Source organism: Theropithecus gelada, chromosome 2, assembly GCF_003255815.1.
Source record: "Theropithecus gelada isolate Dixy chromosome 2, Tgel_1.0, whole genome shotgun sequence".
Lineage (NCBI taxonomy): Eukaryota > Metazoa > Chordata > Mammalia > Primates > Cercopithecidae > Theropithecus > Theropithecus gelada.
Genome location: NC_037669.1, coordinates 173,448,734 through 173,520,822, shown reverse-complemented (window position 1 = coordinate 173,520,822; position 72,089 = coordinate 173,448,734). Strand labels below are relative to the sequence as shown.

Below are 72,089 nucleotides of genomic sequence, written 5' to 3'. Positions count from 1 at the left end.
TACTGTGTTAATCTTCCTCTGGTTGGCACAGCCATACCTGGGTGGGCACAATTTGGATCAAGGAGCACACACTGGATTTCCATCCCTACTCCCCACTGAGCCAGATTCCCTGTGTAAGGAATACATATTCAACCTTATATATGGCCCTGCTTTATATATGCTTAGTTCCCCACCTTTCTATATCTTTTCTGTCCCAATAGCTCCTTGCTTCTTTATAATTTCTGCTCCTAATACTTCTGTTTATTTATAACCTCAGCTCACATGTTTCCCACCTGAAGCCTCTGCAGGCTCTTCTGTGTGACTCCTTTTAATTTCAGCTTTTACTGCCAACTGCTTGATATTCTCATTGGTCCACAAGTTAATTCCTGGAAATGAGATTCTGATTGGTCAAACTGGTCTCTATCCTGGAAAAGCTTTTCATGTTAAGTAATCTTATAAATGTGAATGCTTGGCTACTTTGGAATCCGGATTCCATCCCTAGTCTGATTTTAAAAAAAGAAAAGAAAAATCTTTTTGAATAGTGGGTAAGGCCACTTGGAAACCAAGGTGGTTGCCTAAACTTGCCCCACTTTTAAGGAGCTTTGAGAAGGTAGGATCATAACTGACATTTCTGGTACAAGTTTTAATTATCATGGATGTTATTGGTATTTATATTTTTCTCCTCTTCAGAGAGAATTTGAAGAAGCAACATAGATATTACATTCAATGATGTAGTCAAGGAGAAAATATAAACAGAAGAAAAAAAAAATCAAGGAACTAGATACTGAAGAGCACCAGTATTTTGATCAGTGTGATCAACATGCTTAACTGTGCTTCAGATTTGTTTCCAAGCTTCCTGATATTCAAGGAAGAATATTACATTTTAAATACTATTTAAATATTAAAATTTACAATTCTTATTACAGAAAAGAAAGTGATTGTATTTCTTGATTGGGTGGCAGAGGCCTTAAGCCTCTTTAAAATGTGTTTCCTTAAGCAGCAGGTAGGACTTGGGGAAAGAGCCATGTCAAGAGATCTGGCAAGAGCAGACACTTTAATATTTGTACATCATCTGTCTTTTAAAAGAACTTCTTCACAAGAAGAAAGCTCCCACATGGGATAGTTAGAGGTTTAGGAAATCAAACTGCCATTTTACTAAGTGGTCAAGTTTCTTCTATGAGCGGTGGCTCATAATGAACTCAACATTGTGCTTACCTCGCCTGCACCCAAAAACCTGGGATACTTGATGAAGATGACTTTGCCCCATGTGGCTTTATTTTTCTTACCTCTAAGAAGAGAGAAAATTTCTGGCCTTCCAAAACTCAGAGTTATGATGAGACTAAAATCTAATGAGCAATGCACAAGGCTAAAAGCTAAAAGTTAATATTTTCTAATGTCAGTTAGACATAAGCTGTACATAGTGGGAAAGGCTCTGATATACATGTCAAGAAAAGGTAAGGGACTCCACTTCTAGGGTAGATTTGCTCTATGTGCTTGGACAAGACTTAAAGTCTCCCTGGTCCTTGGTTTCATCATCTCTAAGATAAGGGATTAAATTAGAATCAATGTTTTTCACAAAGTATTTTGCTCTTTAAAAGAAAAAAGTATGTGGTAAAATAAAATTAAGAAACTGCACAATCTATGCCTCTTTTAGCAATTTACCAGGCACATTAACATATTATATGCTTTGGGACGTTCTGCAATAAATAAGAACTGTTTATTTTAGCTTAATTAAGATTCCTAAATCTATTTAAGTGCATGTTTTTCCACCAGTTTTTTTTTTCAAAGACTAAAAATATCTCATGGAAAACACTTTGGGGAATGCTAGATTACATGATTTTTATATTTGCAAACATAAAATTCTACATTTTTTTTTCACTGCCTACTGCTGGTTGGATGATCTTTTTTTTTTTTTTTTTTTTTTTTGAGACGGAGTCTGGCTCTGTCACCCAGGCTGGAGTGCAGTGGCCGGATCTCAGTTCACTGCAAGCTCCGCCTCCTGGGTTCCCGCCATTCTCCTGCCTCAGCCTCCCGAGTAGCTGGGACTACAGGCGCCCGTCACCTCGCCCGGCTAGTTTTTTTTGTATTTTTAGTAGAGACGGGGTTTCACCGTGTTAGCCAGGATGGTCTCGATCTCCTGACCTCGTGATCCGCCCGTCTCGGCCTCCCAAAGTGCTGGGATTACAGGCTTGAGCCACCGCGCCCGGCCTTGGTTGGATGATCTTTAGGGGAAGGTACATAGGTAGAAAATACTGGCCGTGACAAAATGAAGCCACTACATGAGGGAGATAAAAATTAGAAAGGGAGAAAGTAAGATGTCTCATTTATAATCTTAGCACTTCTGATATGTGTTGAGTTGAAATGTGTGTTGTCCTGAATTGAATTGAATGCCTACAGAGAGTTTTCACCTATCTAATTGTCAGAAGAGAGTTAATGTTCCCAGCTCAATTTTGGAAAAGATACCGAACTCATCAGACAACAACAATTAGCTGACCTCTAAGTATGGATCAAACCTCTTAAAAAAGGTGCTATAACCATTAATTCATCCACTCAGAACCTGTGCCCTCCTCCTTTGGAATGAACTATGAGCATCTACTCTTGATGCTGGCTGTGTATCCCCCGTTTTGGTAACTAAATAGGATTTATGCTCAAGTTTTAAAAACCCAATTCCATCTCTCAATAAAAGAACAGTAAATAAATCACAACTTATTGATAAACAGTTGAGGTTTCAGGCATAGAAATGAGATGTGGAATAGAGTTCAGAACTGAAAGTGTTTTCCAATTACCTGTTCAAAATCTCTCCTACAGGTTCTGGTATGAATTTTTGGTTGTGCTCTTACAGGAATAGGTGCAGACATTTTGCATCCATCACTGCAGCTATGCAGCTTTGATATCATAATAGGTATTTTCTTTTGCTAGCCATCTTATTTAATTAATCCCTTGGTCCAAGAATGATGACTGCTATTGCTATGTGCAACAAATGTAAAAGAAATACGTTGTTTACTGGAAAAGGTTTAATAGGAGGCTTTAGTGAAACCTTTTTATTGTCAGTGTTCTAGTCACATTGAACATCAACTCTTGTATTTATTCTCTTCATCTTGATCATAAAGGCAATATTTCTCAAACAAATGCTCAGAATAAGGTCATTCTAATTGTGTCTTTATTCCTGTTGACAGCTTTTAAAGCTATTTTGAACTTCTTCAATTTTAAAACCTAAACAAAAGTAGACAGAATAAGATGCTGAATCTCTGTTTACCTATGCCCCACCTTCAACAATTATCAAATATGGCCAATCTTATTTTTTCTATACCTTTTTACTTTTACCACTCCCTACCACTGGATTATTTTGAAGCGATTCCCAGTCATCATATAATTTTCTTCATAAATACTTTAGTATATGCCAGTAAAATACAAGACTTTTAAAAAAAGAATTACAACACCATTGAACATTTAAAAACTTACCAATGACTTCTTAATATCATCAAATTATTAGTCAATATTCAATTTTTTTATTTTCTCATAGTTGATTTTTTTTAACCTTTTTATTCTTTCTTTCTTTCTTCTTCTTCTTTTTTTTTTTTTTTTTTTTTTTTTTTACAAAAAGCAAGGTCCATCCATTGTATTGGGCTGACGTGTCTTTTAGTGTTTCAAGATTCTTTTAATCTTTAGGAACCTCTCTCTTTATTTCTCTCTCTTTATTTGTTAAAAACACTTGGTCATTGTTTTCTGTAGAATTTCCTATAATTTTTTAGATTTTGCCTATTGCCTGTCTGATATTATCGATCACATTACATGTTCTAACTCTACTTTCCAAAACTAGTACTTAGATCTAGAGGCCTGCTCTGATTCTGACTAAATATATTTTTAAAATTTTATTGGCAAAAATTTATAGGAAGTACTTTTTATTGTATAATTTCAGGAGGCACATAATTTCTGGTTGTTTCTCTTGTGATGCTAAGATCAATTAGTAGGATTAAGTGTTACTAGCCTGATCTATTCATTATAAAAATTGTTCATGAATTTTATAATTTATGGTTTATAATTTATCAGTCATTGATGATCATCTAAAAATATTTGTAGAAGTTATAAAATAGGGATATTCTAATGCATCATTCCTTCTATATTAATTAGTTGGAATTCTTTTATAAAGAAGAATTTTCTCTTTTCAGCTATTTGGTTATCCTGTGGTACAGGCCACATAGGAAAGACAGAGTAAATTTCTAGATAGTTCTTAGTCCTGGGTTCTTAGTAAAAATTACACGCTTGGGTGGGATCTGTGGTCTTACCTTTCCTACTCCTGTTGATAAGAGTTGTCAAGAGGCATAATCTTTTCTGTTTTTTGCCCCAGTTTATGGTATACTATAATCCTCCTTCAGATTCCTGATAATTTTATTATTTTTTACCTTCCCTTATAAGCACTTGTATTAAAAAATGGCACCTGAATAACGAATGCACAATGAGTACAAATCCTAGTCTAGAAATACAAGTGTATGGGAAATCCAATTCAAATTCATTTCTGTTTCAAATTTCTAGACCATTGACATGAAAGTTTATATTTTGGTCACTTTGGCTTTTCTACCCTATTTACTCTGGGTTTCTTTGAGTTCCCAGACTTATCTAGTGGCAAGAACTCAGGTTGTGTTTGGGCGGGAGACATTATATTTCAACCCTGACACCATCTTTTTTCATTAGTGTTAATTGAGATGTCCATCATCCTACCTTGTTCTTGGTCACCATTCTGGGCAGGTTAGTCTTACTTGTCCTTCCTTCCCACCTGCATGGTTCCATCAAGTAGTAAGGAGACCACTTACTACTCTTTTGTCATGATTGGTACATGGGACTCATTCTGGATCCATGCTGAAGCACAGTAAACTGATGGGCTCTAGCATTGTGTTGCCTAGTCAGAGTCTGTGGTGCTTTGTTTTCTATATCATTTCTGCCTTCCTCTATGGCTTCCCCAAGAAATTGGCCCAACGTCCTTCTGTACTGGATCCCACAAAATGATTTTCTTTTTTACTGTTTCTTGATTATAAATTTTATGGTGTCCTTGAGGGCATCTTTCATGCACAAAATACTTTGGTTTTAAAAGCTAATGTTCAGAGTTGTTTGATATTTTCCAAAGGCTCCAAAGCAATCCAGTGGGGAAAGGAAATAATACTGGGATAAATGGGTCTCTATGTGGGAAAATAATTGACCTCAACCTCTATCTTACACCAAACATAAAACAAATTAGAAATGGGTCACATACCTAAACATAAAAGCATTGAAAAGCTTTTAGATGAAAATATTAGAGTATCTTCATGATTTAGCATAGACAAAGGTTTCTTAGGCTACATAATGTGATAACCATAAAATTAACATTAATAAGACTTCCTTGAGACTAAAATGTGCTCTTTAAGTAACATTGCTAAAAAAAAATGAGTAGGTAAGCCACAGTTTGGGAGAAAATGTTTGCAAAACATTTCCAGAATATATAAGAATGGTATCCAGGATATATAAGAATGGTATTCTTATATATAAAAAACTTCTACAACTTAACAACAAAAAGACCAATAATCCAATAAAAAATGGGCAAAAGTATTTGAACAGACACCACAAAGGAAAATAACTCAATATCATTAATCATCAAGGAAGTGCAAATCAAAAACGTAATGTGATTCTACTACACACCCACCAGCGTGGCTAAAATTCTAAAAGATGGATCAAAATGTTGACGAGGATGTGGAGTAAAACAGTACTCTTATACACTTTGGTGAGAATGTAAAATGGTCTTTTGGTGAGAATGTAAAATGGTACAGTCACTTTGAGTAAAGCTCGGGAAGTTTATTATAGAACCAAAGATGTATGTTCCCTATGACCCACCAATTTCATGCCTATATATTTTTCTAAGAATAATAAAAACATATATCATAAAAGACTTATATGACAATATTCATATCAGCTTTATTCTTAATTACTCAACTGGAAATAGTCTAAAAATTTATTAATAAGAAAATGTAGAAACAAACTATGGTGTAGTCATACAGGAATACTACTACTCAGCAATAGATAGAAACAAATTACTGATACATGCAACAACATGGATAAATCTCAAAAACATTTTGCTGAGTGAAAGAAGTCTTACACAAATGAGTACATACTGCATGATTAAATTTACATAAAGCTCTAGAAAAGTCAAAACTATGGTGGAAAAATTCAGAAAAATGGTTGCCTCTCAAGGTGTGGGTAGGGATCACTTGGAAAGGTGCCTGAAAAAACCTTCTGTGTGATGAAAATATTATGAACCTTGACAAGATTTGGAGTTGCACAGGTGCGCTTTTGTACAAACACACTAAACAGTACATTTACAATTTGTGCATTTCATTGTATATACATTTTATCTCAAAAGAAAATATTGAACTATACTTAATGATATATATATGCTGAGTATTTTAGGGTGATGTATTGATGTCTGAAATTTACTTTGAAATACATCAAAATAAGATGGACTGCTGATTAATAGAATATAAACATAAGAACAAATATTTGATAAAGCAAGCCTGGTAATTCTTAATTGTACATTCTATGTGGTGGGCACATAGGTACTGACTGTACTAATTTTCAACTTTCTATAGGTTAAACTTTTTCTATAATAAAATGAGAGGTCAAAACTAGTGCAAAATTTACTAAAGTTACAGTACCTAGCTGTAGGTACTGTTCTTTAACATTTCCTTCCTTCCTTCCTTCCTTCCTTCCTTCCTTCCTTCCTTCCTTCCTTCCTTCTTTCCTTCCCTTTCCTTCCTTTTCCTTCCTTTCCTTCCCTCCCTCCCTCCCTTCTCCTCTCCTCTCTTCTCCTTCTCCTTCTCCTTCTCCTTCTCCTTCTCCTTCTCCTTCTTCTCCTTCTCCTCTCCTCTCTTGATGGAATCTTGCTCTGTCACCCAGGCTGGAGTGCATTGCTATGACCTTGGCTCACTGCAACCTCCAACTCCCAGGTTCAGGTGATTCTCCTGCCTCAGCCTCCTAAGTAGCTGGAACTACAGGCACGTGCAACCACTCCTAATTTTTTTATTTTTTATTTTTTATTATTTTTTATTTTTATTAGAGACAGGGTTTCACCGTGTTAGCCAGGATGGTCTCAATCTCCTGACCTCATGATCCACCTGCTTCGGCCTCCCAAAGTGTTGGGGTTACAGGCGTGAGCCACCGCTCCCGGCCATTCCTTAACATTTTAAGTTAAGTTTTAAACTCTTATTTTTATTGATAAATCTATTAGATTCCAATAATCCATTTTAAGGGAGCCTTGATTGCTATTTTAATCAGGATAAGCTGAGTTATGCTGCAGTAACAAATTTCAGGCTCTTAATTGTAATAAAGGTGTATTTCTTGCTCTTGTCACAGTCTGATACAGGTCAGGTAATTTTTTGGGGCATTTGTCCTCCAAAAATTACTCAAGGATCTGGGCTGCTTTCTTTTTGCAACTGTGCCATCTCAGAGTACTTCACTTTCACTTAGTCTTGCTCTTAACCATCTTAGACCAAAGTGACACATTTCTACAGGCAAGAACTCAATTATAAGATTCCAACCTGTCAGTGGGGCTGGGAAATATAATTTTCCTGAATGCGCAAGAAGAAGAAACTGGAGTAAATACACTGTTTCATTGTAATGATTACTTGGCCCTATTTACACACTCTGTTAAACTCATTTAAATAGTATTTTAAATTGTGTCTATAAATTTAATATATTCTCTTTCTTTTTAAGCACCTCAATTAAGTACCTAAGTTATTCTTATCAATTGAATAACATATGCATGGTGAATCTCAAGTTCTATTTAATGTTCTAATATTGTTCACAATATCTTAGTAAGATTTCAGTTTAAAATTATAAGTCGGCTGGGCGCAGTGGCTCACGCCTATAATCTCAGCACTTTGGGAGGCCGAGACGGGCGGATCACGAGGTCAGGAGATCGAGACCATTCTGGCTAACACGGTGAAACCCCGTCTCTCCTGAAAAATACAAAAAACTAGCCGGGCGAGGTGGTAGACGTCTGTAGTCCCAGCTACTCGGGAGGCTGAGGCAGGAGAATGGCGTAAACCCGGGAGGCGGAGCTTGCAGTGAGCTGAGATCCGGCCACTGCACTCCAGCCTGGGCGACAGAGCGAGACTCCGTCTCAAAAAAATAAAATAAAATAAAATAAAATTATAAGTCTACTAGAATATAAACAAAATCTTAATAGTATTTTCTCCTAAGACTGAAAAAAGGTTACTATAGGGAATAAAGAGGAGGAGAAAAATTGTGAATAAAAATGTTATTATTTGCTAACATATTTTTTTCTTTGTATTTTTAAAAGGCATACTTCAGTAAAAAGAATAGAAAATATAAACCAATTACTCAATTGTGCATTAATTTTTGAATTAGAATTATAAGTATAACCTATTATTTTAATAGATCAAATACTCCTGATCATTATAAATTCTCAGACACACCACACATGCACAGATTTAGAACATAATGTTCATATTATAGCTTGGATTTGCTTAAGTATTTCTATATCTCATTATAAATCTTCTCTGTGTTGAAAAATGCTACCAACTAATGAAATAATTATGCTAAGCCAAAATATTTAGGGTAACACTTTCAAATAATTTCTGAGGTTACATTCTCTAGTGGCTGAGGTTTTTAATGACCTGAGAGGGTGCTGTCTGGAATGCCAATGGGATTCTTGCCTGCCAGACTGAGACGTGTTCTACATTTGTTCCTTCTGACTGTCCATCTCACTTCACAGACTGCATCTTCCGGATTCACTTTCCACATTACCTATTTATTATGCCTCCTCATGAAAATTGCCTCACCGTTTAATTAGATTCAACTAATCTATTTATGCCTTCTCTTCTAAATATCTATCTGTATTCTTCCTATGTGTTAGTGGCACAACTCACAGATGTTTAAATGCTATTCAGTTTGGTTGCTCATGTGCCCTCAGAATCAGACAGCATAACAAGGTGGTTATAAGCATGAATTCTGGATCCGGACTGCCTAGGTTGCAATCCCAGCTTGCCCATTTACATGCTGTGTGACCTTTACCGAGCAACTGGACTTCTCAATATCCTTATCTGTAAAGCAGGGATAATAGTAGTGCCTACCTCACAAGGTTGTTGAGAGGGTCGAGTGAATTAAGTACTTAGAACAGCATCTAGCACCTGTTAAGTGCTTTATATATGGAAGCTACTGTTATTATGATGATTATTAGCATTATTTGTATGACTGTGAGGTCACAGGTCTAAGGCCATGTCAGTGACGCTCCCAAAGGGTAGTGTGCTGAACCACACTTTTTGGGAACTGTCAATGTTTACACTGTCATTGCAACCCTCCCTTCATTTTCTCTCCCCAGGGAATGCTTTTCTTGTTTGGTGGGATTACAGGTATGAGCCACAGTGTCCAGCATCAGCCTATAGTCTGAATTAAGACACAAAGTAAACTTTGTCTCAGCAGGGAACTCTGCTGCTAAGATAGAGCAAACCTGAACTAGCAGATTGAATGGAGAGAGGGCCAAAGAAAAAGAGAAACACCAGATTTAATGATTATAGTTTAAAAAACTATCTGACCACTCTTGTTAACTACTAGGGCTTCTCAAACTTGTGGCTGTATCAGAACCACCTGTAGGACTTGTAAAAGGCATAGATTACTAAGATACCCCTCTCTCTCCACTCTTAGTTTCTGATTTAGTTGGTTTAAATTATAATTCTTGGACCCCACAATTTGCTTCTCTAGAGAGTTCCCTGGTGATGTTGATGGTGCTAGGCCAGGGACCACACTTTGAGAACCACTGCTGTAAATGATGACTAAGGCCCCAAGTGTCTCCTATACATGAAACATTTACATAGTAACAGAAAACTGAGGCACATGATCAAATAAAGAAGATCTAAGGTTGTTTTGTAGATGTCACAGAGTTAATAACAAAGTATTTTGCAGGGTAAGGATGGAGGATTTGCAGGTATTCCTTGTGTGATCCCAAGAGGAATTCCAATGAATAAAATGTTACACTTCTTTTTGTACTTTGATTTGAATATGTGTTTATTTTAATTTCACCCACTTTTATTATCCTCAGGATAAAAGTCCCTTAGTCAAAAAAACATATGTTAGCATGGGTAAAAGGGCCTCACACTGTGCCTATATCACACTTAGGCATCCAATAGATATCATTTCCTATTCCTTCTCTGCTGTCACCAGTAGAGGGTCATGACTGCAACTTGTCCACGTTCTTGGCATTTTGAACAAAGAATTGGACAAAACGTTCAGCAAAGCAAAGAAAGAATGAAGCAATCAAAGAACAAAAGCAGGGATTTATTGAAAATGAAAGTACACCCCATAGTGTGGGAGCAGACTGAGCAGTGGCTCAGGGGCCCAGACACAGAATCTTCTTGGGTCCAAATACTGCCTAGAAGTTTCCTGGCCACTACATGCTCACCTCATGTAAATGAAGTGGTAGCCTGCAATCCGCCTGATTGGTTGCATAAAACAGTGAACCAGATGCTATAGTGAAGTTAGGATGGCCACACTCCTTTGCAAACACCAGATTGGTTGTAAAAAGTGAAGACTCCACCTGCAATCAGTCTGATTGGTTGTGCACAGCAACCATTCAAAGGCTGGAGTGAAATTACAAAGTTGCAAAGGAAGAGGGACCTGCAATCAGTTTGATTTATTGTGGACAGCTGACTTCCCATCTGCCATGCAGAAAAGGTGGAGTTTGCAAACGGAGTAGCCTCTGGCCTTTTGTAACTTAGGCATGGAAAATTAGGGGTTTCCTTTCAATTTAGTTCTAGTAAGTTGGCGTGACACAGCCTTAGGTTCCCTGCCTCCAGACCCTAGTCTCCTGCCGCAGTATCTCACTGCCTACTCAAGCCAGGCCCATCTGTTTGATTTTCTTGGTACAGTTTCTTGTTGCAGTTTGAAAGCAAATGTGCTTGAGAAGATGAGGTACAAAATCGCTCTAGGATGTGTTGCTGCTGTAGGAAGTTTCTAGGCTGTTACTATATGAGATGATGTGTGTAGAAACACATTAGAGAAGGAAATGCACCAATAAAATGTCATCATTTTATTATTTGGAGCAGCTGTTAGGGAATGCACTATCCTTTTTGAACATTATTTTCAACACAGGCAGCCACTTGGAAAAATGTACTTGTTGATCTGGACAAAGATCTGTGGAGAGACCATGAAGGGCTCAAGCCAATACTTCAGTCACTCCTACAGAGGGGGATCTCCAAGCACCTGTTGCTCTAGAAATGGATGTGATGTTTCAGTGTTGAAAGTGACAGACTAGATTATGTGATTCACATGAAATTCCCCCCCCCCCCCCTTTTTTTTTTCGGAAAGCAAAACATGCTTGTTTAATTCAGACAATTTTAGGAAGCCTTAGAAATACCTATTGAAAGGGAAAGTGAATAATTTTAAAGATGTAGTTGATTTGCTTAGTAATATTTCACAATTCTTACAACTTAGAGGTTGTTTATTTTAAAAATATATAATTTAATAAAGCATTCTACCTATAAAATTCAGAAAAAAACTTTAAAATATATGATAATATTAGAACGTTTTATAATTTCAAAGAGAATCATTATTAACATTTGCCCCAATATATCGCTTTTCTCCTTTTAATACAAAATGTACATATACAATTAATCCTTGAACAATAGCTGGGGTTAGAGATGCTAACCCCCCTTGTAGTAAAAAATCTGCGTATATTTTTTTTAGTTCCCCAAAACTTAAGCACTCATAGCCTCCTGCTGACTGGAAGCCTTATCAATAACAGGAACAGCTGATTAACATATATTTTCTGTGCTATATGCATTATATAATGTATTGTTATAAGAAAGTAAGATAAAAGAAAATGTTATTAAGAAAATCATAAGGAAGAGAAAAGCATGTCTACTATTCATTATGTTGAAGTGCATCCTAAGGTCTTCATCCTTATCTTTACTTTGAACAGAAGCAGGAAGAGGAGGGGGTTGGTCTTGCTGTTTCCAGGGTGGCAGAGGTAGAAGAAAATCCATATGTAAGAGGGCTTGAGGTAGGAGGCAGGGCTTGAAGTAGGAGGCAGGGCTTGAGGTAGGAGGCAGGGCTTGAAGTAGGAGGCAGGGCTTGAGGTAGGAGGCAGGGCTTGAAGTAGGAGGCAGGGCTTGAGGTAGGAGGCAGGGCTTGGCTCCAAAGGTGGGGGCTTGTCTCTGGGCCAGATTGAAGGCTAGTTGAAACAGAGAAGAGGTGAAAGCACTTCTTCATAAGAGCACCTCACCACCAGCACCATGTCAGTTTACCATTGCCATGGCTGCACCTGAAAATTACCACCCCTTTCCATGGCAATGACCCAGAAATACCACACTTTTTCTAAAATAAAAAACAACAACAACAACAAAAAAAACCTGTCTCTTAATTTGCATATTGAACATATTCTTTAAAAAAAAAAAAAGGAAACTGGGAAAAGGTCCTTTATGTACAGGCCTTTATGAACCTTTACTGACTCACATTACTTCCAGGCACTGGGAAGCCACAACTAAGGGATGTGCTCCTAGCTGTTCCCCCTACAAGTCCTATCCCTCCCTAGAGTCTCCTCAGTCCCCCAATTCTGAGGGGGATCCCGCCAGTTATCTAAAAAAAGATTCCACCCCAAGGTTATCAAGCACCCCTTTCTGTTTTCCAAGTAGCCCCCGCCTGTATCTCCCACTGCCCAAGAAAGTAAGCCCAACCAATACCACCAAGAGTGGGGCCACATATTAGTTCCTAAAGTCAAATCTATGTCCATTGCAGGAGGTAGGTGATGGAAATACAGAAACACTTAGAACGCATGTGCCATTTTCTATGTGTGATTTGGCTTTAGATAGGGAAAAATTTGACCAGTTTCTAGAGGATCCAGAAAAATTTACAGAAGAGTTTGTTAAGTTGACCATGTTCTTTAACTTGCCATGACTTGTAAGTATTGTCATCTGCTTGCTGTGCTGTGGAAGAAAAGTGGGGGAAAAATTATATGGTTAAGCCAGTTACTTATGACAAGGTTAGAGAAAAACAAAAATCCCACTCTATTTTAGGGCTTCTTAGTTGCAGGATATATACTAATGCAGACCCAGACTCCCCAGAAGGACAAGCACTCCTGAGTGGTGTGTGTGTGTGTGTGTGTGTGTGTATGTGTGTGTATATATGTGTGTGTGTATGTATACATATATATTTGAGAGTTACCTGAGTAGTATATATTTTATTACTCAGTCTGCCCCTGACATTAGAAGGAGACTACAAAAAGCAGTGATGGGACTTCAAACCTCTATGAGCCAACATTTAAACTTGGCTTTTAAAGTTTATAACAATGGGAACTGGGCAAAAGAGATAAATATAAAACAAAATAAATAACCCTAAAATGTAATTTTTAACAGTTTCTTTAAGCCTCCTACCCCCTCAGGGTTACTCATCCTGAGAAAGTGTTGTGAGATCAGCATCTGGGATGCCCAGAGAAGAGCCCCTGGGCCAGAATCAGTGTGCATACTATAAGCAAAAAGGCCATTGGCAATGAGAATGCCCTACGTCTCCCCAGTGAGAGAAGAAAAAGCTTTCCATCAGTACCAGAGCTAGCCTTCTTCCAGTAGCCCCAACAAACCACCTGGCTTAAGTAAATTTGGACCCTTGACCCAATGGACAGCTTCTCACAGTGGCAGACCAGCAGCTGCCTGAACATTTTTCTTCAGTGTCTCCACTGCTGGGTGAGCTCTCCAGTAGTTCAGGGACTCCCTTTGAACAATGCAGTTCACTCCCTCCCTTCCTTTTGTATTGCTATGGGATCTCCTTCCCTGCCACTTCCTCCATCCCCTCCCTGTGTCCATGTGTTCTCATTGTTCAACTCTCACTTATGAGTCAGAACATGTAGTGTTTGGTTTCCTGTTCTGTGTGATAGTTTGCTGAGAATGATGGCTTCCAGCTTCATCCATGTCCCTGCAAAGGACATGAACTCATTCTGTTTTTATGGCTACATAGTATTCCATGGTGTGTATATGCCACATTTTCCTTATCCAGTTTATCATTGATGCCCATTTGGGTTGGTCCTAAGTCTTTGCTATTGTGAATAGTGCTGCAGTAAACATATGTGTGCATGTGTCTTTATAGTAGAATGATTTATAATTCTTTGGGTATATACCCAGTAATGGGATTGCTGGGTCAAATGGTATTTCTGGTTCTAGATCCTTGAGGAATCGCCATACTGTCTTCCACAATGGTTGAACAAACTTACACTCCCACCAACAGTGTAAAAGTGTTCCTATTTCTCCACTGCCTTGCCATCATCTGTTGTTTCCTGACTTTTTAATGATCACCATTCTAACTGGTGTGAGATGGTATCTCATTGTGGTTTTGATTTGCATTTCTCTAATGACCAGTGATGATGAGCTTTTTTCCATGTGTTTGTTGGCTGCATAAATGTCTTCTTTGAAAAGTATTTGTTTTTATTCTTCACCCACTTTTGGATGGGTTTTTGTTAGTTTGTAACTTTGTTTAAGTTCCTTGTAGATTCTGAATATTAGACCTTTGTCAGTTGGGTAGCTTGCAAAAATTTTCTCACATTCTGTAGGTTGCCTGTTCACTCTGATGATAGTTTCTTTTGGTGTGCAGAAGCTCTTTAGTTTATTTAGATCCCATTTGTCAATTTTGGCTTTTCTTGAAATTGCTTTTAGTGTTTTAGTCATGAAGTCGTTGCCCATGCCTATGTCTTGAATGGTATTGCCTAGGTTTTCTTCTAGGGTTTTTATTGTTCTGGGTTTTACATTTAAGTCTTTAATCCATCTTGAGTTAATTTTTATATAAGGTATAAGGAAGGGGTCCAGTTTCTGCTTTCCACATTGGCTAGCCAGTTTTCCCAACACCATTTATTAAATAGGGAAGCCTTTCCCCATTGCTTGTTTTCATCAGGTTTGTCGAAGATTAGATGGATGTAGATGTGTGGTGTTATTTCTGAGGCCTCTGTTCTGTTCCATTGGTCTATACATCTGTTGTGGTACCAGTACCATGTTGTTTTGGTTACTGTAGCCTTGTAGTATAGTTTGAAATCAGGTAGTGTGATGTCTCCAGCTTTGTTCTATTGCTTAGGATTGTCTTGGCTATATGGACTCTTTTTTGGTTCCATATGAAATTTAAAGTAGCTTTTCTAATTCTGTAAACAAAGTTAATGGGAGCTTGATGGGAATAGCATTTAATCTATAAATTACTTTGGTTAGGATGGCCATTTTCACGATATTGATTCTTCCTATCCATGAGCATGGAATGTTTTTCCATTTGTTTGCATCCTCTCTTATTTCCTTGAGTAGTGGTTTGTAGTTCTCCTTGAAGAGTTCCTTCACGTCCCTTGTAAGTTGTATTTCTAGGTATGTTATTCTCTTTGTAGCCATTGTGAATGGGAGTTCACTCATGATTTGGCTCTCTGCTTGTCTATTGCTGGTGTATAGGAATGCTTGTGATTTTTGCACATTGATTTTGTATCCTGAGACTTTGCTGAAGTTTCTTATCAGCTTAAGAAGATTTTGGGCTAAGACGATGGGGTTTTCTAAATATACATTCACATAATCTGCAAACAGAGACAATTTGATTTCCTCTCTTCCTATTCCAATGCTCCTTATTTTTTCTCTTGCCTGGTTGCCCTGGCCAGAACTTCCAGTACTATGTCAAATAGGAGTGGTGAGAGAGGGCATCCTTGTCTTGTGCCAGTTTTCCAAGGGAATGCTTCCAGTTTTTGCCCATTCAGTATGATATTGGCTATGGGTTTGTCATAAATAGCTCTTGTTATTTTGAGATATATTCCATCAATACTTAGTTTATAGAGAGTTTTTAGCATGAAGTGATGTTTAATTTTATTGAAGGCCTTTTCTGCATCCATTGAGATAATTATGTGGTTTTTGTCAGTGGTTCTGTTTATGTGATGTTAAGTGGATCTGTTATGTGAGACATTTGAACCAGTCTTGCACCCCAGGGATGAATCCAACTTGATTGCGGTGGATAAGCTTTTTGATATGCTGCTGGATTTGGTTTCTGAGTATTTTATTGAAGATATTCACATTGAAGTTCATCAGTGATATTGGCCTGAAATTTTCTTTTTTTGTTGTGTCTCTGCAAGGTTTTGGTATCAGGATCATGCTGGCCTCTTAAAATTAGTTAGGGGGAGTCCCTCTTTTTCTGTTGTTTGGAGTAATTTTAGAAGGAATGGTACCTGCTCCGCTCTGTACCTCTGGTAGAATTTGGCTGTGAATGCATCTGGTCCTGCACTTTTTGTGGTTGGTCGGCTATTAATTATTGCCTCAATTTCTGAAGTTGTTATCAGTCTATTCAGGGACTTGACTTCTTCCTGGTTTAGTCTTGGGAGAGTATATGTGTCCTGGAATTTATCTATTTCTTCTAGATTTTCTAGTTTATTTGTGTAGAGGTGTCTGTAGTATTCTCTGATGATAGTTTGTATTGCTGTGGGATCAGTGGTGATATCCCCCTATTATTTTTCAATTGTGTGTATTTGATTCACCTCTCTTCTTTTTTATTAGTCTAGCTAGTTTTTCATCTATTTTGTTAATCTTTTCAAAAACCCAGCTCCTGGATTCATTGATTTTTTGAAGGGTGTTGTGTGTCTGTATCTCCTTCATTTCTGTTCTGCTCTTCATTATTTCTTGTTGTCTGCTAGCTTTTGAATTTGTTTGTTCTTGCTTCTTTAATTGTGATGTTAGGATGTTGATTTTAGATATTTCCTGCTTTCTGTTGTGGGCATGGAGTGCTATAAATTTCCCACCACACACTGCTTTAAATGTGTCCCAGAGATTCTGGTACGTTGTGTCTTTGTTCTCATTAGTTTCAAAGAACTTTTTTATTTCTGCTTTAATTTCATTATTTACCCAGTAGTCATTCAGGAGCAGGTTGTTCAGTTTTCATGTGGTTGTGTGGTTTTGAGTGAGTTTCTTAATCCTGAGTTCTAATTTGATTGCACTGTGGTCTGAGAGACTGTTTGTTATGATTTCTGTTCTTTTGCGTTTGCTAAGGAGTGTTTTACTTCCAATTATGTGGTCAGTTTTAGAATAAATGCGATGTGGTGCTGAGAAGAATGTATAGTCTGTTAATTTGGGGTGGAGAGTTCTGTAGATGTGTATTACATCCTCTTGGTCCAGAGCTGAGTTGAAGTCCTGAATATCCTCCTTAATTTTCTGTTTCGTTGATCTAATATTGACAGTGGGGTGTTAAAGTCTTCCACTAATATTGTGTGGGAGTCTAAGTTTCATCGTAGGTCACTAAGAACTTATTTTACGAATCTGGGTGCTCCTGTGTTAGGTGCATTATGTATTTAGGATAATTAGCTCTTCTTGTTGCATTCATCCCTTTACCATTATGTGATGCCATTCTTTCTCTTTTTTGATCTTTGTTGGTTTAAAATCTGTTTTATCAGAGACTAACATTGCAATCCCTGCTTTTTTTGTTTTCTTTTCATTTGCTTGGTAAATATTCTCCATCCCTTTATTTTGAGCCTATGTGTGTCTTTGCCTGTGAGATGGGTCTCCTGAATACAGCACACTGGTTGGTCTTGACTCTTTATCCAATTTGCCAGTCTGTTTCCTTTAATTGGGGAATTTAGCCCATGTACCTTTAAGGTTAATATTGTTATGTGTGAATTTGTTCCTGTCATCATGATGCTAGCTGGTTATTTTGCACATTACTTGATGCAGTTTCTTCACAGTGTCATTGGTCTTTATATTTTGGTGTGTTTTTGCAGTGGCTGGTATTGTTTTTTTCTTTCCATATTATAAGAGCTTCCTTCAGGAGCTCTTGTAAGGCAGGCCTGGTGGTGACAAAATCCCTCAGCATTTGATTATCTGTAAAGGATTTTATTTCTCCTTCACTTATGAAGCTTAGTATGGCTGGATATGAAATTCTAGGTTGAAATTTCCTTCCTTTAAGAATGTTGAATATTGGCCCCCACTCTTTTCTGGCTTGTAGGGTTTCTGCAGAGAGATCCACTGTTAGTCTGATGGACTTCCCTTTGTAGGTAACCTGCCATTTCTCTCTGGCTGCCCTTAACATTTTTTCCTTTGTTTCTACCTTGGAGAATCTGACAATTATGTGTCTTGGGGTTCTTGTTCTCAAGAAGTATCTTAGTGATGCTCTCTGTATTTCCTGAATTTGAATGTTGGCCTGACTTGCTAGGTTGTGGAAGTTCTCCTGGATAATATCTTGAAATGTTTTTTCCAACTTGGTTCCATTCCCTGCATCACGTTCAGGCACACCAATCAATTGTAGATTGGGTGTCTTCACATAGTCCCACATATCTTGGAGGCTTGGTCCATTCCTTTTCATTCTTTTTTCTCTAATCTTGTCTTCATGCCTTATTTTAAGTTCATCTTCAATCTCTGATATCCTTTCTTCTGCTTGATTGATTCAGCTATTGATACTTGTGTATGCTTCATGAAGTTCTTGTGTTGTGTTTTTCAGCTCCATCAGGTCATTTATGTTCCTCTCTAAACTGGTTATTCTAGGTAGCAGTTCCTGTAACCATTTTTATTTATTTATTTGTTTTTTGAGATATAGTCTCACTCTGTTGCCAGGCTAGAGTGCAGTTGCGTGATCTCAGCTCACTGCAACTGTGCCTCCCAGGTTCAAGTGATTCTTCTGCCTTAGCTTCCTGAGTAGCTGGGACTACAGGTGTGCACTACCACATTCAGCTAATTTTTGTATTTTTAGTAGAGACAGGGTTTCACCATGTTGCCCATGATGGTCTCAATCTCTTGACCTCATGATCTGTCCGCCTTGGCCTCCCAGAGTGCTGTGATTACAGGTGTCAGCCACCGGACCTGGCCCCCTCATAACCTTTTATCAAGGTTCTGAACTTCCTTGCATTGGGTTAGAATATATTTCTTTAGCTCAGAGGAGTTTGTTATTACCCACCTTCTGAAGCCTACTTCTGTCAATTCATTAATCTCATCCTCCATCCATTTTTGTGCCCTTGCTGGAGAGGAGTTGCAATCAATTGGAGGAGAGGAGGCATTCTGGGGTTTGGAATTTTTAGCTTTTTGTGCTGTTTTTCCTCATCTTCGTGAATTTATCTACCTTTGATCTTTGAGGCTGATGACCTTTGGATGGGGTTTTTGTGTGGGGGTCCTCTATGTTGATGTTGATATTGTTGCTTTCTGTTTGTTTGTTTTTCTTCTAACAGTCAGGTCCCTCTTCTGCACGTCTGCTGCAGTTTGCTGGAGGTCCACTCCAGACCCTGTTCGCCTGGGTATCACAAGCAGAAGCTGCAGAACAGCAAGGATTGCTGCTTGCTCCTTCCTGATGCCAGCTGGAGCTCTCCAGTATGAGGTGTCTGTTGACCCCTGTTGGGAGGTCTCTTCCATTCAGGAGCCACAGGGGTCAGGGATCCACTTGAGAAGGCAGTCTGTCCCTTAGCAGAGCTGGTGAGCTGTGCTGGTTGAATCCCTCTTGTCAGGATCAGCTGCTCTCTTCAGAGCTGGCAGACAGGAATGAAAATCCACTGAAGCTGCGTAAACAGCCACCCCTTCCTCCAGGTGCTCTGTCCCAGGGAGATGGGGGTTTTGTCTGTATGCCCCTGACTGGAGCTGTTCCCCTCCTTCAGAGATACCCTGTCTGGAGAGGAGAAATCTAGAGGAGCCATCTGGCCACAGATGGTTTGCTGTGCTCAGCCCAGACCTCCCAGTCTCCTTAGCACTGTTAGGGGAAATACCCCTATTAAAGCCTCAGTAATGGCAGACACCCCTCCCTCCACGAAGCTTAATCATCCCAGGTCAACTTCAAACTGCTGTGCTTGCAGCGAGAATTTCAAGCTAGTTGTTCTTAGCTTTCTGGGCTCCATGGGAGTAGGACTCGCTGAGCGAGATTACTTGGCTTCCTGGCTTCAGCCTCCTTTCCAAGGGGGTGAACGGTTCTGTCTCATTTCATGGTATGTTTATTTCCCGTGAAGTAGTTGTTATTAATGTTTTTTTTTCTTGAGAGAGAAAGAATAATCTTAATAATTTGGGCATTAAACAATATCTTTGCTGCTAGAATGTTTTTCTTCAAGTGCAGTGTCAGCTCTCTGTCATTATCTATAAAAAACTAACAAACACACAAAGACAAATTTCTTTGAATTAAATGCAGATTCCCTCTTGGCTAGCATATTTACGAGACAGAACCAGTGCAAAATCTGCTCCAGTTAAAGGTTGATATTGATTAAAGAATTCTTACTCAACATACTCAGCCTATACTCAGTAATAATAGGAACATATATTTTTATGGTTCTTTGTGTATTTTCAGAACATCATCTTATATTTTATGCCTGCTGCTTTAATTATGGATATTGAATTTCTTCAAACATCTTTCCTACATCCATTAAAAGATTAGTTATTCTCTTTTATTATAGTAACATGGTACTTTACATTACTTGATTTTCATTCATTAAACCAACCTTGCGCTCCTGGGGCAAATGCTGCTTGGTCATAATGTGTAATAAGTTTTATGCCTTATTGGGTTTAATGTATACTACTATTTTGTTAAAAAATTTTTGTGCGCATGTTTATGAGGGATGCTTATCTTCAGATTATTTTCTTAGTGAAGTCTGTCAGGTTTTGGCAATGAGGTTATGCCAAATGCTTCTCTATTTTAAAAAATAATTTGTGTCATATTGGTATCATTTCTACCTTGAATGTTTGGCAGAGTTCCCCAGTGAAACCATTTGTGCCTGGAAGTTTGCTTTTGGTTTGCGTGTGTATGTGCATGGTAAAGATAAATTTTTTTCAGTAAAAAGTTCAGTTTCTTCAGTGAATATAAAATCTTTATTTTTTGGGTTCTCTTGTTGTGATAATTTGTAATTTTCAAGAAATATGCCCATTTCATCAGAGCTGTCAAATTTATTTGTATAAAGTTACATATAGTATTCCCTTCTTTCCCTTTTTCTCCTTTTCTTTCCTTCTTTTACTTTTATGTCTCCTTCTAGTCACTTGTTTTGTCCAGAAAATGAAATAAATATTGCAGAAAAAAGTCATTAGCTGACAACAGCATCACAGAGTCATACCTGGCCTCATACCAGAGTTAAATGACCAAGGTAGAAAATTTGAATACTTTATGTCGAGAATAGTCAAAGTTCATTGGTTAAATCTCCCCTGTCATGAGCAACACTTAAATTCTAATACTTGATTTTATGACTGTCTTTTTCTTATATGATCACATTCAAATATAAACCCACTCATTATAACTCATTTACTATATGTTGTTTAAATTTAGCTATAATTTACATGCAATAATCCATTCTTTTTGGAGTATATTTCTATGAGTTTTCACAAAAATTTACAGCAACTGCCATAATCAAAATGAACAGTTCCACTGCCCACCTATCTCCCCAATTCCCCTTAAATCTCTTTGTAATCAACTCCTGCCTTCACCCCAGACTTTGTCAACCACTGATCTATTTTCTACTCCTGCAATATTGACTCCTCAAGAATTTTATACAAATGGAATCATGTATATGGTATTCATTCATATTGCTACACGTAAAAATAGTTTTTTTTTTTTTTTTTTTTTTGAGACGGAATCTCCCTGTGTCGCTCAGGCTGGAGTGCAGTGGCGCGATCTCAGCTCACTGCAAGCTCCGCCTCCCGGGTTCCCGCCATTCTCCTGCCTCAGCCTCCGGAGCAGCTGGGACTACAAGCGCCCGCCACCACGCCCGGCTAATTTTTTTTTGTATTTTTAGTAGAGACGGGGTTTCACCATGTTAGCCAGTCTGGTCTCATCTCCTGACCTCGTGATCTGCCCTCCTCGGCCTCCCAAAGTGCTGGGATTACAGGTGTGAGCCCCCGCGCCCGGCCATAAGTAGTTTTTAAAAAATTATTGCTAACTGGTATTCTTTTGTATGAATGGATCATAGTTAGCTTATTTATTCACAAGTTGTTGGACATTTGAGTTGTGTTCAGTTTTCATAGATTATTAATAAAGTTGCTACAAACTTCTATATTTTTTATGTGAACATAACTTTTTATATCTTTTGAGTACTAAGAAATAGAATTGCTGGGTTACACAAAAGTATATTTAACTTTATAAGAAACTGTGAAACTATTTTCCAAAATAGTAGTACCGTCTTGTATTCTTTTCAGTAACATAAGCAAGTTCTGGTTAGTTTGCCTTCCCACCAGCACGGAATACTGTCAGGGTTTCTTTTTAAAGACTTAATTCATTCTTACTGGTTAAAATATTTTAAAAGCCTGCATTCATAAGATAAATACCAGTTGATTTTTTTCATATTACTGGATTTGATTTACAACATTTGTAGGTTTTTTCTGTTATTTTATAATTACCTTGTCAAGATTTGGTATCAAGATGATCAGAGTATTATAAAAAAGAGTTGAGAATTGTTTGTTTCTACTTTTAGGAGGGATTTGTATAGAATTGGTACTTTTTTCCAACATATGGTAGAATTTACAGAAGGAACTAGAGTTGTCTTTGTAGAATGGTTTTAACTATGAATTCAATTTCTTTAAAATATTTAGGAATATTCTGATTATTCACTTCCAATTTTAAATTAATGGACATAAAGTATTTTGTAATATTTCATTATTTTTTACTGTCTGCAGGGTCAGTACTTTTTACTTTTTGTAGCGTCAGTAGTGATGTATCCTCTTAAATTCTTTTATTTTTTCTTGGTAAGTCTGTTTACAGGACTATTAAATTTTATTTATCCTTCCAAAGAAACAGATTTTGCTTTCATTGATTTATTCTATTGATTTTCTGTTTTCAATTTTATGCATTCTACTCTTATCTGTATGATTTCTTTTTTCTGTTTGCTCTGGGTTTAATTTGCTCTCTTACTAATTTGCTAAGGTGGAAATTTAAATTATTGGTTTGATAATTAATTTAAAATTAGATAAATTTTCATGTAAGCACTTTGTAAAGCTATACCCTACAAATGTAATATGTAATATTTTTATTTTCTTTCAATTAGAAATATTCTCTGATTTTCCACGTGAATTCCAGTTTATGCCATGTGTTATTTACAGTTATTTAATTTCCAAACATTTGGGATTTTCCTAATATATTTGTGTGGTTGATTTCTACTTTAATTCTGTTAGGATTAAAAGGCATACTTTGTCTAATTTTGATTCTTTTAAATTTGTTATAGTTTTTATTCTGGTCTAGAATTCTGTCTATATTGATTATTGCTTCGTATGCACTGGAAAAGAATGTATATTTTGCATTTTTTGGGTAGAATGTTATATAAATACTAATTAAGTTGGTTGCTAATGTTGCCCAAGTCCTCTATTATCCTTACTGATTTTTTTGTCTATAAGTCATATTGATTGCTGAGAGAAGAATGTTGAAATCTGCAACTATTATTATAGACTGATCTATTTTACCTTTTACTTCTGTCAGTTTCTGATTCAATATTTTGAAGTTTTCTGAAGTGCTTACAGATTTAGTCTTTTAATTATTCTTGTTTAATTATTTTTAATCCCTCATTATATTGATTGTTTTGAAGTCTACTTTGAGGTCTGAAGTTTATTTTGTCTGATGTTTTTATATTACTGGATTGTAGGGTTCTCTGTGTTTTAGACACTTCCATTAACTGAAGCAAAGCAGCACAAAATGCACCATTAAAGAAGTGTACTTTGATTTAACTTTTGAACATGTACATGTAAACCCATCCTGGTAAGCCCTATGTACAAAGCTAAAACATATTTTTCAATAGAATATTCTCAACACTTGCTTACAGAGTTCTCCCTCTATTAAACAGTTCCATTCACTGACAAAAAAACCAAACAGCACATAATTCATCTTTAAAAAGCCACTCCAGTTTTCTTTTGATTAGTATGTGCATTCTATATCCTTTTTCATATTTTACCTTGAATCCATTTATATTTTCTTATTTAAAGTGGATTTCTTATAGACAGTGGATAGATATTCATTATTTATCCAATTTGATAACTTCTGCTTTTTAATTGGTCTTCTTACATAACTTACATTTCATCAAATGATTGTGGTTGGATTTAGAACTATTTTATTATTTTTTCCTTTTACTATTGATTCTTATTCTTCTATCTCTTTCTTACCTTTATTTAGGTTATTTGAATAATTTTTAGTATTATATTTTATTTTTACATTTTTGGCTCCTCCATGTGTATTTTAAAGGGATACTGTGTATGTATCTAACACTTCAGGGTCTACTTACAGTTAGTATTGTACGACTTCAAGTAAAATGTAGACACATTACAATCATATAGGTTCTTGATCTTTGTTATAATTATCATATGCATTGAAACTCCTATTAGACAATGCTATAATTTTTACTTTCAACAGTTATATATGTTTCATATGTTTTATAATTTTATGTTTACCCAGATATTTATAATTTATATTGCTTTTCCTTTATTCCTGAAGACCAAAGTTTCCCTTGGATAGTATTTCTTTTCAGCTTAAAGAACTTTCTTTAGCATTTTAATTTAAGCAGCTTTGGTGGTAACAAATTCCCTTAGTTTTTTTTTTTTTTTTGTATCTGAGATTATCTTTTACTTCACTACTGAAAGATGTTTTCACTGGATATAGGTTTCTAACTTGAAGGTTCTTTCTTTCAGCACTTCAAAGATATTCTGCTGTGATCTTGCTGCCATGTTTTCTGATAAGAAATCCATAGACATGTAAGTAATTGTTTTCCTGAATGTAATATATTATTTTTCTATAGCTGCCTTCAAAACATTTTTAATATTTATTTTATGCTTTACAGCAGTTTGACTGTGATTTGTCTATGTGTTGTTTTGTTTGGTTTATCAGAATTAGGATCACAGAGCTTCAAATCTCTAAGTTTATATCTTTCACTAAATTTGGCAAATTTTTGGTCACTATCTCTTCAAATATTTTTTTTCCACAATGTTTTTCCTCCTAAGATTCTAAGAACACATATATTAGATGTTTTAATATTGTCTCATTGGTCTTTGTGGCTCCGTTTATTTTAATTTTCTGCTTTTAAAATTGGATAATTTTATTGATCTGTCTTAAAGTTCACTGACTCTTTTTTCTATATATTCTTAAGCTCATCAGTAATTTAAAGACAAATTTCAGAGATTACATTTTCCAGTCTAAAATCTTCCCTTGTTTTTTTTCTATTTATTTTGTTTGTTTTTGTTTATGTCATAGGGCATAGATATAATAGTAGCTTTAATAATTTTAACATCTGGGATTTTTTTAGGGGCTGGCATCTGTTTATTGTTTTTTCTCTTTTAAATCAGTCACTTTTTGGTGCTTCATAGTATATTGTATAATTTTTCATTGTATCCTGGACATTTTGAATGCTATGATATTTAGACTCTGGGTCCTGTTATAATCTGGGGAGTGGTGATATTTTTCCTTTAGCAGACAATCAACCTGATGAGATTCAGACTGGAAGTTCTGACTTGTCTTTTGTGGAAGGTGATTCAAATTCCAGTCCCAATATTTAAGCTTTGTAATGCTAGTTTGCATCTGATCTGTGCCTGCACAGCTCAAGAGTGAGTCTGAAGACTTTAGCAGGTTTGTTTATACAATTAGGAGCCATACATCCCTTCTGACTTTCTTCACTCTGGGACCCTCCACTCATTCTCTAGCCATCAAAGTCTCTTTTACATGGTTTCTCTGGCCGAACCAAGTTTGTTTGTTTGTTTGTTGTAATTAAAGTATTAGCTGTCTGTGCTGCTGCTACCATCTCACAGCTGTGCTGGGAACTCACTCATAGAGTGAAGCTATATAAAAGAAAAAAGAAAACAGTGAAACATATCTCATCAGTCACTTCTCTAAATGTTGACAGCCACCCTTAATCCATCTAAATTTTCCTTATTTTTCAGCATGCTCAGGTTTTTTTTTTTTTTTTACATGTTTTGTTAAGAATTTTTAGTTGTAAGCAGCAGGAGAGATGGGCTGTAATGGGCTCCTGTGCCCATGTTGGCGCTGGAACTTCTCAAGATTCAGTTTTTATATCTCTTAGAAAGTGCTACTGCAAGTGAAAAATAAAATATACCTTAACATTTTTTTTTTTTTACAGCTAGAAACTGAATTCCAGAGAACCAAAATAGATTGGAGAAGATGGCCTAGCCAGTTTGTGAAGTCATATAATATAATGGAAAAACTATATATATCAGAATGAGATAGATCTGTGAAAAAACCATGGCTTCACCACTTATTAGAGTATAATTAGTTAACTTCTTCGAGTATTAGTTTCCCTTCCAAAAATGAATGAAATCAATAACAAGGCATTCCTCCCCTCACTGCACCCCTATACTTGGAAATGAGAGAAGTGTTATTGGCAGCTGACAGCAGATATGGAATTAATTTTATACAGTCCAAAGAAGTGATTCGCAGCTCACCTCAGAGAGACGAGAGTGCTTGCTTCCAGGGCAGCAAGGCTTAAAGATCATTACTAAGCTATCATGTTCTTATTTGACACTCAGGAATAACTTTTAGGTTATTTGTCGGCCTTAGAGATAGCTTAGTCTACAGGGAAAGAGTATTCTGGTCATACTGATGTGAGTTCCCCGGCAGGCTGGCAGTTGAAATTTTCACTGCATTTTCTCAAATTAGGACTCTGGTTTTCTAAAGTTGTTTTATAAGATTTGTCAGTTTGATTAAGCTTTGTAGGATTTGGACAATTGGAGGATACTGACTGAATCTGAATTTGTGAGTTTGTGAGCCAGGCAAAAGAATAGCCTTGGAATATAGTAAATTTTCTAGAAAATGTCATTTTTGAAAGCTCTTTTGCAACTGGACCTCTTGGTACAATGTTAATACAAAGTGTGGTATGAAATTATTTTAAACGTTCCATGTACAATTTTTAAAAATTTAATAGTGTTTATTTTAAATAAAATTAAAAAAACTAGCACAAAAAAACCTCAATGATTCATATATTTCAGAGTTTAGAATGAGGTTATGTTTAATAAAATAGATAATTTCAAAGAAATATTAAACAAATAAAAGAACCAGTGCTATATGCATGTGACAAAAATAATGAAAAATAAATACGTGACTGAAGCTTTGAGCACACTGAATTAGCCAACAGCTGACATTGAAATGCTAATAAGATGGATGAACTAAGAAACAAAATATTGAGGGAAAGAAGATGGATTAAAAAAAGTACTCTGATTCTATTGATGTAAAGTCTAAAAACAGACAAAACTAACCTATTGCAATAGGAATCAGGATTGTGATTACTTTTCGGGAGAATGCCTAAAAGGGGCCATATGTGGTCTTCTAATACTGAAGAAAAATGTTCTGTTTTTGATCTAGTTATTCACTTTATGTAAATTCATTGATATTTACACTTATTTGTTCACTTACATGTATATGTGCTATACTTCAGTAAAATTTACATTAACAATCTAATAAAATCAGGACAAGCTAGAAATAAAATTTTCCCTATTCCATCAGCAATTTTAATCAATTAGGTGTGCTCCATGTTAGGGTTTTATATATTTTAAAAAAAGTGCTGGGCGCGGTGGCTCACGCCTGTAATCCCAGCACTTTGGGAGGCCGAGGCAGGTAGATCACATGAGGTCAGGAGGTCGAGACCAGCCTGACCACCATGGCAAAACCCCATCTCTATTAAAAATACAAAAATTAGCTGGACATGGTGGCATGTGCCTGTAATCCCAGCTACTCAGGAGGTTAAGGCAGGAGAATCGCTGGAACTCCGGAGGCAGAGGGTGCAGTGAGCCGAGATTGGACCACTGCACTTTAGCCTGGGCGACACAGCAAGACTCCGTCTCAAAAAAAAAAAAAAAAAAAAAGAGAAAAAAGTACCATTTAATTTGGTAGTGTGAATAAAGAAAGAAGTGAAACTAATTACTAAAACCTCATTTCTCATGCAAGCTTTTGGTTTGTGGATTGGATAAATTTACATGCCAGTATTTTTTTCTGTAAGATAATTGGGAATTACAGTAAATGTATTTATTGTCAATAGTGCTTTTTGAATCATGGTCCAATCTTTTATACCAGGGAAAAGGAACAGTAGGGTAGAGCCTCAGGGCATCAACTTAAAAGGAAGAATATAATGCTAATTGCAGTATCCCTCAGTCATGGTTGAAATGTGTGAGTAGCCTTGAAATAGTTAAAATAAATTGATTATACATTTCTCAAGTTAATCTAGAAATCTTGATTACAATAGTGATATTTGACAGCCACAGCAGTTTTAATGATAAAAAACTCATATAAATCAATAACAAAATATGCATACCTCAGTAGGACATGGAAAAATGATATCAGTAGGTAAAGGTATTTAGTAAATATTTAAAACAATGTGAGATAACACTAGTAATGAAAGAGTGGTATATTATAATAACTAGATATTATTCAGCTATAAAATTATTAAAATTAAAAAGCATCAATAATAATCTGGTTTGGTACAGATGTGCAAAATCGTGCTCTTTAATATCAAGGTTTATAAGCAAGTATAATAAATAGCATCTATTTTTCCCTCACAAGTTCTGAACAAATTGAATAATAAGAGTGAGAGATACGAAGGCTGAAATGTCACATTTGCTTCTGACAAAGTTTAAGTTGGAGAATATAGCATACTATGGAAAACAAATGGTCTTCCTAATACTAAATCCTAGAACTAAGCAGACTTGTCCACCTAGACATATGCACCACTTGACAAGGGCTTGCCTCTACGTGGGAATTACATCATGGAGGATCAAGAGAAAAATGTGTGTTTTTTCATGAAAAGGCTGACTTTCAGATGACAAAGAACAGACCAAATCTGAGCATACACAGTCGAGTCTTCTCAAATTTACCAGTCAGATAAATTGCTCAATCTCCCCTGGGATAGAATAGAACAAAAAAGAGAGAGGACAAAAGTGATGGCAAGCCAGTCCATTTGCTAAATGTTCTGAAAAATAACAGCAAAAAAAAAAAAAAAAAAAATTATCCTCTTTCTGTCCTCTGATGCAGTTAATTGTTACACCTGCAACTCATCTTGGTTGCTAGTTTTAAAGACATGACGGTAGGTGGAGAAAGACAGGGGATTGTCATCAATGAATGTGTTATTTGGATTGGATGCATAGACTGCAAAAATTGCTGTCACAATCATGCTTGGGTGTATATTATTACTAGGAAGAGAAGAAAACTTGCTAGTAGATTCCTGTTTTACCCTGGGAAAGAGATACAGCCCTCCACAGATGTTATTTTAGACATTTTTTTCGCTCCTTTAAGAATTTTAATTTAAAAAATATTTAATAATTTTTTACTTACTAAAAGCCTGGTCTTAATTTATGAGAAAAAAAAAGAGACCAGAATAAATTTACTTTTTCTAAAAAAAGAGAAAGTTGGGAAGTTTTTTTTCTTTTCTTTTTCTTTTTTTAAATAGAAATGCTTACCTAGGTTGTCTTGGAACACTCAGGCTGAGAGCAACTAATATTTTTGAAAGTCAAAAGAGATAAACCCAGTATATGGCAGCCCTCCAGATGATTGTCCATACTGAATAAGAGTGCCAAAAAGGTAAGATAAACAGAGTTTTTGACGGTCTCTCAGAGATAAAGGTAGGAAAATTAGAGTTTCAGGGCCTATCAAGAACAGAGGACACCAGTACCACCCCTCCAAAATTACTTGTGATTCCAAACGGATCTATGCTAGAAATAAGCATAAGCCTGACACAGACTAGTCCACACAGGCCTGAAACCAATCAAATCAATCACTGATTAGATTAAGGCAGTCTTTACCCTAGCTGCCAAAACAAAAAAGCAATCTTCTTTGGAGGAAGATACTATTCATAGTGTCTCATTTTCTCTTCACATTTTTAATATATTCCAGAACTCAAGAAAACAAGGTATACAGGGAGTGAAGAATTGCCCCCAAAATCAAGAAAATGTAAAGGAAACAGAAACTGAACTAGAAGGTGATTTACATGATAAAGTTAACAGGTGTGGACTTTAAAATAACTATGAGCAACATGTTTACAGAATGAAAATAACATTTATCAGTAGAAATTTGGAAACTATAAAAACAATCAAATGGACAAAAAATAATCAAACTATAAAAATAATCAAATGTTTTTAGTTCTAGAACTAAAAACATACAATAATGGGAATTACAAACTCGATTAATGGTTTTAATATAAGATTTACAGCTAACAAGAAAACTAGTTAACTGAGAGATAAGTCAGAAGAAAATATTTAAGTTAAACAACAAAGAAACAAAAGGATTTAAAGTATTAAAAAGTATATATGAGACTTATGATATATACAGTTGGAATATTAAAAGGAATGAAGAGAGACTAGTTCAGAAGAAATAACTAATGAGATAATGGTCAGAATTTTCACATGACAAAGAAAAACATCAGGCCACAATAACAGTGGACCCAAAGCAAAATAAAAAGTAAACAAAAGCTAGGTACATAATAGTAAAACTTCTGGAAATTCAAAACAAAGAGAAGATATTTAAAAGAGCCACAGGAAAAGGACAGATTTCTTTTCAAAATGGAAAAAATAAGACCAACTTGGATTTCTGCTGACTTCTCTACAGAAGTAATGAGGCAATGGAATGATATCTTCAAATTGATGAAAGACTATAGATACCTTAAATTTTGCACTAAATGAAAATTTTCTTCAAATTTCAGGCAAAATAAAGCAATGTTCAAACACAAACTAAGGGACTATGTTATCATCCACCTGACAGTGAAGAAAACATTAAAAGATTTTTTTTTTCAAGCAGAAGGAAAACTATCCCAGACGGAAGCTCACAATTTTAGAAAAGAAAGATGACTGAAAAGATTACATTTGTGGGTCAATAAAAATAAATGTTGACCATATATAATAGTAATATCTTATGTAGCTTAAACTATTTAAAGAATTAAAATTCATGACCATAGTAATAATGCATAAAATGAAAGGAAGTAAATGGAGTTGAAGAGTTCTGAAGTGTTTTGTTTTCCTGGGAAATTGAAAAGTACTAAATTTAATAAGATTGTAATAGGTGAAAAATGTATCATTATCTGCAGTTACCATTAAAATGATAAAATAATGATTTTAGATAAGTAAAATCTAATGGAAGAATGAAATAACAAATTCTTCTACATTTTAATAATTGGTGCATATGGAATTAATTTTAGGATAAGGAAGAGGTGGGGAGGTAACTTTCTGTGCTTATTTTTAAAATGATTTGTGAGCTACCAAAAGTTTTTGAAGCCAGACAGACTCAAGGTGACCTCTGTATCTGCCACTTCTTATTTGTATAGTTGGGGCAGTTTACCAACATTCCTGAGTCTCAGTTTCTTCTTTGTGCATTATAAAAAGCATTAACTTGAGGAGTTGTTGCTAAGATTAGAAATAACGTATATAAAGCGCCTAGCATGGTACCTGGCACACTGTAGGTTCCCAATCAAGGCTGTAACTACTGTTGACTATTGACCCCTGGTAAAGCAGCTAAATTTATCAGATTTACTGCACCAAGAAAAAATACTGCCTTGACAGAGTCATGGGAAATTAGGGCAGGGTATTTATAGGGTTTTAAAGTCTGAAAGGGGTAACTTTAAGGTAGGTCTTGCAGGGTTGGAACTGGTTAGGGCTGAGTCGAGTTTATGACATAACAGCTTTAGTTTGATGGTAATAGTGAGAAGAGAGGCTGGAAGTAAGTCTTGATGAGGAACCTGTTTTGACGAGTTAGCTGATTGATTGGCAAACAGACTTAACCTCCAGGTGTTGTATTTCCTGGAGCAAGCCAGCAAGCTATTTATTCTTGGTCCTAGTATTATTTAGTATAGAGTTGGGGAATTATGTCCATTCAGTCCCAGTATTGTATACACAAAGACAGGGAATTACGATAGTTTTAGCTATCACTTCTCTTATTGTTAGCTAGGCGTTACTTTTAATATATGAATTAAACATAGCTGTAGAAGAAGTCCCTGCAGAAAGTGATGGGTGCTTAATGAGAATAGTACTCTGTGATTACTCTGGCTTTTCTAGTGATAATTTGCCTTTCGTGGCCTTTCATGGCTTCTTCTGCTCAGTGAACTCAACTGGAGCTCACACCAATTGCTGACTCTCTGGGTACAAAAAGTAGTAATCTCGGCCAGGTGCGGTGGCTCACGCCTGTGATCCCAGCACTTTGGGAGGCTGAGGCAGGTGGATCACCTGAGGTCAGGAGGTTGAGACCAGCCTGACCAATATGGCAAAACCCCGTCTCTACTAAAAAATACAAAAATTAGCCGGGCGTGTTGGAAGCTGAAGCAGGAGAATGGCTTGAACCCAGGAGACAGCGGTTGCAGTGAGCCGACATAGTGGCACTGCACTGCAGCCAGGGGGACAGAGTGGGACTCTGTCTCAAAAAAAAAAAAAAAAAAGTAGTACGCTCTCAATTAGATGAAATTGAACTTAACACATTCACATATTTGAACCATTCTTTGCTCCTCTCCTGATGCAATCACTGAAATTTGCCCAGGGATATTATTTTATCATTTGGCTATCATTCCTTGGAATAAATGTTTTGGTCTACTAAAACCCAGGAATTATTATTTTATTTTATGAGTTTCTTACCTTCCTCTGGGATTTAAAAACCATTTAGAGACCTAATCCTCCTGTAAATGTATTAATCATAAAGAATGTAAGGAGGGTTAAATCCTCATGGGCTTGTGAAAAGAGCTATTGATACATTCTGCAAGATTTTAAGTCTAAGCTCTGGAAAAATGTAAAAGTTTTTGTTTGTTCATTTTTTGCATTGAATTTATTTGAAATCAAGGTTCTAATGAGAGGGTTTGAGTAACCATCTACCGACCTAATTCCTGAAAGAGTGAATCTTATCTGTGATATGCCCCAAAGAAGATGATATTAGAAATAATCTCTTAACATTTACCGATGACATGTTCTCAAGGTTGATGAGAGATCGATGTGATGTGAATATTTCATAGTTGGATCTACCTGGCACTGAAAGAAGTGACTTGGGGGTAGGTAAATTGCGTTTGCTAGCAAGAAAATGGGTGCATAAAATAAATAGAAAATCTTACTATTCTCCCTACTGTCAGTCTCCGGGAAGATGAATGGCGGTGGTTGAATTTGTTTCTGTTTTGCTAGTAGACTATAGCTAACTGTCAAGAACAGTAGCCTCAGGGCGAATATGAATGATTAAACGGTTTAGCTTTTAATAATGTTGTGTTTGGGCATATTCTGTCAATTTTAAAACTTGAAATAAACAAATTTAATGAACTGATTGAATTTGGTGTTGTGTGGGCCTAATTAGATCCAAAGAACACCAATGGACATTTTTTTTTATGAAAGATAATTATAGTATCTAATATTTATTGAGCACTTAGGATGTGCCAGGAATTCTGATTTAGATAATTTTCTTATTTAATCCTTACAGCAGCCTTAGGAAACAGGTTCTGTTTGTAACCCATCTTTTTTTTTTTTTTTTTTTTAGTGGAAAATACTAACTTATTTTTATTTATTTATTTATTTTTGAAAGAATCACTGTTATAATAACTTTAATTTATCTTGCATTTTAGAGAAGTCTATGAATGATTTTTAAAAAGCACCTCCTTACCCCATATGACGTTTCTCTGACAGGTGTTAAAGTAGGCAATGAGTATGTCAACAGCTTGAACATCAGCGTCTTGCAAGGACTTCAGACCAACCAACCACTCGCCAAAAATCTTGGCAGCTTTTTTATCTTGTTTTTAATACAACGGTATATCCACTCTGATGGCAAACCTGTCCAGCCACATCTCCACAACATGCTTTGCAAAATCAGTGATTAGCAAATTAGTTAGCTATGGCACGGAGCTGTGCTCGCTTGCCCCTGGCAGCCTGGAAGCTGGTTTTGATACTGGCAGCAGAACATCTAGAATGACAAGTTTCGCACTGTAGGAAATAGAGTCGCGTGTCCTACTGTAGGATTGTGTCCAGTGATCGGCATGTGTGACAAGTGACATATTCCTTGATATATCTTCTCAGGACATTTTCTGTTTCTGTTGGAATCTTCCTTTGATTACAAGTTGGTTATTACCATCTATAGAACCACTTGTACCCAATTCAGCCAACAAAAATGCAAGATGTTTGGGCTGACGATGTAATAGTTTACAGATATCTGTAAAGTTGACAAAAGAAGTTTTCTTGGTTCCTACTCGGACAACCTGTGGAGGTTTCATGACAAATTTCCTTTTCTTCCCAGTAACCATATCTGGATTCTTTTCCCTCATGATGTTGAACACTCGATTCAGCAGCTCCTCCTATGTGTAGTGTCTTTCTGAGCCTGCCCAAGTAAGGCCTGTCTGATTACTGAATGAGATACCATCATCTTTTTTGCTGTCTTCATCTTCTAGAGCTTCATCTTTCTCTAATATTTCATCCTTATCTGGGAACTTAACATTCTTCTTTTTCTTCTTGTTATTGCCAAGCATAATGTCAAGGTCATCCTCTGGTTCAGTTGGTTCTTGAACATCACTTTCAAGCTTAAGATCCTTTACACCTTCTTCAGCTTCATCAATATTAAATACCTTTTTAGTTTTTTTCTTCTTTTTCTTTTGATTAAAGAAGTTCAAGTCATCTAGATCATCAGAAGAATCTTTTTTCCTAGTGTCCTCTTCATCAGCTTCCAAATTTTTGTCCTCAGTTGGCTCTGGCTCCACTTCTTTTGTTTCTGAAGGCTGGGTTTCCTCTGTTTGGTATCCCCTTCCTCATCTAACATAAAAGGTTTCTTCTTCTTTTTCTTCTTGCTCATAGTAAGATAAAAAATCATAGGGCAGACACCTGATAGAGTAGAAATTGCAGGAGGCCGGGCGCGGTGGCTCACGCCTGTAATCCCAGTACTTTGGGAGGCTGAGGCGGGTGGATCACGAGTTCAGGACATCAAGACCATACTGGCTAACATGTTAAAACTCCCTCTCTTGTCCCCAGACATGGCTGTGGCTCGAGTGGGCTCAGCATGGATGGGAAGTCAGATGGGTCAGCCCCAGGCCCCGGCAGCAGCGCTGCTCCTGCCAATACCTCTCCCACCACCTCACTAGGCTCTTGCATCAGCTAAAGGGAACAACACCCCGCCCTCCCCTCCAAGCTTTGGAAATGCCTATTTTTATTTTTTTAAATTATACTTTATCTTCTAGGGTACATGTGCATAACGTGCAGGTTTGTTACATATGTATACATGTCCATGTTGGTGTGCTGCACCCAATAACTCGTCATTTACATTAGGTGTATCTCCTAATGCTATCCCTCCCCACTCTCCCGACCCCACAACAGGCCCCAGTGTGTGATGTTCCCCTTCCTGTGTCCAATTGTGCTCATTGTTCAGTTCCCATCTATGAGTGAGAACATGTGGTGTTTGGTTTTCTGTCCTTGCAATAGTTTGCTGAGAATGGTGGTTTCCAGCTGCATCTATGTCCCTACAAAGGATGTGAACTCATCCTTTTTTATGGCTGCATAGTATTCCATGGTGTATATGTGCCACATTTTCTTAATCCAGTCTGTCATTGATGGACATTTGGGTTGGTTCCAAGTCTTTGCTATTGTGAGTAGTGCCACAATAAACATACATATGCATGTGTCTTTATAGCAGCATGATTTATAATCCTTTGGGTATATACCCAGTAATGGGATTGCTGGGTAAAATGGTATTTCTAGTTCTAGATCCTTGAGGAATTGCCACACTGTCTTCCACAATGGTTGAACTAGTTTACAGTCCCACCAACAGTGTAAAAGTGTTCCTATTTCTCCATATCCTCTCCAGCACCTGTTGTTTCCTGACTTTTTAATGATCACCATTCTAACTGGTGTGAGATGGTATCTCATTGTGGTTTTGATTTGCATTTCTCTGATGGCCAGTGAGGATGAGCATTTTTTCATGTGTCTGTTGGCTGCATAAATGTCTTCTTTTGAGAAGTGTCTGTTCATATCCTTTGCCTGCTTTTTAATGGGGTTGTTTGTTTTTTTCTTGTAAATTTGTTTGAGTTCTTTGTAGATTCTGGATATTAGCCCTTTGTAAGATGAGTACATTGCAAAAATTTTCTCCCATTCTGTAGGTTGCCTGTTCACTCTGATGGTAGTTTCTTTTGCTGTGCAGAAACTCCTTAGTTTAATTAGATCCTAGGTTTTCTTCTAGAGTTTTTATGGTTTTAAGTTTAACATTTAAGTCTCTAATTCATCTTGAATTAATGTTTGTATAAGGTGTAAGGAAGGAATCCAGTTTCAGCTTTCTACTTATGGCTAGCCAGTTTTCCCAGCACCATTTATTAAATAGGGAATCATTTCCCCATTTCTTGTTTTTGTCAGGTTTGTCAAAGATCAGATGGTTGTAGATGTGTGGTAATATTTCTGAGGGCTCTGTTCTGTTCCATTGGTCTGTATCTTTGTTTTGGTACTAGTACCATGCTGTTTTGGTTACTGTAGCCTTGTAGTATAGTTTGAAGTCAGGTAGCGTGATGCCTCTAGCTTTGTTCTTTTGGCTTAGGATTGTCTTGGCAATGTGGGCTCTTTTTTGGTTCCATATGAATTTTAAAGTAGTTTTTTCCAATTCCATGAAGAAAGTCATTGGTGGCTTAATGGGGATGGCATTGAATCTATAAATTGCCTTGGGCAGTATGACCATTTTCACGATATTGATTCTTCCTATCCATGAGCATGGAATGTTCTTCCATTTGTTTGTGTCCTCTTTTATTTCATTGAGCAATTGTTTGTAGTTCTCCTTGAAGAGGTCCTTCACATCCCTTGTAAGTTGGATTCCTAGGTATTTTATTCTCTTTGAAGCAATTGTGAATGGGAGTTCACTCATTATTTGGCTCTCTGTTTGTCTGTTATTGGTGTATAGGAATGCTTGTGATTTTTGCACATTGATTTTGTATCCTGAGACTTTGCTGAAGTTGCTTATCAGCTTAAGAAGATTTTGGGCTGAGATGATGGGGTTTTCTAAATATGCAGTCATGTCATCTGCAAACAGGGACAATTTGAATTCCTCTTTTCCTAATCGAATACCCTTGATTTCTTTCTCTTGCCTGATTGCCCTGGTCAGAACTTCCAACACTATGTTGAATAGGAGTGGTAAGAGAGGGCATCCCTGTCTTGTGCCAGATTTTAAGAGGAATGCTTCCAGTTTTTGCCCATTCAGTATGATATTGGCTGTGGGTTTGTCATGAATAGCTCTTATTTTGAGATATGTTCCATCAGTACCGAATTTGTTGAGTTTTTAGCATGAAAGGCTGTTGAATTTTGTCAAAGGCCTTTTCTGCATCTATTGAGATAATCATGTGGTTTTTGTCTTTGGTTCTGTTTATATGCTGGATTATATTTATTGATTTGTGTATATTGAACCACGCTTGCATCCCAGGGATGAAGCCCACTTGATCATGGTGGATAAGCTTTTTGATGTGCTGCTGGATTCGGTTTGCCAGTATTTTATTAAGGATTTTTGCATCGATGTTCATCAGGGATATTGGTTTAAAATTCTCTTTTTTTGTTGTGTCTCTTCCAGGCTTTGGTATCAGGATGATGTTGGCCTCATAAAATGAGTTAGGGAGGATTCCTTCTTTTTCTATTGATTAGAATAGTTTCAGAAAGAACGGTACCAACCAACGGCCATTTTCAAACTCTTAAATTAGTGCCTACTTGATCATTAATTAAAAAAAGCGTGAGTTTGGGATTACAAAGGTTGGTATTTAAATTCTAGCTCCAATATTTACTACCTGTTTTACTTTAGGCATGCCACTTAGTCTTTCAGAATTTGAAGTGTTGTAACAAAAATGAGTAATTCACAAGGTTGTTTAGAGAATTAAATGAAAGACTATATGTAAGTGCTTAGCATGTGATATGGGATGAAGATTCTTTGCTTTCTTTTTAAAATAAGAGGGAATCATGGAGATGTACAATTATTTGGTGAGAGAGACAGCATCTCCTCTATCAGAATTTCAGCATACACAACTAAATCAAGGTGCAGTTGTCCATTTCTACTTGCTACTAAATCAAGGTGCAGTTGCCCATTTCAGAGAGACTGATGGTATGGTAGCAATTAGGTTAAAGAATAAAGAGTTAGGCCCCTGTTCAATTCTATTATATACTACAAAATCTCTACAAAGACACTATTATAGAGTCTCAGTTTGCTCATTGGTTAAGAATAAAGATCGTAGTGTGAGATTAAGTGGCACCACATAATGGAAAAGGACAAACATTACAGTAAGTAGGCAACATGTTTGTTGATTCTTCACTGCCATCACTTTCTTTCCTAGAAGAACTGGGATATTTTGAAATTTACATTTGTTTCTCCGAATAACAGTTTTCAACACACTATTCAAGCACTTTTCTTTCTTTGCAGAAAGAACAAACCTTTCCAAAATGTTACCAAGGGACTATTGGCTTAAGATGGCACTCTGAACACATATATCTATCCTTGCTCCTTCAAATGCGTTAAAATAACAGAAAAGTACTTAAAAAAATAATCTCATGCAGTAGAAGCTGTTGGTGACCCTTCCAGATCAATTTAACCAAAGCTATGTCTTTCTACCAGCTGCTGTGAATGTGTTAAAGTCTCACAACTACCCCAGGCCATTCCTGTTCCTCTGCTCCCCAGGGTGTCAGGTTGAAGCCAGGCTCCAGCTGAGACCACAACGTATTTAGCTATTTAGCGCCTTCTCCTGCCCTAATCCTGCCATCTTCACTTTCTTTCTCCAGAGACCACTTTCCTAATAAGTCACTTGCATTAAAATCTCCACCTTAGGCTTTTCTAGGAAGCATATTGATAAATAGAGCCAAAGTTATTCGTGTGGAAAAAGATTCTGGGGCTCAAAATGGACAGGAGCAGGGTGAGAAGTAGTGGATAAAGTGGAGTTAACAGAAAGTGCAAATTTGAAAACGCTGTGAGTTAGTGCCTCTCTCAACCTCAACACATATCCTCTATATGTAGCATACAGAGTTAGGTAGTCTACCATTTTGTACCAGTTAAAAATCATAGGACCCGTTCCTGAACAAACCGAAATCCCTGTGCGGAAGTAAGGTTGCCAATGGCAATGATTTCCCCCTTGTTACTTAGCCTGAGAGCCAGCTCCCTGCCCATGTGTATGTGCTGAGTAGAAAAGACCCACATCTCCTGCCTGGATTAACCAACTGAATCCCTTACTTTTAGGTATAAACATACAAAGATCAGCAGGAGTATGAAGGTCAAAGTAAACAAATATAAAAACTGATGCCAGAAGAGAAATAACTGGAACAGAAGAAACCTAACGCAGAGCAAAACAATAAAATCAGCAATGAGTGTGCACAGATGTGAGAAGATACTGAATTTATTAAACAAGAACTAAATGGCCTACATTATATTTTTCAACTAAAAGTAATCAGAGAACAAAAAAGTTCAGAGAAATTCCAAGTGATTACAGAAATAAAACATTTAGTATGAGAATTAAAGATAAACTTTGGGTACTGTGCCATAACAGAGAAAAAAGACAAAGAAATATGGAAGAAGACATACATGCTATAGATCTGCACTGTCAAATATGGGAGCCATTAGCCACATATGGCCATTGAACAATTAAAATGTTGTTAGTCTGCAGTAAAATGTGCTGTAATTATTAAATATACCCCAGATTTTGAAGGTAATACAAATTAAGAATGTAAAATATCTCAATATTTTTGTTGATTAAATATGGAAATAGTATTTTGAATATATTAATATATTTAAAAAGCTATATGAAATTGATTACAATTATTCTTACCCCTTTCTTTTTATATTTTTTGATGTGGCCACAAGAAAATTTAGTTACAGATGGAGCTCGCATTTATAGCTTATATTTCTATTGGACATTGCTGCTATGGAGTGTCAGTCTAAGAGGTTCAACTTTTGATTAATAGAATTTCCTGAAAGAGGAATTGAAAAGGAGGGAATTATCCAAGCAATAATAGGTATAACATTCTTGGAGCTAAGGAAAATCATGACACTAAAATGAAAACTCTCACTGAGATAGGGAGGTGATATGGTTTGTCTGTGTCCCCACCCAAATCTCATCTTGAGTTCCCATGTGTTGTGGGAGGGACCTAGTGGAAAGTAATCAAATCATGGGGCAAGCCTTTCCCATGTTCTTATGATAGTGAGTAACTCTCCTAAGATCTGATGGTTTTATACAGAGGAATTCCCCTGCACAAGCTCTCTCTTTGCCTGCTGCAATCCATGTAAGATGTGACTTGCTCTTCCTTGCCTTCCGTCATGGTCATGAGGCTTCTCCAGCCACGTGGAACTGTAAGTCCAATTAAACCTCTTTCTTTTGTAAATTGCCCAGTCTTGGGTATGTCTTTATCAGCAGCATGAAAATGGACTAATACATGAGGTTAATAAAATTGTGTAGATCTTAAAAGTAAAACAAGAGGAAGCTGATACCTACAAAGCTATACTCAGAAAAAAGATCATACAAGTTTTAGATTTTTTTTCTTAGTAATTCCAGATGTCACAAGATAATGAAACTATGCATTAGAAGTTACAGGAAAAATAATTCTGAACCTCAAATTCCCTTTCCAGCTGTTCTGGCAATTAAGTGTGAGACATTTTTAAATGCAGCAAAGTCTCAGAGTTTACATCCCAGAACCATTTTTAAGGAAGTTACTTAAAGATGTACTTCAATAAACCTAGGCTAAAACACCCCAAACATAGAATGACATGGGAAGCAAGAAACTATGGAATTAAGCCAGAAATTCAATGAACAAAAATCCCAAGATACAGCTATACAACACTCCTCTAAATTAGAATAGGAAACATTATTTAGGTGATGGCTACACTAAAAGTTCAGACTTTACCACTATGCAGTATATCCACGTAACAAAACTGCACTTGTACCGCTTACACTTATACAAATTTTAAAAAAGAAGGAAAAAACCCACAAACTTGACTAGTTTGTCTTCTAAGATTGAAATGGATCCCAACGAAAAAATGCAATTGGCAAATATGAGGAAGATGTTCCTGCTATTATATGAAAGATGTGGTTTTTTTTTTTTCTCCAAAGAATGAAATTCAAAGACAGAGGCACCAGGAGTCACACAGAAAAGTAACAGAAGGTCACAGTCAGCCTATGAAGAAAATGAAGCTGTGGCATAGTTTTCTGTCTATTGATGGGTAGGAGAAAGAGGAATACACGAAGACTGTTCTCCCTCTGGTTGTATAAGGATTATAATATCAGAGTGATGGAACAATAGCTTTAGCTTCTTACTTAGCTCAACCATGACGTAGTAATGCAAACACTGTTTATTAGTTTTAATTCTAAGACTCAACCTCTGGGCAGTGCTCAAAAGTCTTAATTATGGTTATAACACAGTTTCTGTTACCATATTTGACAATGTTAAAGCTGATATATAAGGCGATAGAAGTTGGTAGGTAAAAGTTGGGAAGTTTAAGGGAAGATGAGGTCACTGTCAAAAACAAAATCAGATCAAGTTGGTAAACTGTAGAAGTTTATTGTGCATACAAAAGAACAATTCAAGAACTGGGAGGCCTCAAACCAAGTGTAGAAAGCTTTGCTTGCAGCAGTTACAGCACAGTTTATAAAGCAGAAAGGAGAAAGTATTTTAACCTTTTTCATGATTGTTTAACATTAACATTCTTTTTAGGGCAAGTAGAGCTGTTTAGGAGCATCTGTTTATAGCTGAATGGCTTAACTTTCCTGAATCCTGCTGACCAGAACTTAAAAGCATACATTTTGAGTTTCATTTATGATTAGAGCAAGCATTTTGGGGAAATCAGGATGACTTAAGTTTTTATTGCATGGTTATATGTTATATGTAAACTGCGGCCTCCATTTTGTTTTACTTTAATAGTATAAATCGTAACAGCTCACATAGAAGGGAATCAAGAAATAGTGTCTACAGCAGATGTAGTAGGGTATAGATTAAAATATTTTATTTAACATTAGAAAGAGAGACAAACATATTTACAAAAATAAACCCATGGAATAGTTATAATAAAACTGTTAAAAAATGGAAAGCGCAGAGTTGGAGAATAGTGTGAATACATCAAAACCCTATCTTTTTTTTTTTTTTTGGCAGAGTCAGTAATGTCTAAAGCTGATACATCAGGAGTAAGAAGTAGAAAATGTATTCTTTAGCACTATGGTGGAAATTGCCCCAAAAAACTAGGAAAGCAAAGAAAGGCCTGGGAATGAGATTGCTCCTTTTTATTCTAAGCCATTCTGTTCAATTTCATTTTTAAAGTATGTGCACTTACTGCACCATGTGCTGCTTCTGAAATTAATTCTTATCAAACTATTATGAGGTCAGGGTTTTGGCCAGATTGCCTAGCACTAACTTTGGGCCTGGTGGGTGGGGTGATGGTGCTGCATAGGGGGAAAAGGGGGCTCTTCCGAGGGCCTCTACATCATTCATTTCCTCAGCAGCAAAGCTAAGCTGCTCTCATGATAGCTTCCATCCTTTATCTCATAGTTCTCAGCCCAGAAATGAAGGACTTTGAGTTAATGGCATCAGTCTGCACTTCCTGTTCATTGTAAAAAAGAAAAATTGATTTGAGAGCTGAAACCTCATAACCTCTAGATACCAGAAAAGCACAGAACTTCTGCCTAACTCGACACCTTGTGGGCCCTCCAGGAGAGATGTCTCCAGCACACCTTCCAACTGCTCCGAACTCTGTTTTACAATGAAGGAAACCGAGCACCCCAAAACCGAAAGAACAGCAGTCACTTGGGTAATAATATGTAGGGCTTCATGCAAAAAAAAAAAAAAAAAAAATTGGGGATCTAGAACAAGGCCACCTGATTCCAGATTGATTTATATCCAAGCAGTTTGCATTTGATTCCAAATGTTTTTATGTTTCTTTTAGTGTTTTTAGAATAAACAGCTTATTTTGAAGAAAATACTTTCTGGAAATCTATATGGGAAGCATGATATTGGGCTGTGGGATCCAAAGTGCATCTGTTCTGGCTACTTCTGGGCATCCTCACTGACGAGGTATCTTGAGAACCCAGCCCGAAATCCATACGTTTGAATAATAATTCAAAGCTTCTTTCTACTGCCATAACACCGAGTTTCTATTTCTGATTTAAATTGCTCAGATGGGTCCCTGTTTCCTGTTCCTACAGCATAGATTTTAGATTCCCATTCGGTCTCACACCCTCTTCAGACAACAATGATTTACCGGCTGTGTCTACACCCTGTTGTTTTTCTTCCCTATTAACTGATTCTACCAAGTAGTCCAACCCTCGTTTACCAGAAATCATTCCCAGGTTCCCAGTTCGTTTGTATGACTGCGGTTTATTGCTTTCCTTGTTAAATAGAAAATCGAGTGGGGTTTCCAAGTGTTGTTTTCTTCATTAGACATTGTTGGTAAAGCTACTTTTTCACATTTATTTCCTTCTTTATTCTTTTCTCCAACCGTCATGCATTTTTCAGTGGCTGGACACCTAATGAGAAAGAGTCAGAAGATGTCTCTAAGTAATCTGACTTCCCAGGCTGTGACAAGCCTGGCTTGGATTTTCAATTAAAAAGGAGGTTGAAGAGAGAGAGAAGAAGAAAGCAAGCAAGTAATTAAGCAACAACAGGGTCTTGGCAGAAGTCGTTAAATGAATTATTTAATGAAGCAGTTTGGTGCAAGGAGAACTGGCTCTCTCTCATGCTTGCTTCCTATAAAATCCCAAGTGGCTGCTTCCTGCCCTCTTTGTCATGCTCTGACTAAAAGGGCCAGGTGGATCTATGGGACTTGGGGAAAACGGGGAATTGTAATAAATGTTTTGCAATGATTTGTCAGCCAGATGAAGGCTCTGCCAATAAAAGAGTTGCTAGAAAAGGGCTTTGTTTTTTAGTCCCAGTGCTCCTAAAGAGGGTGCCTAAATAGGAATCTGTGTCTTTAAGATACAGACTAATACAGCACCAGGGTTTCAAGGTACCATGCATCCTGGGGCTAGGTAGGTTGAGTGACTGAGGAGGAAATCTAGAATTTCAGATTTTCATGTTTAATCTCTTTCTAGCAACTAATCCAAAACACATAATTATACCTTCTGGCCATCTGCTGGCTGGAGCTAACATCTGAGCCACCAGTTTAATTTGCAATCTCTGGTTCAATCATGTAAATAGCAGGAGAAGAAAGACAGAAAGGGATAGGAGTAAGATGAGGCACACGTTGCTGAACCTGAGCTTCCATACCATCAGGCATCAATGATTTAGTGTCTCAACCTTCCCATCAGGAGCACCTTATGTGTGGCTACTCTTGCTCTTGAGTCAAGTATTTATTTCACAGAAAAGGTTTCTTCTGTGGACATCTGGGCTTATTCATACTGATTAGAGGCCCCTGGGATGGAAGTAAGTGGAGTGCTGATGTGTGTCTCCATTGGCAGGACTTCTCACTGATTATCCTGATTTGTGAATACTGCTTTGTGGGATGTGCATATATCAGTCTGTGTGCACATGTACCACAAAATCTTTCAGAGGAAACAAAACTTTGTTTAAATAATGCAGGAAATAATGGAAGGGACTAGAGGACAGTATGTGAGTGGCTAAGAGTGGCCTTAACTTTTCAAAAGGCAGCCTTGGTGTCTTTTGACAAAGGGATGTTCTGAGCACATAGTGGATGCCTGAAAAATGTTTATTGTCCTTGAGGGGCTACTACTAAGGTCAGCACTAGCATTGTGGTCAATGTTAAATATTTCCATATGGAACTGGAAGCAGGGGATCATATCTAGAAAAAGGGAGACACATTAAAAAGGAGGTGTTTGAGGAAGAAGACCAGTGTCTACATAGGAGTGGAATCAGGTAGCCATGTCCTCGGGAAAAGGAATGTTGAGAGAGAGTAGAGGTGAACTCTTATGGACTGTTCACCTCCAAGTAGTAAGATATCATGAAGATAGTTGTCAGTTCTTTCCAGATTCCACCTGCTAGTAAAGAGAAAGCTACTGGTAACCTTCCAGTCTTATCTCTAGTTGGTTTCAATACTGGACAGACATATGCCTGTGTCCAGAGGACATTATAGCTATATATGGTAGGGCTGCAGCAGGCAGAGACTGACATGCATAAAATGAGCAATATGCCCACACTAATAAGAGTGGATATCATTTCTCCAGTGTTCCCTACAAGGTAACAAGGAATTTATTGGTATTATTTCACTTAATTTAATAGTTGCAATATATTTAAGGAAGGTATTATTTTCCTCACTTTGAAGATGAAATCTTCAATCTGAGCTGAATCTCATAAAAACTAATTTAGTAGTCCAAAGTCTCACAACCTGTCAGTGGCAAAGCTAGGCTTTAAACTCTATTTTATTTGGCAAAAGGCAATGGATAATGAATTTTTGTTGTTGTTTTTGATATGCTATCCTCACGAAAGGGCTATAAGGGTGTGGCTAAGCTAGACAAAGCTAGGGATTTGTTATTGTTGTTGTTGTTGAAAAGAGGGAGCAGAGAGAGAAAGAAACAGATCGACTGGGCTTTGTAATTCCAGGAGAGCTCCTCCAAGGCGGTGCACTGCCTGACCAGTACAGACAAGTGACAGGTGAGAAGAGAGGTTATTCAAAGAAAGGTTGACTTGATCTTATTTACATTAATCATTAAGGATGAAGTTGGTAGCTGAGAGAACAAGGAAGAATTACGAGGAATAAAGATGTAAAGGGACTGAAACAAACGTGTCAGAGGGTCCTTAGTTTTTCCTTTGGTTTTTAACTGTGCCCCCTTTCCTTTTTTTAAAAAAAAGTCTGGTTCTCCTGCTCCAGAAAATTGACTAGCTTGTAAACCACAAGGCTTGCAAGAACAGTTTTGAAAAAACACTATTCTTGTGTTTTCTGGGAGCTTGAGCAACCAGCACAAAAACAGGAAATAGTTCTCTTAAACTCAGGTAAGTTTTGGTCAAAGTAAAAAACTGCTGCTTATGTCCATATGGCAAGGGACAGCTACTCAACTGTCCCCTCCCTATCTATAAACCACTAACCCAATTCCAATCAGGGTGTGTCCTGTTAGCAGGTGCAGCAGGTGCAGTCTGATGGGTATCAGCTGAATTGAGCCTTAACCTCTATAGTCTGTTAAATAGCTTTCTTTTAACAAACATTGTCAATATTCCTGCTTTTCTCTGAATTTCCAAGTTATAGGTCACCTGTCTCATCTGACCTTTCTTGCTCAGAAGACACATTCCTAATCCTCACTTCCCAGGTTCTACTTATTCCCTTGAGTCTTGGCCTTTTTGCTTCTTCCAAACACTGTTCCCTCAGTTAGCTTCCTTTTACTTGCTTCATCACTCCCACCCTACTCTCCAGCCTTCCCTCAGTCCTGCCACCTTCTCCATCACATTTTCCATAACCTTTCAACAATATTGGCCCCTAACCCCTGGTTATCATTTCTCACTGTTCAATCTTGCAAACTGCTCCAAGTTAGTTTCAGCCCTTGCCACACTGAGAAAACAGCTCCTTCAAAGCTTGCCAATGGCCTTCTAACGATCCCTGCCAGAGGCCTCATAATCCCCAGAAAGTGTGGCTGATGCTAGTTACTGATCCGGTTCCCCTCCCATTCTACCTTTTGGACTCCCTGTTGATGAGTCCTTGCCTTCTTGCCTCTCCAGTTGGCATTCTGTCCTCAGCATTTTTCTTTCTCCTGTGGTCTTTCCCTTAGAAATGTTAGATCCTGAATACTGAAACTTCTGCAGTTGACCATGGGTATTTTCATCCTGATCTCTTCTCTTAATGCCGTATGTCAAATCAGTGTGACTTTGACCATGTCTAAAATGGAGGCTGACTTGTCTTCCTTTCAGATTAGTTTTTAAAACAATTTGATAGCCTTCCTGGTGCACCACATAGGGACTTCAGGATCACTTTTAACCCTTTTCTTAAGACCTGATCTTCATTAAAATTCTAACCCTTGTCTCTAGCTCAACTAAGCAACAGCAGTAGATGTTTTCTATGACTCAACTGCTGTATAAAAATGACAGTTTAGGTATTCCTGAAGCTTTGTATTTTTTAACTGTTGCCATATTCTCTCTGCCAGCTGCCAAATGGAGCCCCCTTTGATTACTTCCATGCTGTTAAAATAGTTCTCTAACTGGGTTCTGGTTTCTAGGGGTAACATTTCCAACAGATTTTGCACACCACTGAACTATATGCCTCCATCATACTCTACTACCTAGATAACTCACTGTTAAAAAGCTAAAGGATACGTTTAGATTCCTTCCAGAAATTCTATTCATTCTAAACTTAAACTCTTACGTACATGCCCAGTTTTCTTTGTGATTGTTCCATTGCTTTCCAAACACACTTTAAGCGACTTTTCTTTTTTAAAATATATTTTGTCACTCGATCTCCACCTCTCAAAATCCTAGTTATCCTGTAAGACCCCTTCAAAATTCCAGCTTCTTCATTAGGCCCTCACTTTTACTCTGGAATGCAGCTATTCTTCCTAACCTTTGAATTTTTAAGATTTTTAAAAGCAGTGTTTTTAAAAATATTAGTGAAATATCAGTGTTTTCCCCCCAACCCATAGCAAACTGATATATCTGTAAGTTACAATAAAGTACTAGAAAATAAAAGGCATATAAAATTTTAATCCCTAATTTTTACTATTATACTCATCATTTAAGACCACTGATTATATGGAATATTGCAGCAATGCCAAATGCTCTCAAAGTTTCTATATATTACTTCTGAAATTCTGTACCTTGCTCATCATAACTAAGTAATACTTTCCCAGACTAGTCTTGGTCTGCAGACCACACTGTGAGTAGCAGTTCTTCAGGCTAAAGCACTCGACTAATCATACACTGTTATACTGAATTATTTGTATACTTGCTTCACGTTTCCTACTGGCTAAAGCAAATAGAGCATCTAAGATGGCTGGGACTGGGTCTTAAACATATTTTATATTCCATCCAACCCAGTAAAATGTCTTATAACAAATGTTGTGGAGTAACTGATTAACTGAATAAATGAATAACTGATATTTACACATATAATAGTTCCTATCATTTGATACAGATGAACAAACAACCTCATGTTCAGTCCCCATGAGGCATTTTACATTTAGACACTAACTGTGAACTACATTACAAATGTGTATTTTCTTCTGGCTTTTGCTTTTCTTTTATTCTTTATCTGAGTTGGATTTTTAATCTTTCTTTATTGCCACCACTACCAGCCACTGCTAATAATCATACTTTTGTTGAACAAGCAAATTCTAGTAAATGAAGCCTGCTTTGTATTAAGACTGGAATGTGGTAGATATTGATATCAAACAAGAGATGATCTTTGCTTGGCCTTGAACCTCTTATATTCAACTTAAAAAAATTCTGCTGCACAATCCTTAATACAGTTCTATTGTACATTTTTAGACTGATATTCTCATGTATTCTAAGAAAAAATTATTTTTTTTGATAAAGCACATCTTGTAAAGAAAGTGATTGAAAAATTGGGTGTCCTGATTTTTTTCAATATCATTGCAGTTATTAATAAATTAGGCACAAATAGAACTTAGCAACTTTTAGAAAGAAAGATCATATTAAAGCTACTTTAAATGTATAAGACAGGGCAGGAAATATTGTTGATTCTCAACTCTCATCACAAGAAGATCTCAGAGTGACAGGAATTTAACCCAACCATTATCCTTCTCCAGGTATCCAAAGATCAAACATTCAAGGCTAACAGAGCATTTTGAGACTCTAGTTGGCCCCTGGAGTAGAGAAGAAAAGAAACCAGAAGTCCTTAAAAGCACAATGATGGAAACCCTTTGACTCCAAGGGCAGCTAAGTATCTGCTAGTGGAAAAAAATAATCTTCTCTCCACATTGGCTTATATTGGAATATGTCTGAGGAAAGAAAAAAATGTCCTTGAACAATATTCCTACCTTATAGATTTTCTGATAAAAAACCTCTCAGACTCATTTGCCACTGGCAGGAATACTGCAAAGAAAATGACCTCAGAGTAAAAAACTGGGATTTTTCTATTTTTTTCCTTTTAAATAGACTTTATTTTTAAGAGCAGTTTTAGGTTCATAGCAAAATTGAACAGAAAGTACAGAGAGTTCCTATATACCTTCTGCCTCCACACCAGTACAACCTCCCCCATTATCAGCATCCTGAACCACAGTAGTACGTTTGTTAACAGCTGATGAACCTCCCTTGTCACACTCATTATCACCCAAAGTCTAGAGTTTACATTAGGATTCACTCTTGGTGTTTTGTATTCTGTGGATTTGGATAAATGTACAGTAGCATGTGTCCACCATTATAGTATCATACAGAATAGTTTAGAAACTAGTCCTAAAAATCATCTGTGCACCATTTATTTGTCCCTCCCTTCCTGCTAACCCCTAGCAACCACTGAACTTTTTACTGTTTCTATGGTTTTGCCTTTTCCAGAATGTCATATTGTTGGAATAATATGGTATGTAGGCTTTTTGGACTGTCTTCTTTCACTTATTAGTATGCATTTAAGTGTTCTCTGTGTCTTTTCATGGCTTAATAGCTCTTTTCTTTTTAGGGCTAAATAATACTGTATTGTCTGAGTGTTGTTTTCATGTTTTGGTAATTATGAATAAGGCTGCACACATCTGTGTTTGGGTTTCGTATAAATATAATTTTTCATCTCATTTGGATAAGTACCCATGAGTGCAATTGCTGGATTGTATGGTAAGATTATGTTTCGTTTTGCAAGAAACTGTCATATTGTCTTCCACAGCAGTTATACCATTTTGTATTCCCACCAATAATGAATGAGAGTTCTTATTGCTCCTCATTGTCCCAAGCATTTGATGGTGTCGGTGTGCTGGATTTTGGCCATTCTAATAGTATGTAGTGGTACCTCATTTCTGTTTCATTGTCATTTCCCCATTGACATATGATGTGGAGCATCTTTTTGTATAGGACATTTTGATGATGGAAAATAGAGTTTTCATGTGAGAGACTGGAAAGAAGGGCTCATATCTGTGATTATGGCTCACATTGGCCCTCAGCCACTGGGGACCCCTCCTTCTGAGTCCTCATCTTGTGAGACTCAAGAGAAGTCCAAATTGATTTCAACTTTATACTTTGAAGCCTTTATGTTATTATTTCTGAATTTGACTCCATCAGTAAAAGTATTTTTCATATGTCTGAATAGGCTTGTGAACCCTAACAGTGCAGAACAGTAAGAAGGAGAACTTGTTTGCTTTGTTTTTTCCCAAACTCCATCAAGTACACTGCGGCTCTGAGTTCCAGGTGGCAATTGGTTGCTCTGAAAGGAGAGTCAAATGGAAAGAAGGGAGGGCAAGAGGGACCCTCAACCTTAGAGAGTGTCCCAGAAAAAGCATTTACTGAGAGCTATCAGCAGATAGCAAGGAGGAGTGAAGAAAAAATCTTGAATAAAAGACAAAAAAATGTAATACAAGACTGTAAAATTCTATGGAATATACAATATTGTGAAGTATGAAGTTTTTTTTCAGCAGAAATATTTTAAACTGAAAATCCTTGATATAAAGAAAGCACTTAAATAAAAAAAAAACTAAGAGTTTAAGGAAGCATGCTAAAATGAAAATAAAATGATGATATTTCAAATATATAGTAGAAAATGAAAAATAACAGATTATTGGTTTTGGTCTGAGATAGAGCAGAAAGTGTATGTCTTTTATATGCAGATGATATGGACTCAATCCTGATTATGAGAACTTGGATTCTCTTCATTTTAGTTTCCTCATCTGAAAAATGAAGATAATAAAGGCAATTTCCCACAGGAATGAGATATTCCCTGTAAGTCAATACACCTAGCTGCCTGGTATGTAATAAGTATTGATATTAGGCTTACAATCAGTATTGCTATTGAAATTGGCACTAGAGTTCTGTTCACAATACAGGCATCCATTCTTTTCAGTTCCTTTTCTAAACATATTCAGGTAGGTGGAGATATATATGTATCTGTATTGCTTCAAAGGAATTACAGCCTAGAGTGAATCCTGATATATGGATTCATACCAGATGGTGAGTAAACAACACTGGCTTAGATTATAATTCTGCATGGGTGAGGACAAAGTGGTATAAGATTTTGATAGACATATATCCCCAAGATAGAGATCTGAAAATACAACGAAAAAGGGTATTCGGTTATCATCGTGTTTGCATGAATATTAATTGCATTAGCAAAAGAGACTGGGTAAGTTTACTGTTTAGAATTAAGTAAAACACTCAATTGAGATGGAAACATGTGTTTAATTTATTGACTATATCTTTCTTGATTAAGCTGGCAAACAAAAATAATTTCTAATACATTGACTTGGAGTTGGTCTATCAGTAGATATTTTTTAGATAAATATTTGCTAATTGCTAAGCATTATGCATAATAATACTGTTGTTGCTAAAGTTCAACAGTTTAAACGATCAACATGGTTTTTTAAAATGCTCTTCTCTTGATGTTTTGCATAGACTAATTTGAAAAAGTCAACAAATACAATTATGAAAGTCTTCATATGCAAATATAAAACTAAAAGTGCTCCTGTGTCAGACTATATGTGTGTGTTTTGAGCTATATTTATTATTCTAAAGATCAAATGCATGTTCATTGGGCCATGAAGCTCATGTATAAAAACTAAATCTTGCACAAATTATTTCATAGAGTTTATTATTGTTAGAGGCAGATAATACTGCATTATGTAGAGAAGATTAAATTTGTCAGGTGCATGAATCAAGGGCTTAAAGTGAGATTGAAAGTGAAGAGTAGATAGCAGAAAAAGACATTTTATTCCCAATCGTTGCTGATTATTGAACTCCAGGACTGTGGAGATGGTACCTGGCTGCAGGTTAGAGTCAAGAGTAGTTAAATTGAGGGTAGCATCCAAATTCTATGGTTTCTCTCATGTTGCTAAACAATCCTCTCCTTGTTAGAAGATAGAGTGATGATCAGGCCCAAAGGCTCCTCTTGAAATTCTCTGAGCTTCCCAAGATCTCTGGAGGGTTCATTCCCATTCACTTTCTCTTAATTTCTACTCTGTACCCCAGAATCATTAGGTGCCTTGAATACATAAATTACATTTTTTTGACCTTGCAAAATTTGTGTTACAAATAACCTTCTGAAATTTAATAATTTGATAATTTGGGAAATATTTATGTACTTCTAAGTCACATCTGAAATTGAATAATTTGATAATTTGGGAAATATTTATACACTTCTAAGTCAAGTAGCAAACACTAGCTGTAATGAACATAATTTTTACTGTGATAAAAATGTAGGGAAGATAAATTTAGAGAACATTGACAAGTTGCCCAGAACATCCTATATAGGAACAATTGCATAAAATGTGAATTATCTATTCAGCTCTTGGGCAAAAGTTGAACATTAGCAATGATACACATACTTTTTACTGCAGTAAAAGTTTTATGAGAAGATAAAATTACTGTACATTGACAGAAAGAGTTCTTTCTTTGGGAAATTCAATAGATTCTGACCAATATCCTCATCACATTTCTGGAAGTTATTTTTGACACTGGCCTGTAATAAGGGTGTACCACAATAAATTATTTAGCAGATTCAGAATTAGACCATCATTCAACCCTTATTGGAGCCTGCTCCACTCATCTTCACTCTTGCTATTTCATTTCTAGTAATGACAATGGCAATGGACATATCTTTTTTCTTCAAAAGATGCTAATATAAAAGAACACATTCCAATTAATTGCAATCTTATGGTGACCTTGGGCCTCTAAAATATTGTCTCAAGAAAATAAAGTGGAAATTTGAAAATTTGTTGCATTTCATTTCCTTTGTATTTAAGAAAGATATAAGAGATTTTTTTGAATGAGTGGCATAACAATAAACCCGCTGTAAATAAGGATTACTATTATGTCACTGTCTGTACTATTTGGTAGCTCATGCCTCCTCCACTTCCTTTTTTCACGTATGAAAAATAAGTGTTATAGCTGCATGAACTAGATGTGGAAGTTTTTGAGATTAATTATCTTAATCTTTTCTGACATACTTCCTAGACATTTATTATTAAGTACAGAATATAGACCCTTAAACATGGGAAATAGGGAAGAAGATTCTTCTATGTACTAAAATTATTTTTTAAAAAGTCGTTCTCAATCCTTGTCCTAATATTTGACAAAACTGTGTACCTGGCATGACATTCCATATTAGACCTCAGTGTTCATTCCTCCATTTTTCATGGAAGAAAATAGGCCACTTAATACATCTGTGCCTCATTTTCCTTAATGCTAACAGAGCAATGATCATCTTTGCTATCATAGGAAGGAAAATATACTGATTTAAAGAGGTGATTGAGGAATAAATGATGATTTTTGAAGCACATAGCACTTAACTAAGGATAGCATAAGAACAGCCAAATTAAAAAATATTTTCAACACCATTGCACTTTCTCATTTGCTCCAATAAGTTGAAAGTCAGTAGAAGAAAAATTCTAGGAGGATAGTGCCAAATTGAAAATTTAAAAAAAAATTCAATACAAAACTCAAGAAACCAATAATCTGTAGAAAAATCCACCTCAATAAACTATAACGTTTTGAACTACTTGCTGGCAAATGACAGAGAATGAAAGAAGAAGCTTACTAAAATTCAAAAATGACAGCAAACCAAATCCAGGTTTTGACTCAGCTGTGTAATTAAGATGACTTTCTGCTTAGATTAACTGCTACAACTCAATGACGATCTGTTGATATTCAGGGTTACTCAATGTGTTTCACATTTCAATTATGATAATTTTTAAATAAGCCAAAATTTGTACTGAACACTTTTTATTGTTTTAAAATATTTAAGATGGATAGTGAGATATTATGCATGCATTTTAGTTACATTGTTAGTATCGTCAGTTTTCTAAAGAGGAATCCTACTCTAGAAGGGGCAATAGCATTTTTATCAGAAAAATCCACACTTAGGAATTTAGCTGTCTTTAATTCTGATTAATATCAGAGGCATTGTTAACTACATATGACTACTAGAAATGAGTTTCCACTGGTTAAATTCCTTCCTATTTAGCCTAAGGTATGCTGTAATGTATGAGCTTGCGTTGTGAAATTGATGGCCTTCCTCCCTTCTTTCTTCCCTTCCTTCCTTTAGCCTGCCCTTCCTTCTTCCCTTCCCTTCCCTTCCCTTTCCCCCCTCATTCCTCTTTTTTTCCCCTTTCTTTTTTTATTATTTCACTAAATTTTCAGTCAGCTTAGGAATATTTTCAGATGTGACAAGTCTATAACAAATGTAAAACAGGTTTCTAGAGTAAGTTTTTCCAAGTCTTTAATTTGGATTATGTGTATGCTCCCAATAATTTGCCCTGGTACTCTTGTTAGCAGAGAGAATGAATCTGGTTCCAGATGCAATATTAATATTCGCCCTGTGTGCTGTCATTTCGAATACAAGACTTTGAAGAAAGATAAATTTGTGTTCAAATCTAACCACTCTCTTACTAACCAAATAACATTTGGAGCTGGTATTAGAGCCTCAATTTCTATGCTAATGTATCATTTTCAGGGTTGCTATGCTGACTAATTAAGATAATTTGAGTAAAGCCCCTAACACAATGCCTTGCCCTCAGTAGGTTTAAACAAATTTTAGCTCATTTCTGCCACCTCAATGTTGCTACCTGTTGTGGTTCACTTTATGTGTCCAGTTGACTGGGCTAAGGAATGCCCAGATAACTGGTACACTATTATCTGTGGGTATGATTGTTAGAGGGTTTCGGGAAGAGATTAGCATTTTAACTGGAGAGCTGAGTAAAGCAGATTGCCCTTCCCAATGTCAGTGGGTATCATCCAATACTTTGAGGATCAGAATAGAGGAAAAAGGTAGAAAAAGGGTGAATTTGCTCTCTCTGCTTGAGCTAAGACATCCATCTTCTCTTGCCCTTGGACCTTGGTGCTCTTGGTTTCTTGGACACAGACCGGGACTTACCCTCTTGGCCTCCTAATTCTCAGGCCTTTGGACTTTGATTGAATTATACCATCTGGTTTTTTTTTTTTTGGTCATCTGGCTTGCAGATGGCAGATTGTGAGACATCTTGGCCTCCATAATCTCATGAGCAAATTTCTGTAATAAATCTCCTTTAATATAAACCTATATGTGTCGTCTTAGCCTACCTGCTTCCTGTTCATATTTATTGAAATATAATTGAGGTACAATAAACTGCACATATTTAAAGTGTACAACTTGATGAGTTTTAACATATATATGCATTTGTGAAAACTAACTGCTTCTACAAGTCACAAGTTTTCAATCTAAAATGTTTCTACAGGTTATGATAAGCTAAATCTTTCTACCCTAACTTTCATTATAATCTGCTTAAATGACACCCAGAGTCTAGAGGATCAGATTTAAACTTTTGAGCTGGGCGTTTATTTTGTTTCAACATAAAGTCCTTAACATTCCTCTCCAGTTTTATTTCCGTTAGGCTCTTGGTTGTAGAATTGGGCCTGTTCTTCTTCAGGCATGCCTTGTAGCAGGGTCATATTCTTCTCTTTAGAATAGTGCACTGCTCCCTGTTCACCTCATCTATTAAAATCTTACCTTTCCTTCAAACATCAGATGAAATCTCACATTATTTATGAAGCAGTCTCATCAGTGTCAACTTTCTTTCCTTTGATTCTCTTGACTACTTTGTACCATTGCTGTTGTGTTTGCTACATGAATGAGAGGGTGCATGACAAGCTCCTATTTCAGTAACTGATACAGAGTAGGAATTCAATAAATGTTATTTTAATGTAATTAGTAGTGAATAACTTGACTGCCTACATTTATTCATTCACTCATTCAATAAACATTAACACTTTAACAGGATATATACTACATAAACTTTGGTGGTAGGGGTACAGGTTTAAAAGAAATAGTCTCTCTCCACATTCCACAGGGGAAAATAGTGAGCAAGAGATAATCACACCTCATTGTGATGTGTATGATAAAGATGGCATGAGTCTCATAGGAAAACTCCTATGGATTCAGCTCCAGTTACTCATTGCCATGTGGGAACTCCTTGGATTAGCTCCAGCTACTCATTGCCATGTAGGAAGGTATTCCAAGTGCTGTCAGACCAGATTTTTCAAGCAAAACTCGAAATCCATATTTTCGAACATACTTTCATTCTGCAGTGTGGGCTTAAGTTTCTTAAACATGATTTTGGCTAAACCAAATGATTTTGAGGGGTTGGGTCAGCCTGCAGGGCATCAGTTCACAACTCCTGCATGCAATGGAATTCTACACTTACTTATAAGATGGAAGGGGCCTACTGTGCACAAGAAAGCACACCAGCACTGGGAGGGTGGGTATGCTGGGTGTGGATATAGTCTGGGACATGACTTTCTGGTCAACTTGCCTTTTTCCTCTTCTGCTGTCTTTCTCCTCTAGTGTTGCAGTATCTCAGAGTCCCATTATGAGTTTCCACAGTGCATGCCATGCCCCGCACATGTCCCAAACTGAGGCCAGTTGTCAGATGTCATTTAGTACCAGGCTTGCATAGTATTTCTTATCTCCATAGTAGAGAAATAGTTCTAAACTGTGTCTATTAAAGAGGAGAAACAAAAGACAGGTCAAGAATACACTCAGTTTCAAAAAAGTAGTAGAGACCGTATTATTTTATAAAAGTGAAAAAACATTCTTAAGTATTTAATATGTAGCCATGAGGTCCTAGTCACTTATTTACAGCTCCTACCCTGGCCCCTTATATTAATCTCCTGTTGAAGATAGCAGAAACTACATTAGCGTTTTACAGAGGAAGTGATTTAATACAGGAAATTCGATGTTGACAAAATCATTGTTGATCAGAAGGCTAGGTCTTCAGGATTGATTCCCAGCAAACAGTACAGAGGTGGACAGCCATAGCGGGCTGACTGTATTTTGCTGTACCCAAGAGGTGCATGGTGTGGCCACCATCATGTAGTCCTCATTGTAATCTGAGCATCGGGAAGCTGTTGCCAGACTGCTGTAGTTATATACTGTCTTAGCTGGAATCCGGGGGGAGGGTGGCTGCTACCAGGTTGGAGCCAAGCCATGCCTATTAGATCTATACCAGTAAAATAAAATACCTTGCACTCCCTTGTCCCTTTGTACTAAAGACATTCATGAATTCAGATAAAATGGGTGCATCTTGTTAGTGAAACTTTAATAATATTTGGAAAGCTCAACCTTAAGATATTGTGGAAAAGGTAGCTTTTAATTTATTTTCTAATTTTTTAAAATTTCCATTTTTATTTTAGACTCAGTGGGCACATATGCAGGTTTGTTACATGGGTATATTGCATGATGCTGAGGTTTGGGCTTCTATTGATCCTGTCACTCAGATAGTGAACATAGTACCTGATAGAAAGTTTTTAAGCCCTTGCCCTCTCCCTCTATCCCTCCTTTTGGAGTCCCTAGCGTCTATTATTACTGTCTTTATGTTAAGATTTAACTCCCACTTATAAGTGAGAACATGTAATATTTGGTTTTCTGTTTCTGTGTTAATTTGCTTAGGATAATGGCCTCCATTTGCATTCATGTTACTGCAAAGGACATGATTTCTTTCTTTTTTATGGCTGTGTGGTATTCCATGGTGTACAAGTACCACATTTTATTTATCTAATCCATTGTTAATGGGCACCTAGGTTGACTCCATGTCTTTGCTGCTCTAAATCGTCCTGTGATGAACATACAAGTGCATGTGTCTTTTTGGTAGAATGATTTATTTTCCTTTGGTTACATACCCAGTAATGAGATGACTGGATCATATGATAGTTCTATTTTCAATTGTTTGAGAACTCTCCAAACTTCTTTCTACAGGGACTGAGCTAATTTGCATTCCCACCAACAGTATATAAACATTCCCTTTCCTCTACGATGTCGCCAACATCTGTTATTTTTTGACTTTCTAATAGTTGCCATTCCAACTGGTGTGAGATGGTATCCCACTGTGGTTTAATTTGCATTTCTCTGATGATTAGTGATGTCGAGCATTTTCCCATGTTTGTTAACAACTTGTGTGTCTTCTTTTGAGAAGTGTCCATTCATGTCCTTTGCCCACTTTTTAATGAGGTTATTTTTATTTATTTATTTATTTATTTTTTGCTTATTGATTTATTTTAGTTACTTACTGATTCTGAGTATTAGACCTTTGTCAGATGTGAGTATGAGAATATTTTCTCCCATTCCGTAGGTTGTCTGTTTATTCGGTTGATAGTTTCTTTTGTTGTGCAGGAGCTCTTTTGTTTAATTAGGTCCTACTTGTTAATTTTCATTTTTTGTTGTGATTGCTTTTGAGCACTTGCTCATGAATTCTTTGCAAAAGCCAATACCCAGAAAGGTATTTCCTAGGTGTTCTAGATTTTTTTAAATAGCTGGAGGTCTTACATGTAAGTCTTTAATCCATCTTGAGTTCATTTTTTTTGTATATGGTAATAAGTGAGGTCCAGTTTCATTCTTCTGCATATGGTTAGCCAGTTTTCCTGCATCATTTATTGAATAGGGAGTCCATTCCCTATTTCTTATTTTTGTTAACTTTGTTGAAGATCAGTTGGTTGCAGGTATATGTGCTGCTTTATTTCTGTTTTCTGTATTATGTTCCACTGGTCTATGTGTCTATTTCTATACTAGTATCATACCATTTTGGTTACTGTAGCCTTGTAGTATAGTTTGAATTCTGGTAATATGATAATTCTGGCTTTATTCTTTTTGTTTAGGGTTGCTTTGGCTATTCAGGTTCTGTTTTGTTTCCATATTAATTTTGGAGTAGGTTTTTCCTATTCCATAAAAAGTGATGTTGCTGATAAGATAGAAGAGTATTGAATTTGTAGATTGCTTTGGGTAGTATAGACATTTTAATGATGTTGGTTCTTCCCACCCATGAGCACAGAATATTCTTCCATTTGTTTGTGTCATCTGTGATTTCTTTAGGCAGTGTTTTGTAGTTCTCCTGGTAGAGATCTTTCCCCTCCTTGATTAGATGTGTTCCTAGGTATTTTATTTTATTTTCTGTGACTATTGTAGTGTTATTACATTTTCGATTTGTCTCTCAACTTGAAAGTTATTGTTGTATAGAAATGCTACTGATTTATGTTTGTTTATTTTATATCCTGAAACTTTCCCGAAGTCATTTATCAGGTCTTGGAGCTGTTTGGCAAAGTCTTTAGTGTCTTTTAGGTATAGCATCATATTATTGCTGAAAAGAGGTAAATTGACTTATTTTTTTTCCTATTTGTATGCCTTTCTCTTGTCTGACTGCTCTGCTAGGACTTCTAGTACTATGTTTAATAGGAATGGCGGGAGTGGGCATCCTTGTCTTGTTCTAGTACTTAAAGGGAATGCTTTCAGCTTTTGCTTATTCAGTATGATGTTGGCTGTGGAGTTGTCATAAATAGCTCTTATTATTTTGAGGTATGTTTCTTCACTGCCTAGTTTGTTGAGGGTTTTTGTCATGAAGGGGAGTTCAATTTTACCAAAAGGTTTTTCTTCATCTATTCAGATAACAATATGTTTTTTGTTTAAATTCTGTTATGTGGTGAATCACATTCATTGATTTGTGTATATTGAACCAAACTTGTACCCCAGGAATAAAGCCCACCTGATCATGGTGAATTAACTTTTTGATTTGCCGGTTCAATTTGCTAGTATTTTATTAAAGTTTTTGTATCTATGTTAATCAGGGATATTGACCCATAGTTTTCTTTTCTTCATTGTATCTCTCTCTGATTTTGGTATCAGGATAATACTTGTTTTGTAGAATGAGTTCGGAAGGAATCCCTTCTCCTCAATGTTTTGAAATAGTCTTAGAAGGATTGGTACCAACTGTTTGTATGTCTGGTAGAATTCAGCTGTGAATTCATCTAATCAGGGGCTTTTTTGGTTGATAGTTTTTTAAATGACTGATTCAATGTTGAAACTCGTTTCTGGGCAGTTCAGGGTTTCAATTTCTTCCTGATTCAATCTTGGAAGGTTATGTGTTTCCAGGAATTATCAATTTGTGTGAATAGAGGGGTTTGTAGTAGTCTGTGAGGATCTTTTATATTTCTGTGGGATCAGTTACAACGTCATCTTTGCCATTTTTGATTGTGTTTATTTGGATATTATTTCTCTCTTTTTTTCTTTGTTAATCTAGCTAACAATCTATCATTCTTGTTTAACCTTTAAGAAAATCAATGTTTTGTTTCATTAATCCTTAGTATGGTTTTTTGGGGTTTCAATTCCTTTTAGTTCTGCTGTGAAACAAATCCACAACCCTACAGTGAACTCATTTTTCAAAAAGGTGCCAAGAACATATGCTGGGGAAAGACAGTCTCTTCAATAAGCGGTGCTGGGAAAACTGGGTATCCATATGCAGAAGAATGAAACTAGACCCCTATCTATCACTATATACCAAAGTCAAATCAAAATGATTAAAACTTAAATCTAAGACCTCAATCGATGAAACTGTACAAGAAAACACTGAGGAGAATCTCCAGGACATAGATCTGGGCAAACATTTCTTGAACAATACCTCACAAGCACAGGCAACCAAAACAAAAATGGACAGATAGGATCACATCAAGTTAAAAAGCTGTACAGCAAAGGATACAATCAATAAAGTGAAGAGACAATCCACAGAATTAGATAAAATATTTTTAAACTACACATCTGACAAGGGATTAAAAACCAGAATATATTAAAAGCTCAAACAACTATCAAAAAAATCTAATAATCTGATCAAAAAATGGACAAAATATTTGAATAAGTATATTTTTACAAGACATACAAATGGCAAATGGCATATGAAAAGGTGCTCAACATCATTGATCATCAGAGAAATGCAAGTAAAAACTACAGTGAGATATTATCTCACCCCAGTTAAAATGGCTTATATCCAAAAGGCAGGTAATAATAAATGCTGGTGAGGATGTAAAGAAAAGGAGACCCTTGTACACTGTTGGTGGAGATGTAAACTAGTACAGTCACTATGGAGAACAGTCAGATGTTCCTCAATAAACTAAAAATTGAACTATTGTGTAATTCAGCCATCCCACTTCTGGGTTTATGCCCAAAAGAAAGGAAATTAGTATATCAAAGAGGTATCTGCACTCTATGTTTGTTGCAGCACTGTTTACAATAGCTAAGATTTGAAAGCAATCTAAGTGTCCATCAAGAGATGAATGAGTAGAGAAAATGTGGTACATATACACAATGGAGTACTATTCAGCCATAAAAACAGTGAGACTCAGTCATTTGCAACAGCATGGATTGAACTGAAGATGATTATGTTCAGTGAAATAAGCTAGGCACTGTAAGACAAACATCACATGTTCTCACTTATTTGTAGGATCTAAAAACCAAACAAACTCATAGACACAGAGAGTAAAAGGATGGTTACCAGAGGCTGGGAAGGGTAGTGGGGAGCTTGGGGTTGAGGAGGTGAAATAATCCCATGGAATTAACACATTTTCCATGATGTACTTATTTCAAAATACATACCTGTATCAAAACATCTCATGTACCCCACAAATATATACACCTACTATGTACCCTCAAACATTAAAAATAAAATTTATAAAAGGTACACAGGTACAGTTATGTGGAATGAATAAGTCTATATATCTAATGTACTGCATGGAAACTATAATGAATAATACTGTATACTGAGAATTTGCTAAGAGAATAGAGTTTTAATGGTCATACTACACATATACACAAGGTAACTGTATGAGGTAACAGATATGTTAATTTGTTTCACTGCAGTAATCATTTCACTACAGATATAGATAACAAAACATGTTGTTTACCTTAAATATGTTCAGTACAATACAATCCTAAAACTATTAGATTCATAGAAAAAAACATAGGCATAAATCTCTTCATCCTTGCATAAGGCAAAGAGTCATTAGATATGATACCAGAAACACAAAGGACAAAAAAAAGTAGAGAAATTGGAATTCACAATTAAAAATGTTTGTACTTCAAAGAACATCATTAAGAAAGTGAAAAGATGATTTACAAAATGGGGGAAAATATTTGCAAACAATATATTTGATAAGACAACTGTATCCAGAATGTTTAAAGAATTCTTACAAGTCAATAATAAAAAGACAAATAACCAAACTAAAAACTGAGCAAAACATTTAAATAGACATTCCTCTAAAGATCTTGTCCAAAAAGCACATGAAGAGATGCTCAACATCATTAGCCATCAGGGAAATGCAAATCAAAGCTACATTGAAGTACCACGTCATATCCACTAGGATGGCTTAAATGAAAAAGACAGTAACAAGCGTTGGTGAGGATGTAGGGAAATCAGAGCCCTCATAAACTGCTGATGGGAATGTAAAATTATGCAACCCCTTTGGAAAACATCCTCACAGTTTTTCAAAAGGTTAAACATGGAGTAGTCATTATTGAAACTCAATAATTTCGCTCGTAGGTATATATCCAAGAAAATAAAAGCATATGTCCATACAAAAAGGAACTTGTATACAAATGTTCACAGCTGCATTATTTAAAATAGCCAAAAGTAGAAATAATGCAAATGTCCATCAACTGATGAATGGATGACTAAAATGTGATATAATCATACCATGGAATATTATTTGGTCATAAAAAGTACTGATACGTAAAACATAATGAATACAGTTGAAAACATTGTATTAAGTGGAAGAAGTCCCAAAAAACAATATACTATATAATTCCATTTGTATGAAATGTCCAGAGTAGGCAAATCTATAGAGACAGAAAGTATGTTACATTGCCAGAGGCTGAGTATAGAAAGAATTGAAGGAAATGGGCATGGGGCTTCTTTTTGGGATGATGAAAATGCACTAAAATTGATTGTAGTGATGACTGTGCAACTTTGTCAATATACTAAAACCATTGGATTGTACACTTTAAATGAGTGATTTGTATGGTATATGAATTAAATCTTAATAAAGTTGTTTAAGAAAACAGACCTGGGTTGGATTTGTATACCTCTTAGTGTATAACCTTGGATTTTGCCTTTCTGAGCCTCAGTTTTCTTATCAATAAAATGAGGAGAATCAAAGTAAAGAGTTATGAGGATTAAATTAAAGGTCTTATATAAAGCACACAGTCAAGTCAGTACCTAGTATATAATATGTATTTGATAAATGTTAGCTGTTGTCATTATTAATGTCAATAAATATTTATCTATATTAGCTTTTTAAATGGTATAGTATTCATTAGAAGTATATTTCTCAACTTATTTAGCCAATAGTATAGAGGTTTTTTTTCCTCCTACAAATAAAAATTTGTTGAAAATCACCTAGAATACTGCATGGAAATCAGTAGTTACATAATGCATATTATGTATAAATGAATAAATGTATACATTATTAATAAATTATGAAAATTAATGTATAATGAATAAATATTTGTGGGCTCCTTTCAATAGTTGGCTATAATGAATATTCAGAAGTAGAACATGTGATTATTTACAGGTTTATTTATATTAATTGAATGGCTGCCACAGAAAGATATTTCCAATTTCCATTCCCTCTAGCTGACTAGGAGCCTGTCTGCTTCCCTGCATAGAAGGTAAATTTTCCTTATTCTAACGGAAACATACATGTTAATTGAAATAACCATGACACATTATTAAAGCTAATAATTTAAATACCTTCTCTTTGCCTTTCATTACATTATTTTACTATTGTCTAAAACAACCAGCAGGATTTTCAATCCACTGCAGTTTGCTGGAGCTTTACAGGACTCAGGGGAAATTACTTATGCTTTCAGATATCTACCTTCTCCAGAGCCACAAGGTCTCCACTGAGTGAAATTCGGACTTTGGTGGCTTTCAATAACACAAAACCAAACTTGTAAAAAAGGCTAACAAGTGCTGGCATCTGGAGGAGGTCTGCTCATGTAGTTGCAAGTAAAATCATTAGTCAACTTTGTCTTTTTAGGTTATAGTGAGAACCTATTATTATCTAAGTTCACAAAAACCTGTATGCTTCTCCTGTTTTTACCAGCTGGGAATATGAATAGAGGTATTTCACTGAAGTTCTAAATGTTGGTGTTATTGTCATTATGGTGGTGATGTGAGAGTAGGGGTGCTAGCTAATCTGGGCTGCTGAGACTGTTTATTTGATGAAATTATCTTGATTTACTATAAGGGTGAATCATGCAGCAGTTGGCAAGGGACAAATCTTAAGAGAATTCCCATAACAACAAAAAATATAAAATGAGTGCCTCTGATATACAAAGAGTCATATAAATGCACAAATTATCTTCAGAGGTACTTTTGGTTTCTAGAGGAGTGTTCCCTCTTTTAGGGATTATGCAAAGATAGACAGACCTTTGTAGGAACAATGAAAGAGAAGTTAGATCAAATGGGAGAGGTAGATGACACCATTTCAAATAAGAAACACAGCAAAATTAAAACTTTTTTTTTCTGTTGTTGTCTATGAGCTATAAGAGTAACTATAAGGTGTGGGCAAAGAAACAAAAAGGTGAGAGAAAGGAATAAGGAGGTAAGGAAGCTTGACAAGAACAGTTGTGCCTTCCTAAGAAGAGCACGGTGCATAAAATCTCTCTCAAAATACTGACAGAAATGATTTTATTTGACTAATAGAAAAACACCATAGAAGGCTACTGGCAAACCAGTAACAGAATAATTGTGCCCTTGAAGAAAAGGCAGTGTGGATGGGTAGACAGAATAAGCATGGGGAAACTAGTATTCAATAAGGGATAAAAAGAGGGCATACCTACAGAGATATCCTTGGCCATATATTTGCTTTCCTTTTTTGTGGAAGATTATGTTTGTTTTTTAAATGAGAGTGGCATTCAATAATGGAAGTACTTAGAGTACAGAAGAGAATGGTAGGAAATCTAATTGCCTTTATGTATACTTTGACATGCATTTTAAAATTAAACATTAGAGGGTCATATCAGGGCATTATGAGGTAGAAAGCATATGATGAAGGTCTCAGATTCTTGAGGGCTTCCAGAATAAGGAAATTAGAAGAAGGAAAATTTCCTTGGGATCTTGGAGCGTCTTTAGGAGCCTTTATTAGAAGGAAATAGAGAAGAGTCTTCCATATGAAGGGATTGTTGTGTAGGCTGTTACTCCCATTTCTAGGATGCCATGGGTTATGGGATACACTATGAATTTAATAACTTCCATTGAAGGGTAGGTGGGGAGGGACCCCTAAAAGAAATGTTTATATCAATCAATGTAATACCTGTCCAAATTTAGGAAACATTAAATAAATTTTGAGGAAAAAGAAACGTACATCTTAGAATTTAATTGTATTACCTAAGATAGGTTAGGTTATGTGGTCATAGCAGACAACACCCTCAAAATAGGATTGGCTTAAGACAAATAAGCAAATGACAAAGGGGTTTCATTTACACACAGGTCACATTCGCTTTGCAAGTTAGTGGCACTTTGCTTTCCATCACTTTACCCAGAGATCCAGGCTAATGGAGACTTCATTATCCAGACCTTCCTGGTCATGTCAGCAGTGGCAATTAAAGACAGAATGGGCACATGCTACTTCCATTCTTATTTCTTTGGCCAAGGTAAGTTACATTGCCATGTTGCCTAACTTTAAGAGACATAGAAGTTTCTTTTACGATTTTGTGCTTTTTGTGTCCTCTCTAAAAAATCTTTGCCTTCCTCAGATTACATAAATTTTTACCTATTTTCTTCTAGAAATTTTATATTTTTACTTTTATGTTCAAAATTGTGATCTATTTCAAGTTAATTTTTGTATATCATGTGAAATAGAGTTTGAAGTTTATTTTTCACAGTTGTTCCAGTTTCATATGTGTTGAAAAGGCACACCTTTATTGAATTATCTTGAAAATAAATTGACTATATGCGCACACACACACATGTGTTTATTTCCAGATTTTATCTGGAATTTAAAAATTCCATTCTTTTTCACAGATTTATATATGTATTATTATGCCAATACATATATATATATAATACATAGTACACGGTTAATTGCTGAAACTTTAAGTTTTGAAATCAGCTACTGTAAGCCTTCAACTTTGTTCTTTTACAAAATTGTTTTGCAGGAAATACTGAGCTTAATGACTTCTGAGATTATTTCCATTGCTAATGTCAAAACAATTAATTGCCATAAACACAAAATTTGAGTTGAACATACTATCTAAATTTGTTAAAATAACCTCTTTTAGAAGTGGAATTGTTAAGAGAAAAATGTCATGTTTTATAGGAAAGATACAAAACAAGGCTACACAAGGCTATATATATATATATGTATATATATGTCTGAAGTAAGAACAAACTTATGTGTTTTGATAACAAGTTTAAATGATATAAATTTAACTGAAAGGAAAATACTTGGATTGCATAAAAGCAGATATTTATATGGAATTTATAAGGGACCTATAAGGGTAAATGGTAATACCAATAGGTTAAAAATGAAAGTGTGAAAAATTATAGTAAGAAATATCAATTAAAGCAAGGCTTGCAATTTTGTTAGAAAATGATGTATGTAAGTTGAGGTTGTATTAAATGAAACTGATTAAATTATACACAGTGCTGAAATGAATAAAGCAAACAAAATAGGAGCTGAACCACTTGAAATTAAAAACTCCTTCCTAAACAATTTTTGCACCAGAGAGACCGTTACAATATGTAGAAAATGTCAATAAGGAAAACTATATATCAAAACTATTGCACTCAATCAAATGTGTACCGAGAAGAAAATTCAGGACTATAATCACATATATTACCTAATAAGAGAATATAAAGTAAATAATGTCAATTTTTAAAGTTGAATAAATATAAGCCTAAAGAATAAAAAGAGAAATAGAGACAAATAATAACAGTAATAACAGTAATTATAAGCCAACCAGGAACCCACATCCATGCTCAGTATTTGGGTCACTGTGGGCTTCTAGTTTTCATCACACATCTTTCTTCAAAGAGTCTACAGACGTGCAGTTTAGGTGCCATTGTTGAGTTGTATGAAACAAATTAGATCATTCCATGGACTCTAGCGACTCAGGTATCACCATTAACACAGTTACATTATAGGCAATGTTCCATAAACAGGTATAATATACAATATTGAATATATATATACACAGAAATTTCATATTAAAATAGACTAAAGTAATAAAAATAATAATTTGAAATTAAAAGACTGGATTTGAGTTTGTTAACAAATAGCTGGTAAGCCTTTGTAGGTCATTTAGTCTAAGATTATGTTTCCTTATATTCCAAATAAAGATAAAATGTGAATATTTACCCATTAATAATGAGAATTTAAAAAAATGTGTGTGTGAAAGCACTGGTTAAGTCATAAAGACCTATACTACTGTAAGGTATTAATAAACATGGCACTGTGTACCTACTTCATTTAAGGCACTCAGGTAGAGTCTTAGTCTTGTAATATTTGGGGATATTGATTTCCTTTTGAAACGGAGACAGAATAATTTCATGTGCTGTATCCATGCTTTGGAGAGTAGTAGCTAGTGCATAAGTGGTTTGCAGAGACAAACTTGCTTGATGCATCTTTTGCATCTTTTTTGTGTCTTTTAAATGTCAACAGGCATTTGCTTCTTTTTCGTCTCTCTTTTACTTTGTTACTCAGTGATGTGACTGAATGATATCCTGAGGATAAGTGTTAAATTTCAGTGGGCTGAAATTATCATATCCCTTTTGGGACATACACAAATATGTGTTCATTCAATCATTTTATTTCTTTGTTAATATAGAGAACGCAATCACAGGATACACAGTAACAGATGTGAGCATAATGAATGAGATGCACACATTCTCTCAGCCCAGTATTGACAAATGGGATGTTTAATGTAAATCATTCATTTGATTGCATACCCTAAAGTATTCTGTCACTCTTCTGAGAATTAATAGGTTGTAATGTAACAGCAACATTTTCAGTGCCCTTCCCTTGTTCATGCCTCTCCCAGCTTCCTTCCCTCTCCTTCCTCAAAACACAAGAGACTTCTAGGTCATCTCTTGCTTAAACAAGTCTGTTTGGCTCATCCAAGGACATTTCTGTATCTCTGACCCCTAAGTGTGCTGTTATTTTGTGGTGGTCTTGGATAATAAAGTTTAGACAGTTAAGATAGCTACAGTGGCTTAAGCTCTAAAGTCAAATTTATATTCGGCTAGGCAATGAAAAGCAGGACCATAAAGGGCCTAAGATAGATAAAGGACTCATTTTGAATTGGTATCCTTTCTACCTTGGTCTTTTAGAAGACTGTTATGCTCTCCCAGATAAACAACATAGATCATCAACCCTTCAGTGCTCAAGGGAATGCCCTTAGAATCCCAGCCATCCTTCTTTATATCAATTTGCTCCTATTTAAATACCATCCTCCTTACTTCTTTCTGGATCTCTGATTCTTCCCTTGATTCTTGCCTCAGCTGCATGGCTTCTGCAATTAGACCACATCTTTTGATGTCTAAGTCTTGGATTCATCTAATTGTTTGACCATCCCTCTGGATTCCTGTTTCCAACTACCTCTAGTAGGAAATTTCTAAATTCCAACTACTTCCCCAGTATCTTAGACAGAACTTCCCTTAAAAATAACAAATGTAGAAAATATTTCTTGAGTATTTGATGCTTAGGTATCCTGGGAAGTTGAAACAGAATAAAAGAGAGGGAGAGATTTCAGAAAGTCCCAATACTCTTAGGAGAAATTCTGCAGCTGGCTCCAGAGAGTAAGACTGGTTACAAATTAACTGGTACGGATTTCTGCAGCACTTATCACAGAAAGCCACCCTGTAGCAGGGTTAATTCTTGATTTGCATGTATGAATCAAACATGGCCAGTGATTAGAGTACAAAGTTAGGACCAAATAATGTATGCAAATCATGTAAGTTGCTCATGGTGGGTAGGTGGTAGCCCTATAGTCCCAACATTGATAGAGATCCACATTCTGTGGATCTATGAGCTAGTAAGGTGTTCTCCTTTGTCATGTATGCTTCTATTGGTAAACAATGCCCAAGTGTTTATAAAGGAAAACTTCCCCCTATCCCCCAAACAATAGAGATTTGAAGGAAGCTCCAGGCACAGCAAAATTTAAAAGAGGAAATAAAAGGGCAAATGCATACTTGCATTGTTCTGTAAGAGAACCTGGAGGAGGAAGAGATAGTTGCTCAGTTGGCTTGCAGAAGCTTTCTTCTTTCTCACTCCCTACCAAAAACCTGAAAGTAGATTGGTGTGCTATGCTGTACTCCAAGCCTGGTAAGGGTAGGAGCCATGTGGCCGTGTATGTCCCCTTGGTACCCTTGCCTTCATCAAAATGCCTGGCACATGGTAAGTATTTAGTAACCAATATTGAATGAGCAAATCAATCAATGCTTATTGAATGAAACACTCTGGGAAATGAATTCATGTTGACGTGTTAATGAATAACAGGACAATAAAATGTGACTATTTTCCCAAGTGACCAAAGTGTTGAAGTTCCAAATAGTGAAATTTTAGACATCAGTGACGTGGTGAGAAAGGATTTTCCTAGTCTAGGAACTCTTTTTCTGTCTCCGAAATCATATAATATGGGAAACTCCAACTGTGATTCAGGATTGGACATATAATTTCCTGTCCTTCTTGACTTTTGCACAGTTTTTTCTCTGACCACCTCTACCTCCTGCCTCCTCTACTAATAGTGCTCTGTTTTAAGGCTCTGTAAAACTCTCTGCTTCAAATTCTAGGCAGAGTTATGAGTTTTAGGAGATTCTTACCCATACCCGCAACCCCAACAATCTTTTCTTCTCATGCAATATTCTTCCAGCTCTGGACAATACAGTTGGGCTGTGTGGCACCAAGAAAAGTAATTTATTGGACAGTCATTACTTTTATACTTGTCATGTGAGAATTTCTAAAAGGCCAATAATTATAAAGCCTTATGATTTGATTTATTTCTGCCTAAGTGCTGCCAATATGCTAAACATACAATTAAGAGAGGTGAAAACCAATTAAGATTTGCTTTGGAAAAGTGCCAGAACGCATTTACAAACAACAACAACAACAACAACAAAACATGTTGAAGCTGACTTGTACGATACCTCACCTGTGCATTTTGCTTTTAATGCATATTTTTTGGCTTGCTCCTTTGATTTTTTAACTGCAAGAATATAAACTTTATCCCTTAGGAAATACCAGTATCTTATTATTATAAGAACTCATTCATCTGCTGGAGTAAGAATCAAGGCAGACTTGTTCTGCAGGCTGCAAGGGATAAGATAAACACTGTGAGACTGATTGTAGTTTTCCATGCATGTGCTGTTTGCTTGCATAAACTAACCTGAATATGTGTTATTTCCTTAAATTTTCTGCACATGCCATTCCTTCTCCTTGGGGTGCCCTTCCCACAACCATCTCTGTGTATTGGGCTCCTATTCATCCTTGATGAGCCAAATCAACTGTCATATTCTCCTTGAAGCCACAGCCATGAGCCATTATCATTCCAACCAGATGTCCACTCTCTCCTCTCTGATCTGCAGAATTTTCTTATTTTTCTTAATAGCCTTATAAGACCAGTTTTGGGGTATTATTTACAAATACGCCATCTGTCTCTCACCAAGTATTAAGTTCTTTGAGAGTAGTATTATGTCTTATCTACATAGCTCCTTTTGAGCCTATACAAATGTTATTAGCATTCATAGCCTTGTACTCAGCATGAATTTCTTTGTTTCTTCATAATACATACTGTCACACTGATACAATCTTCAGAAGACATGCTTGATATCTGAAATATGGAGCATAAAAGAGAAAAGATGATGTTTGTAGTTTATAATATTGTTACAAACTGATCAAGAAAAATATTGGGCTGATTTGAAACGAGTAGCAATAGCACACACTTATGTACCTCTGGCCATGTGCCAGGCTCCGTTCTAAGCACTTAGTGGGTATATTTTAGCCATCACAATTTAAGAAGAAACTGAAACACAGAAAGAATACATAACTTGTTGGAGAGTGCAAAGCTGATAGGTTGCAGAGATATGCTCCTGATAGCCCAGGCAGCTCCGGAGTCCCTGCTCTTAAACTCTACACAAGGCTACCAGGACAAAGAGAGCCCTCTCTTCTGTGTCTTATTCTGGTGCTTCTCCCCTTTGGAAACTCTCCATATGAAGAAGGCTTAATTTAAAAACCAATACTCCTTTCCAAGTTCTCATTCTCATCCCCTTCTTGGAAGAAAACTTACTTGAAAGAGGAAATCTGCCACTAAGTTAGACAGGTATCATTAATATATAGGGTTATTGAGTAAGGTTTTCTTTTTCTGATGAGATAAACAAATACAAAGAAGTTTCCATACTCTAGTACACAGATTCTGGAAGTCTGATTTCTGAACTAGTAGCATTTATGACACATGTGATCTTGTTAGAAATACCGATTACTGATTTTGTATGTGGTGAGAGATAGGAGTCCAGTTTTATCCTTCGGCATATGGCAACCCAATTTTCCCAGCACCAATTATTTTGAAAAGTGTCCTTTACCCAGTGTGTGTTTTTGTCAGTTTTCTCAAAGGTCAATTGGCTGTAGATATGAGGCTTTATTCCTGGGTTCTCAATGTATTTTTATGTCAGTAACATCCTGTTTTAGTTGCTATAGGCTTGTGGTATAATTTGAAATAAGGTAATGTCATGCCTCCAGCTTTGTTGTTTTGCTTAGGATTGCTTTGACTATGTGGGCTCACTTAAATGTAAGACCTGAAACTATTAAAATATGAGAAGAAAACCTAGGAAGTCTTCTGGACATTGGTGTAGGCAAAGAATTCATGACTAAGACCTCAGAAGCACGAGCAACAAAAACAAGAATAAACAAATGGGACTTAATTAAACTAAGAAGCTTCTGTAAAGCAAAAGAAATAATCAACAGAGTGAACAGGCAAGTTGAAGAATGAGAGAAATATCTGCAAATTATGCATTTGACAAAAGACTGATATCCAGAATTTACAGAATTTACAGGGAACTCAAACAACTCACAACAACAACAACAACAACAGCAAACCCCACAAATAACCCCATTAAAAAGTGGGCAAAAAACATGATTAGACATTTTTCAAAAGGAAACATACAAATGACCAACAAGCATATTTAAAAAATACTTGCTATGACTAATCATCAGAGAAATGAAAATTAAACCAGAATGAGATATCGCCTTATACCAGCCCGAAAGGCTATTATTAAAAAGTCAAAAAATAGTAGATGTTAGCAGAGATGAGAAGAAAAAGAAATGCTTATACACTGTTGGTGGGAATGTAAAATAGTAGAACCTCAATGGAAAACTGTACTGAAATTCACAGAGTAGTAATAATAGAACTACCACTCTCTCCAGCAATCTTACTAC

The 72,089-nt window shown here is 36.2% G+C and overlaps 1 pseudogene across 1 annotated transcript; it reads right to left on the bottom strand.

Annotated features, from left to right (window-relative positions):
• Window positions 1-33,407: 33,407 nt before the first annotated feature.
• Window positions 33,408-43,129, bottom strand: LOC112619415 (annotated as a pseudogene). Its single transcript, XR_003118219.1, has 2 exons — window positions 43,048-43,129; window positions 33,408-34,733 (listed from the first exon to the last, which is right to left on the bottom strand). The product of XR_003118219.1 is annotated as a eukaryotic translation initiation factor 2 subunit 2 pseudogene (transcript).
• Window positions 43,130-72,089: the final 28,960 nt, after the last annotated feature.